This window comes from Staurois parvus, unplaced genomic scaffold (genome assembly GCF_062004578.1).
Source record: "Staurois parvus isolate SC_StPar_1 unplaced genomic scaffold, SC_StPar_1.0 ptg000013l, whole genome shotgun sequence".
NCBI lineage: Eukaryota > Metazoa > Chordata > Amphibia > Anura > Ranidae > Staurois > Staurois parvus.
Window position 1 is genome coordinate 13787411 of NW_028317809.1, and position 72089 is coordinate 13859499.

Here is a 72089-nt window from a genome sequence, read left to right on the forward strand (position 1 = left end):
ACTAAACTTTAAAATGTGATCAGTCCCAAATAAAATTGATACCTGCCACCATTAAAAGCTCCTGCCATCTGTTATGGCTTTTTCCAGGGTTCTGGTACTGTAAAGGTTTCTGTAGCTGGACTTCAGCTGCCAAATTTTGAATGTTTTCTACTGAGCAAACCCGGTTTTGTGTCGTTTGTGGCCTATTCCAGTGCCCAGGCACCGTAAAAGTGCCACACAATGTTTGCACAGCTGGACCTCAGGTGCCGAATTTCTAATGTTTGCTGCAGGGTAAATCCTGCTTTGTGTCTTAAAGTTTGTAACATAATCCAGTGACCAGGCACTGTAAGGCTCGGTTCACACTGCTGCGACTTGGGATTCGACTTGTAAGACCCCAAGTCGGATGACATGTGAAATCCCATGTTAGTCAAACAGAGCTGTCTTAATTAGCACTGCTGAAGTCACTTCAACTTTAGAAAACATTCCTGTACTACTTCAAGGTGACTTCTATCCGACTTGTGCCCATAGACTTTCATAGAAGTTGCCTCCAAGTTGGATCTTCACCTATATTGATGTGATCTGGATCCGACATTACAGGAAGATTACCCAGGCATTCCCTGAAAGTTTCTTCAGAGTTTCTTCAAAGTAGTACTCAATTCGCCTGGCAAAGTCGCACTGTAATTCACACGACTTTCAGGTTGCAGTAGTGTGAACCAAGACTAAAGGTGCCACATAATGTTTCTCCAGTAGAGAATTAGCTGCCAATTTTCTAATATTTGCTGTGTTTTGCATCAAAGTTTGTGGCCTATTCTGGTGCTTTTGCACTCAAAAATATTTATAACTATTGTCTCTAATGTAATCTTTAAGATAAAACCTGCCTTGATCCTCCTGTGATGGCAACACCGTCAGATCCCACTGCTGCCAACTATATATTACAATGGCATTACAATGGCATTTTCAGCCTTACCCTGCACAAAGATTTTCCAGTTTGCGGTACGACAATCTAAGTGCTAGCAGACTGAAAGTGATTGTCACTGGGGTCAGTTAACTCCCAAGTTAATTAGTTATACACACAGGATATGAGTTTCAAGCTCACTGCTCAGTTGGGTTCATGGCAACTTTTTGTTGTTCACAGTTCACACTAATAGGGAATGTACAGTGGGGCAAAAAAGTATTTAGTCAGCCACCAATTGTGCAAGTTCTCCCACTTAAAAAGATGGGAGAGGCCTGTAATTGGCATCATAGGTAGACCTCAACTATGAGAGACAAAATGAGAAAAAAAATCCAGACAATCACATTGGCTGATTTGGAAAGAATTTATTTGCAAATTGTGGTGGAAAATAAGTATTTGGTCACCTACAAACAAGCAAGATTTCTGGCTCTCACAGACCTGTACCTTCTTCTTTAAGAGGCTCCTCTGTCCTGCACTCATTATCTGTATCAATGGCACCTGTTTGAACTTGTTATCAGTATAAAAGACACCTGTCCACAACCTCAAACAGTCACACTCCAAACTCCACTATGGTGAAGACGAAAGAGCTGTCGAAGGACACCAGAAACAAAATTGTAGACCTGCACCAGGCTAGGAAGACTGAATCTGCAATAGGCAAGCAGCTTGGTGTGAACAAATCAGCTGTGGGAGCAATAATTAGAAAATGGAAGACATACAAGACCACTGATAATCTCCCTCCATCTGGGGCTCCACGCGAGATCTCACCCCATGGGGTCAAAATGATCACAAGAACGGTGAGCAAAAATCCCAGGACCACACGGGAGGGACCTAGTGAATGACCTGCAGAGAGCTGGGACCAACGTAACAAAGGCTACCATCAGTAACACACTACGCCACCAGGGACTCAGATCCTGCAGTGCCAGACGTGTCCCCCTGCTTAAGCCAGTACATGTACGGGCCCATCAGAAGTTTGCTAGAGAGCATTTGGATGATCCAGAAGAGGATTGAGAGAATGTCATATGGTCAGATGAAACCAAAATAGAACTGTTTGGTAGAAACACAACTCGTCGTGTTTGGAGGAGAGAGAATGCTGAGTTGCATCCAAAGAACACCATACCTACTGTGAAACATGGGGGTGGCAACATCATGCTTTGGGGCTGTTTCCCCGCAAAGGGACCAGGACGACTGATCCATGTACAGGACAGAATGAATGGGGCCATGTATCGTGAGATTTTGAGTGCAAACCTCTTTCCATCAGCAAGGGCATTGAAGATGAAACGTGGCTGGGTCTTCCAACATGACAATGATCCCAAACATACTACCCGGGCAACGAAGGAGTGGCTTCGTAAGAAGCATTTCAAGGTCCTGGAGTGGCCTAGCCAGTCTCCAGATCTCAACCCCATAGAAAACCTTTGGAGGAGTTGAAAGTCTGTGTTGCCCAGCGACAGCCCCAAAACATCACTGCTCTAGAGGAGATCTGCATGGCGGAATGGGCCAACATACCAGCAACAGTGTGTGCCAACCTTGTGAAGACTTACAGGAAACGTTTGACCTCTGTCATTGCCAACAAAGGATATGTAACAAAGTATTGAGATGAACTTTTGATATTGACCAAATACTTATTTTCCACCATAATTTGCAAATAAATTCTTTCCAAATCAGCCAATGTGATTGTCTGGATTTTTTTTCTCATTTTGTCTCTCATAGTTGAGGTCTACCTATGATGCCAATTAAAGGCCTCTCTCATCTTTTTAAGTGGGAGAACTTGCACAATTGGTGGCTGACTAAATACTGTTTTGCCCCACTGTACGTGTTTGTTAGCCTGAGCACCAAAAGTGGACACCTCCAATAGTTGACTGCATGAACTGAGAACTATGGTTACATAGCAGTGTATGGGCAATAATGGGGCTTGGAAAATGTGCCCACCCCCTCACTATATATGTCAATTCTCACATGGGCTCTTTTTTATTATGTGGTGTAGAAGGAGTACTGAGGGACAGCTGTTAATGATTTTAGGGATGGGCAGTTGTATAAGTGCTACTGTTTCCTGCTAACTACCTACAGAACTATACAGTGTAATATACAGTGCTGTATATTGCCACTGCTACATTACATTGATTTGCTGTGTGGTGATGAGCCACAGAGAGTGGAGTGTACTCCCCTGTATTTACTGTGCTGTTCAGTGCTTCGTCACTGTGAATTGCATTGCTGTGTGTACCATACATTGTGTTAACAGTGAATAGACCCAACATGTTAGAATATGGAGCAAACCCTCTTTTTGGGACTTTAAAGGCACTTGTATACACAAATTTGTAGTGAGAATAGATTTTATTGTACAAAAATAGTTAAAACCACAAAACAAGACATAGGTGGTCAAATGTTTGTACATCAACCATAGATCACATTTATTAAAGTTTTGGAAACGGGGTTCAAACCAACAATGATAAGACACACTTGACACGTTTTGAGACAAAAATGAAATCTCTTCTTTAGAGGTACCTAGATAAAAGTGACTGATGAAAGAAATCCACCATAATTAATATCAAGAAGTATTTGCTGTTGCCATCTCCAAGAATCTCCCAGATGCACCAAAGCAGACAGGCTCTAATATCTTCCATTGGAATTCAACCACTTGTCTTGGAGGTTTTATATGTGCTTTCAGAATGTTTGGCTATGAATAAGTCATCTTAAGCCCAGTATACAGGGGGATCCCATACCCAGTTTGATTCCTGTCCACCTTCCTTTCTCGCATGCATTTTTGGATAAGAACTAGTATAATACAGTCATGGCCGAAATTGTTGGCACCCTTGATATTTTTCCTGAAAATCAAGTATTTCACACAAAAAAGGTATTGCATTAACACATGTTTTGCTATACACATGTTTATTCCCTTTGTATGTATTGGAACAAATATAAAACAGAGGCAGAAAAGCAAATATGACATAATGTCACACAAAACCCCAAAAATGGGCTGGACAAAAGTATTGGCACCCTTAACTTAATATTTGGTTGCACACCCTTTGGAAAACATAACTGAAATCAGTCGCTTCCTATAACCATCAATAAGCTTCTGACACCTCTCACCCGGAATTTTGGACCACTCTTCCTTTGCAAACAGCTCCAGGTCTCTCTTATTGGAAGGACACCTTTTCCCAACAGCAATTTTAAGATCTCTCCACAGGTGTTCAATGGGATTTAGATCTGGGCTCATTGCTGGCCACTTCAGAACTCTCCAGCGCTTCTTTGCCATCCATTTCTGAGTGCTTTTTGACGTATGTTTGGGGTCATTGTCCTGCTGGAAGACCCAGGATCTTGGACGCAAACCCAGCTTTCTGACACTGGGCCCTACAGTGCGACCCAAAATCCTTTGGTAATCCTCAGATTTCATGATGCCTTGCACACAGTCAAGGCACCCAGTGCCAGAGGCAGCAAAACAACCCCAAAACATCATTGAACCTCCACCATATTTTACCGTAGGTACTGTGTTTTGTTCTTTGTAGGCCTCATTCCGTTTTCGGTAAACAGTAGAATGATGTGCTTTACCGAAAAGCTCTATCTTGGTCTCATCTGTCCACAAGACGTTTTCCCAGAAGGCTTTTGGCTTACTCAAGTACATTTTGGCAAACTGTAGTCTTGCTTTTTTATGTCTCTGTGTCAGCAGTGGGGTCCTCCTGGGTCTCCTGCCATAGCGTTTCATTTCATTTAAATGTCGACGGATAGTTCGCGCTGACACTGATGCTCCCTGAGCCTGCAGGACAGCTTGAATGTCTTTGGAACATGTTTGGGGCTGCTTATCCACCATCCGGACTATTCTGCGTTGCAATCTTTCATCAATTTTCCTCATCCGTCCACGACCAGGGAGATTAGCTACAGTGCCATGGGTTGCAAACTTCTTGATAATGTTGCGCACTGTGGACAAAGGCAAATCTAGTTCTCTGGAGATGGACTTGTAACCTTGAGATTGTTGATATTTTGCCACAATTTTGGTTCTCAGGTCCTCAGACAGTTCTCGTCTCCTCTTTCTGTTGTCCATGCTTAGTGTGGCACAGACAGACACACAATGCAAAGGTTAAGTGAACGTCTCTCCTTTTTATCTGCTTTCAGGTGTGATTTCTATATTGCCCACACCTGTTACTTGCCCCAGGTGAGTTTACAGGAGCATCACATGCTTGTAACATTCTTATTTATCCGCAGTTGTGAAAGGGTGCCAATACTTTTGTCCAGCCCATTTTTGGAGGTTTGTGTGACATTATGTCGAATTTGCTTTCTTTCCTCCCTTTTTTTGTTTTGTCCCAATACACACAAAGGGAATAAACATGTGTATAGCAAAACATGTGTTAATGCAATACGTTTCGTGAGAAATACATGATTTCCTGGAGAAATATCAAGGGTGCCAACAATTTCGGCCATGACTGTATATAGAACTCATATCCATGAACCCTTTGTGGTGTCCCCTCTGGTCACCCTTGAGAGTGGTCCGAAGCAGTGTATCCCTTCTTTGGCCTCATCTGGGAGATTTTTGAAGATGGCGAAAGCAAATACCTTTCAGTTTTAATTATGGCGGTTTTATTTCATCACTCACTTTACACAGGGTATCTTGCTTTGTATCTAGGCACCTCTGAAGAAGAGATTTCATTTTTGTCTCGAAATGCATCAAGAGTGTCCTATCATTGTTGGTTTAAACCCTGTTTCCAAAACTGTACTAAATGACCAATGGACCAAAGACAGAATATAGTATGGAAGATGGAGGATCTTTAAGAATCAACTTAAAGAACTAGACTGCAAGTTGAAGGAACGGACCGCCAAGGTTATATTCTCTGGAATATTGCCTATGTGCAACACAGGCAGATGGAGCTTAGAGATCTGAATGCTTAGCTAAAGACCTGGTCTAAAAGGGAAAGAGTTGGGTTTCTAAAGCACTGATTTGGTGGTATTTAATCACCACAGAGGTTTTTATTTTTTGAAAAATAAATTAAAAAAAGATTGAACATTTAAAAAATAACCTAGTTTTCTTCGTTGCCGTTATAAATTTTTGCAAATAAATAATTGTTCACCATAAATTTAGGCCAAAAAGTATTCTGCTATATTTCCTTGGTGGAAATAACCCAAATCAGTGCATATTATTTAGTTTGTAGCAAAGTTATAGAATCCACAAATTATAGTATATATCTGAAAATCAATCAATCCTGATGTACTGACGGAGTACCTCATTTCTTGAGGCCCAAAAATGTCAGGACAGCACAGTTATCCCCCAAATAACCCCTTTTTGGAAAGTAGACAGTCTATGGTATTTAGTAAGAGGCATGGTGATAGTCATTTTTTTGTCATAATTTTTTAGAACATGAAGAAATGAAAAAAAAAATTCACTTTTTTTTTTTTTTTACATACTGTCACCAGTGCAATACAGCATCATCATATAAATTACATTTTTTCTATTTTTTACGATTTGTTTTATTATACTGTGACCAAAGCAATATGTTACTATAGTAACATTGTATTACTCTGGGAAGGTGATCATTATTTTTTTTACGCATTATAATTGCTTAAAGCAATGAATTTAACTACTCTTCTGCCTGCAGTTTATGCCTGATCTGACTGTCCGTAACTGACCAGGCTTGTCTGACCCTGCATCAGATTCACTCTGCCTGCTAAAGCTCTTCAGTCCAGTACTCTCTCATCTGGCTTCTGCTACCTGCCAAGCATCTGCAGCCTGTCATCCGCTAGCTCTTTACCTGCCAGCCTGCCATCAGCCTGCCTTGCCTGCTGCATCTGTCTGCTGCCAGCTGTTTCTGTCTTCTGGCTTCCTATCAGTAAAGTGTCAGGTACTATCTGCACAGGTTACTACTTAAAATAGAATGAGAAAAAATAAAAATATAAAATAATATGTAAAAAAGGAAATCAAGGCCAAAAAAATTCAAAACGAACAACAGGTTGCAAAAGGGAGTAGGAACCTCCCACCCCTCCCCAACCCAAAGAAATTCTTCTAATTTATTAATAGTAAAAAAGTCAGGTCTGAGCTTGTAGATAATTTATAATTGGTGACTGGGGACAAAGCAAAGACTAATTTATTAACCGCTTTTGTGCCACCCTTTAGCAGACATACTGCTACGGGGCGGCACGGGTGTGCAAAATCACACACATATATAAGTGATTTTGCAGTTCCAGGTAGGGGGCGTGCGAGCCCTACCCATGCTGCCATTCTCGGCTTTGGCTGTCAATCACCGAGTCCCGGCCAGTGATTTCCCACCGGCATCCAGCGAGTATTACCTACAGGAGAGAGACCTGTGTATAAACAACCATATCTCTCCCCTGTCAGCTCCTGCACACTACTTTGTATGGCTCTGCTATGCAGTGTAAAGCACACACACAGCACACAGTTAACCCTTTGATCGCACCACATGTTAACCCCTTCCTGCCCAGTGCCATTAGTACAGTGTCAGTGCTTTTTATTAGCACTGATCATTGTATTGGTGTCACTGCGGATGTCAGTGGTCAGTTTCCCCAGTGTCAGAATTCCCGCTGCAGTCCCACAGTCCCACTATAAGTTGCTGAGCACCACCATTACTAGTAAAATAAAAAAAAGAAAATCCAGTAAATATACCGCCATTTGTAAACATAACTTTCATGTAAACCAATTGATTTACACGTATTGGGATTTTTTTAACAAACACATGTCGTAGAGTACATTTTGGCCTAAATTTATAACGAAATTAGATTTTTTAACTTTATTTATTTTCAGAATTGTTGGTCTTTTTTTTATAGCGCAAAAAATAAAAACACAGAGGCGATCAAATACCACCAAAAGAAAGCTCTATTTGTGGGAAAAAAAGGATTTTACAATATTAAAGTAACGCAGTGTCGTAAAACAAAAAATGGCCTGGTCAGGAAGGGTGATAAATCCTCTGGAGGGCAAGTGGTTAAATACCAGCTCTGTTTATACAAAGGAAAATAAGGGAGCTCAAGTCCATAATGTGGATAGTATTGACAAAGCCCCAAATGAACACCAATGGCTTAAAATTAATATGGTCCAGAAACATATAGACAAATAAAGGTGAATAAAGCACCTAGATCAGATGGCTTACACCCATGTGTCAAAGAGTTGAGCTCTGTTATTTCAAAGTAATTGTTTCTAATTTTAGAAGCACTTTAATGACTGGCATGGTACTGTTGGATTGGAGTAAGGCCAATATGGTGCCTATACAGTATTTAAAAAGGGATCAAAGTGTTTGCCCAGTAACTGCAAACTGGTTAATTTCTATGGTGGAGAAGATACTTGCGATTTTGGTAAAAGACCACATAGAGCTTTTTGGTAGAAAACAATGTTATAAGCAATTGTCAGCATTGATTCATGACAGACCAAAGTTGTCAAACAAATCTAATCTCTTTTTATGAAGAAGTAAGCAAAACTTAGACAAAGGAGTGGCTGTGGATATAGTATACTTGGATTTTGCAGAAGTGTTTGTTACAGTTCCCCACACATGACTTATCTGTCAGTTAAAGCCTACAGGCTTAGAAAATGAAATTTGTAAATGGATAGAAGATTGGCTTAAAGACCGTATTCAATGAGTGATTAATGATTCATACTCTGAATGGTCTAAGGTTACACTGTTCAACAGGTAAAAAGTTTTGGGCATAAAATTAGCTAATCTTACATAATTTTGGGGTGCTGAAAATGAAAATGACCCTAAAAAATGTTGATTGGCTCTAGTTTCCATGATATATTCACCCATCTAATGACGTAAGCCATTCAAAATTATGATGCAACTTCAGCTGCATATTGCGCAATTGATACTGGTGACCAATAGAAAATTGCATGTATACTGAGATGATGCAATATTAGCCTTTAATTGCATCACTTCACTGCATAAAAGCTGCAGTATCTGTAGCTGATTGTAGTTCGACAGCGTCTTTACATTTCGTTTTATGCTTATATAGGCTACTCAGTAATGCCTCGAACTTGTGTGAATAAAGCAGATAATTTCTGCTATATCTGCGGTGAAATAACTTTTATCTCACAAAAAAGGAGGATAACAGGAATGATTAAGAAAGCCTACAACTTGTATTTTGGCTGCAAGATAGGAGACCAGGACAAGAGCTGGGCACCACATATATGCTGCAATTCTTGTGGGACGGCACTGGAGCAATGGTTGAATGGAAAAAAGGCATCTATGCCTTTCGCTGTGCCAATGATTTGGAGAGAGCCAACAGATCATGTTAGTAATTGTTACTTTTGTATGGTGCCTCCAACAAAAGGGCTAAATAAGAAGAAAAAGTTATCTGTGCACTATCCAAATATTCCATCGGCAATACATCCAGTTCCTCATGGAGAGGGGCTACCAATTCCTAAAGCACCAGAATCCTTCGTGGTTGAGTCAAGTGAGGAAGAACCTGAAGCGTGTAGTCATCAACCGTCAACCTCACATGACCCAGACTTTCTTCCATCCACACCCACTGAACCACACCTCATTACACAAGTGGAATTGAGCGATCTTATCAGAGACCTGGATCTTCCGAAGAACAAGGCAGAGCTTTTGGGGTCAAGACTACAACAGTGGAATCTCCTAGCAAGTGATGTTCGTACGTCTTTCTACCGTCATCGTCAGAAAGATCTGATCCCATTCTTCGTCCAGGAAGGTGATATTGCTGTATGTAACAATGTTCATGGTTTAATTTCAGCCATCGGCGTATGCTATGATCCCTATGAGTGGAGGCTGTTCATTGATGCTTCAAAGGCGAGTCTTAAAGCTGTTTTGCTCCATAATGGCAATCAGCTGCCGTCAGTTCCAGTTGCTTACGCAGTTTCAATGAAAGAAACGTATGAAAACTTGAAAGAGCTTTTAAGGTGCATCAACTATGATGAACATCAATGGTCGATTTGTGGTGACCTGAAGGTGATTGCTATCCTACTTGGACTTCAAGGTGGATATACTAAGTACTGCTGCTTCCTCTGTGAGTGGGACAGTCGTGCGAGAGAAATGCACTATGCCAAAAGAGACTGGCCATTACGCCAGTCATTGCAGCCTGAAGAAAAAAATGTTAACTATCCAGCACTTGTAGACAGCAATAAGATCTTATTACCTCCATTACACATCAAGTTGGGATTAATGAAAAACTTTAAGGCAATGGACAAGAATAAAGCAGATTTCAAGTACCTGATTAGCAAATTTCCAGCACTTAGTGCTGCAAAAATAAATGAAGGAGTCTTTGTTGGGCCACAGATTCGTAAACTTATTCATGATGATGAGTTTCTTTCTCTGTTGCGTGGAAAGGAAAAGGCTGCCTGGACAGCATTTGTATCAGTGACATCAAATTTTCTTGGAAACAATAAAACACCAGACTACAAGAAAGTGGTAGAAAAACTCATCCAGACTTACAGAAATCTGGGTTGCAACATGTCTCTAAAAATTCATTTTCTACATTCGCATCTGGATTTTTTCCCACCAAACTGTGGAGCAGTGAGTGATGAACACGGAGAGCGCTTCCATCAAGACATTGCAGCTATGGAAAGAAGATATCAAGGTAAATGGAGCCCATCAATGCTTGCTGACTATTGCTGGACAGTTGTAAGAGATAGCCCTTTCCTCGAATACAAGAGAAAAGCCAAGAGAAGCAAAACCGACACAAACTGAAGACAAAACTAGTGAGAATCCTAAGTATTAAAATGATTCAACTTAGCTTATGGCTATAATTTTTCTTGGTAATCCTATGCAATATATTATGCCATTTAGGCTTTGTTATGTAGTCAATATCACTTGCTTTATATTTGTGGAAAGACATCTATCTATATAATTATTGTGCATTATGTAGTCATTACGCCTATAGTAGAAAACTTTCCGTTTACAGAAAAACTAGAGCCAATTGACAAATTTCATTGTTATATTTGAACTCAGAATGTGAAATTCATTAAGAAATGGATCCTTTTGTTTCCAAAACTGGCAAAAAATAAAAATTTGTTGAACAGTGTGGTATACCCCAAGGTTCAGTGTTGGGACCTTTATATTTATAAATGATATAGAGTTTGCAGACGACACCAGGTTATGTAGCAGAATAATGTCCTTACAGAATGTCTCCAGCTACAAGTCAACCTCGATGAACTGTTTAATTAGGAAACTATGTGACACATGATTGTTAACCTTTTGGCGCCCACCATACGCATGTGGCTTTAAACACTTCCAGCAGATCAAAAGACTTTCACCCTTCTCTTCTTCAAATCTGGTCTCAACTGCTGAGGTATCCACTTTGCACACACTTTCTTAAGTCTTCTACCATGTTCCATATGGCACTGTCTACATTCCAATTGTGCAGCAAACTCATGACTTGTGGATCATCTTTCCTCACAAATCAATTTGTCCATTCACTGACAATTTGGGGTTTATTTACAAAAGCTGTAAATAGTTCAAAATCAGACTCCCTTCTGCATAGAAACCAATCAGCTTCTAACCTCAGCTTGTTCAATGAAGCTTTGGCAATGAAACCTGGAAGCTGATTGGTTTCTATGCAGAAGGGAGTCTGATTTTGGACTCTCCAGCTTTAGTAAATAAACCCCTTTGTGTCAGTGACCACAGTTGATGGTCAGCCACTGCATGGTTTGTCTTTAACGCAGGTTTTCCTTTCTGTAAACTTCTTCATTCATCTGTGCACATTGCTCTTGTCAATGGTGTCATCTCCATAAACATTTTGTAGCTTTCTGTGGTTGTTGGACAGCCTGCCCCCCTAAAGAACTCAATTGCAGCATGTTGCTTCTCCTTTGAACCCATGATTTACCTGCAATGAAAAAGAAGCAGAGCTACTATACAGGAATAGTTACTCTACCAAAATTTTAAGGATATATATAAAGCTGGCTATAGATGGTTTGAATCTCGGCTGGTTCAGCAAGAACCAGCTAAGATTCGAACCATGTATTGCAGGCTGAATGTACCCAGGTTGATTGATTGGTCAACTTGGCTACAACCAGCCAGCCGGATTGTACATGTGATTATTGCTAGTGGCTGTTATAGCTGAATGTGTTCTCATGGCTCCCCATCCTCATGGCTCCCCAATCCACAGGAGCGACTCCCCTTATTGATGGGGGGAATTGAGCAATTTTCTTGTGGTTGCAGGAAAGAAAAATCACTCTGTCTATGGCCAGCTTAAGTTGATAAAAATGCCCACTTTTGCATTACATTCCGTATAGCCCTTGTAGTAAGGCTGGGTGACAATTTAGAATGTTTACAACCGTAAGCAGATAAAACATAATTACATAATTGCATTAGGTAGGTTAGCTAATTGGCTGAGTTTGCCATGTTGACATTTTATCTATTCATCTTGGAGCTAGTTTAATTTGACTCCACAAAAAGGAAGTAGGTGCCATTGTTAACAGGTTGTCAGAGTTTAAAAACTGAGAAAATGCTATCTGGTGAGGTTCAAAAGCTGGCAAGCATAGCAATTACTGTCAGTGATTAAATTAAAGTATGTTGCTTGAAGTAATGTAATCTTTTGCAGTTTTGGCTTATTAAAGGAATATGATAAACAGTGTTAAAATATTTTACAGTATGTTGTGATTTACCTCTAATGCTGTAAAAGCAATGAGAGTAAAGTAAGAGATTAGTGAACATTGTAAAAATACACTTTTCCAGGAATTTACATGATTCACCCCCTCAGTGTATTTCACAATTTAAAAAAAAAAATCAGAAAATCATAAAAATGTTCCTAATGTGGATGTTCAAACTGCTAAATTACAATTCAAAGAAAACAATGTCTCTTGTTGAGTTCCCACGCATCCTGCACTTTTTGATCACAATGCAGTTAAGAATGTGTCCAGTTGAAAATGATTATAGGGAAAATTGTGTTTACTTAAGGACAATGGAGTAAATTACTTTTGGTAATGGTGTAATTAAATCTGAGGCATGTAAAGAACTAAAGGATTAACAAAAGTTTTTTGTTTTGGGTTTTTTTTTTTGGTTTTGGCTTGCCACCATCAAAATAAAAAATGTGGAGCATTAAAAAAACAAAAAACAAAGCAACAGTACAAGCCAGGGAGATGGAAAAAGTCATGACATAAATGGAAAAAATGCTTATAAATATATGCATATTCAAATGTGTAAGTGATAAATACAAAAGGAAAAATCTATTTTGTTATGGGCTTTGCAGTGAATAATATTTTATCATACAATGGTATTATAGCTCATCATTTAACAGCATCAGTCTTACCTAGAGAAGCAAAGAAGTTTATATCTTCTTCAATAGATTTTTAAGCCCAACTCCAGGCTGCTTTTAAATATTCCCATGAGGTGCTCTACCCACACCACTCTCTCACTGCAGGAGTTAAATGCTCATTTGGCTGGGGAGGGGGAATAAATAAAAATACTTACCTTATTTGTTTCTTCTGAAGGTTTCCTCCTCTCTATGTGACTGGTCCCCGAAAGACGCTTCACTTTGATGCTCAACCATTTGCAATTCTCTGATGTCATCATATACAATACAGGTCCAGAAGCCCTTAATTCTGTAGGAGTATGGCGAGGGCCCATCCACAAATTGGAAAGGGAAACAGGAAAAAAAAACAGTATTTTTGCTTGCACATGATTTCATCTCATTCACTCATGCATTCAATTTCCTTGCAAAGTGAGCAGCCTATTTGCCATTAGTAAATCAACTCCTATGTTCCCACCCCAGACAGGATACTGTGTCTGTTCTCCTTTACAAAGTGAAGATGATCCTGCAGTAATGTGCTCTCATTCCTTCCATGTAAGGATTGTTCTTTGACAGGCAATGAGGAGGTTTTGTATCACTTCCTTCTCACCATATTTAAACCCTTGAACCGCACACAAGCACCCCCATTCACTTGAATGGTTTGGAATTGATGGGCATATGAGGGTATCATTTGTGCCACAGCTGCAAAGCATCACAGCTGGGACATGTGTACACCGTGGCTGCTGTCTCTTCAGCTTAAAAGGGGTATTTAAAATCATGACTCCACTGCAATGTTTTACCACCCCCCAACTTCACATATGAATGAGCCCTAATAGTGCAGCCAGTCACAGTTCTCCGATCACCACCACACCAGTCACAGTGACAGACCAGTGTAACTAGAATCTGTGTTCCTGATTGCCACCACACCAGACCAGAAAAGCAACAGTTTTCTTGATGTGTACGCCAGCAATAGTGGTCCATTGCCTGTTTGCTGACCATGTCTCAGCCTGCGCCTTAACTGATCTGTCTACATATCCTACTGACTATGTTCCTGCGAGACACCATTCCCAACCATCCCCTGCAGACAACCGCACTTCTGGAACCAAAGGGACTCTTTTATTTTTCCTTTCTTCAGCCTCCTGTACTTCCTGGCCAGTGAGCATGGCATTTCTGGGGAAGAAAATAAAAGTATATGGTCTGGGAAGCCCACCCAAATATTAAAAAAAGGAGGTGCCACCAAGACTATCAGGTGGGCTGTTGCCAAAACACATGCAATGCAAACCAAAAGAAGAAAATAGGCGTACACACCAATATGGCTACTACTCATAGAAATATTTATTGAATATGACATAAATATGATAAAAGAATTAGTGACCAAACCTCTCACCCCCCTGAACCAAGCAGATCCTCCCCAGGACAAACACCACCCCCAACCTATACCAACTGCCCCCACCACCTATACCCCACCTCCTAGGACAGGCCCAACCAACCTCCCCCAAAAATTAGATTTCCCACCAAAACCCCTAAAATCCCAGGAGGAGCTGAGAAACTCACCCACACCTAACTAATCTCCCCTGATGATACTCTCCTCTAATACTGCATGAGCCCTGCCCAATATGTAGAGACCGATCCAAGTGGTCCCCAAACTGGCCAGTCTCAAGGGTAAAGGTCTCAGAGGAACCCTAGAGCACCGACACCACTAGTATGAGCTCACTGCAGACCATGAAGCATATAGCACGTCCTAAAATGTTGGAACAGTCCAAAAATGATAAACCATCCAAGTGTAGGATACATATGAAGTCACTGTATACCTGGATTGTGCTGTAACCCTAGGGTCTCAGATGGATGGATGGGCTGCGATAACCAACAAATATATACAGACTGTTATACGGGATGAGTAGTTAATGGATCACAAACACTGCTGATTATGTAGATTATTCACAGTTCCAGGCTGGTGGTATAACAGCAGAAATAGTGCAGTCTGCGGTATACAGGTGAAACTCAAAAAATTAGAATATTGTGCAAAAGTTCATTTATTTCAGTAATGCAACTTAAAAGGTGAAACTAATATAAGAGATGGACTCATTACATGCAAAGCAAGATAGTTCAAGCCGTGATTTGTCATAATTGTGATAATTTTGGCTTACAGCTCATGAAAACCCCAAATCCACAATCTCCGAAAATTAGAATATTGTGAAAAGGTGCAATATTCTTGGCTCAAAGTGTCCCACTCTAATCAGCTAATTAAGTCATAACACCTGCAAAGGGTTCCTGAGCCTTTAAATGGTCTCTCAGTCTGGTTCAGTAGGAATCACAATCATGGGAAAGACTGCTGACCTGACAATTGTGCAGAAAACCATCATTGACACCCTCCGTAAGGAGGGAAAGCCTCAAAAGGTAATTGCCAAAAAAGTTGGATGTTCCCAAAGTGCTGTATCAAAGCACATTAATAGAAAGTTATGTGGAAGGGAAAAGTGTGGAAGGAAAAGGTGCACAAGCAGCAGGGATGACCGCAGCCTGGAGAGGATTGTCAGGAAAAGGCCATTCAAAAGTGTTGGGGACTTTCACAAGGAGTGGACTGAGGCTGGAGTCAGTGCATCAAGAGCCACCACACACAGACGGATCCTGGACATGGGCATCAAATGTCGTATTCCTCTTGTCAAGCCACTCCCGAACAACAAACAACGTCAGAAGCGTCTTACCGGGGCTAAAGAAAAACAGACCTGGTCTGTTGCTCAGTGGTCCAAAGTCCTCTTTTCTGATGAGAGCAACTTTTGCATCTCAATTGGAAACCAAGGACCCAGAGTATGGAGGAAGAATGGAGAGGCACACACTGCAAGATGCTTGAAGTCCAGTGTGAAGTTTCCACAGTCTGTGTTGATTTGGGGAGCCATGTCATCTGCTGGTGTTTGTCCACTGTGCTTCATTAAGTCCAGGGTCAACGCAGTCGTCTACCAGGAGATTTTGGAGCACTTCATACTTCCTTCCGCAGACGAGCTTTATGGAGATGCTGACTTAATTTTCCAGCAGGACTTGGCACTTGCCCACACTGCCAAAAGCACTAAAACCTAGTTCAATGACCGTGGGATTACTGTGCTTGATTGGCCAGCAAACTTGCCTGACCTGAACCCCATAGAAAATCTATGGGGCATTGCCAAGAGAAAGATGAGAGACATGAGACCGAACAATGCAGAAGAGCTGAAGGCCGCTACTGAAGCATCCTGGTCTTCCATAACACCTCAGCAGTGCCACAGGCTGATAGCTTCCATGCCATGCCGCATTGAGGCAGTAATTGCTGCAAAAGGGACCCAAACCAAGTAGTGAGTACATATGCATTCTTATACTTTTCCGAGGTCCAATATTGTTCTGGATTTGGGGTTTTCATGAGCTGTAAGCCATAATCATCACAATTATGACAAATCATGGCTTGAACTATCTTACTTTGCATGTAATGAGTCTATCTCATATATTAGTTTCACCTTTTAAGTTGCATTACTGAAATAAATGAACTTTTGCATGATATTCTAATTTTTCGAGTTTCACCTGTATCTATGAAGAGAAAAATGGCCAGCAGTGTTATTCCTGATTGCCGCTAAGCTGAGTATGTATGGTATAGCAAGCGGAGCTATATTCAGCTACTAAACCGGTGTCGGTACCTAAAAAGCAACTTCAGAATGTATCTCCAGTCCAGCCTGTATGGATGATTGATGCAGCTGATATGACCTAGAGAGCTGCATAGGGTCACCTGTACTCACTGTCCACAGTCCATGATCAGGTATCCAGCCACTCAACCGCTGCTGTATCCCAGTAGCCAGCTATTAAGATGGAAAGAGAAACTCAAGCAATCCATAATACATTCCACTACACTAAGCTATATTCTCTGACCACTCATACAGAGATGACCATTACAGTACATTGTTTTTGTTACAATTGGTTCATTTGCGTGATACACAACCAGGGGCGGACTGACAACTCATGGGGCCCCCGGGCAATAGGGGATCATTGGGCCCCTGTGTCCTTGCCCAAACTCAAAAAAGCCTATGAAAAAGGTACCAGGGGCATCTCATGGGGCCCCCTACTGATCCCGGGCCCTCGGGCAGTGCCCGAGTTTCCAAATGGTCAGGCCGCCCCTGTACACAACACACAGTGTAGGGTACATATTTAGTCCAAACACTGAAAAAGTCTCATATATACGGAAGAGTAGCAGAATGTGTTTATATTGTAATTATAAGTCTGCCCATGCTGTGTTTGAAATATCTTATTAAATTGACAATTTTGCATTAAATAATAATTTTTTTATTTTTCGTTTCACATTTGCCAAAAACTTGTGACAAAAAAATTAAGTCTTAAAAAGACTCACCATGCCTTTTAAAAAATACATTGGTGTGTTTACTCTCCAAAATGTGTTCATTTTGTGGGTATTTCCACTGTCCTAGAGCTCCAGGGCCTCCAAAAATGTGATAGGAAGTCAGCAAATTAGATACATAATTTATGCCCCTAGAAAGCCTGAAGGTTCTCCATGGATTTTGGGCATCTCTATGTGGTTAGGCTGTGAAAAAGTCTCACACATGTGGTATCACTATACTTGGAAGGAGTAGCAGAATGTTTTGGGGTTTAACTCCTAGTATGCTAGTGTGTTAGAAATATCTTATTAATTGACAACTTTGAGTGAAAAAAATTATTTTCATTTTAATTTTACATTTACAAAAACCTCTGTCAAAAAATTTAAGTCTTCAAAAGACTCAACGACCCTCTTAGAAAATACCGTGGGGTGTTTGCTTTCCAAAATGTGGTAATTTTTTTGGTGTTTCAACTATCCTGGATCTCCAGGGCCTCTAAAAAAGTGATAGGTTGGCAGGAAATTAGATGCATAATTTATGCCCCTGAAATACTTGAAGGTGCTCCTTGGATTTTGGGCCCCCTTTTGTGGTTCGTCTGTGAAATAGTCTCATGCATGTGGTATTGCCATACTCAGGAGGAGTAGCAGAATGTGCTTCGGGGTGTAATTCTAAGTATGTCTATGATGTATGTTAGAATTATCTTAATTGACAACTTTAATACTTTTTCTTTTTTCTGCATTTTCCAAAAACTTTTGGCAAAAAATTACATTTTCAAAAGACTCACTATGGCTTTCAGAAGATACTCTTGAGTATTTGCCTTCCAAAATTGGGTAATTTTGTGGGTGTTTCCACTGTTCTGGTATTCCAGGGCCAAACCAAACGTGATAGGTAGTCAGGAAATTAAAACTAGTGTATTTTATGCCCTTGGAACACCTGAAGGTATTACATGGATTTAGGCCAGTCTATTCATCTAAGCTGTGAAAAGGTCTCACTCATGTGGTATCCCCGTACTTTGATGGTGGAACAGAATGTGTTCTAATTTCTTCATTTTGCAAAAAATTATGACAAAAAAATAACGTCAAAAAACTCACCATGCCTCATAGTAAATACTTTGAACTGTCTACTTTTCAATAAGCGGTCATTTTAGAGGGGATTTGTACTGACCTGGCATTTTAGGGCCTCAGGAAATAAGAGAGAGTCGGTATATCAGGACTGATCAATTTTCAAATATATATTTCAAATATATATACCGTAATTTGTAGGTTCTATAACATTCACACTACATAATTACAAAATAATATACACTGAATTTTAATTTTTACCAAATAAATGTAGCAGAATGAGTAGTGGGCAAAATATATGAAGAAAGATCACGTCTTTGCAAAATTTATTAATAGTAACTAACAAAACTTTTTTTTTAATTTTCAGTATTGTTTCATTTATATAGCAAAACATTAAACACTCAGTGGTAATTAAATAACACAAAATGAAAGCTCTATCTGTCTGAAAAAAAAAATGATAAAAATTTAATTTGGGTACAGTTTTGCATGACTGAGTAATTGTCATTCAAAATGTGCTGAAATCTGAAAAATAGCCTGGGCAGGAAGGGTGTGAAAGTGTCCAGCCTTGAGGTGGTTAAAGTGTTTTGTTTTTTTTTTCACTTATTTTGGATCACAAATGTTATAGCGATTTAATAGATGTAAATATTTTGAGCTGAGAATTTCCAAGGTTTTTTTTATGCATACAGTATATATTAACATTTTGATTTCATCACTATACTGTAAAGAGTGGAGCTCAACACTTTTTATTATATAAAGTGGTAGTAAAGCCTAACTCTGACTTTTCTTAAAAATGTTCCCTCCCACCTCCTACTTTCTACCCTGCATACCTTGTATACTTACCATTTTTTAAATCCGCTCCAGTCTGGTCACATTATTCAGTAACTCTGGCTCCTCTGTGTAATGGAGCACTTGACAACGCCTGTGAGATCCTGGTGCCTTGATGTCACCCATAGGCTCCCATGGCCCAGCTGTTGTCGACACTCCTTTGTCTCCCCTGCAGAAACTGCTCACTGATACAGGGGAGCTGCTGGATCATGTAACCAGACCAGAGCAAATGAAAAAAAGGTAAATACACAGAACTTATATTACACTGGGAAAGAAAATTTTTAAGTTAGAGTAAGGCTTTTCTTCCATTTTAAGTCAGAAAAATACATAAAATATTTTTAATTGGGACTTTTGCAACCCAGTCCTTGCCCTGCTGTTAATCATGTTAACATTTTTCCTGACAATATGAGAGAGACAACTATACCCATAGTGAAAGCTCCCTAGTGACAAACTTGGTCACAGAACACAACTTGTTAGGAGCTGCTGCGGCGTGGGGCGCGGCACAGGCACAGTGTGCTGACTCGCACTGGTGTGCGGGCACTAGAATTTGGCCGGCTGCGGCGGAGACGCAACTCGCGCATGCGCGCTCGGGACCGCGGGTGCACGCCTGGCACCAATGACAGCACAGGGCGTGGTATTTAAATCCACTCTGCGCTGACACTGGCTGCCGTTTGGTCTATCCTGTGTTCCTGCTCCTGTATCCTTTGCTATTTGAGCGTTGCTGACCCGGATTGTTCCTGACCATGCTGTATTCTCCTGCTCTGACCCCTGGCTTGCCTGACCTCTCTCTTGGATGCCCCTCATTGGATCTGACCTTCTGTTACTGACTCGGCGTGTGACCCAACCATTCTCTGCCTGCTGCCTTGTACGGCGCTGCCCTCACAGTTACCGACTCGGCCTGTCTGACCACACTTCTGCTCAGCCATCCATCCACCCGTCCTGCTCGGGCCCATCCACCCCTTCACATCAGGCTCTCATCCTGCAGATACCTCTGGCGGATCCCTCTACCATGGGTGGGTGTACTCAGGGGCCGCGACCTGGTCTCTGTCTGCTCCAAGTCCATCCCCACCATCAGGGGCCCTGGTGAACAAGCAGACTGGGACTTAGACTCCCCCCTCTGGGGAATCCTATTCCGTGGATTGCTAGAGGTACCGCCAGGTGGTTCATTACACAACCATAAATGAGATCTCAGTTGTCTAGGCCTGAAAACGCACGCTTTCAGTGTTTTCTTGTTGTGATGGATGGTGAAATTGCTATGATTCACTAGTAGAGGTAATTGGGCATCTGCAGAGAGTATCACTAATGGGGCTGTTTGTTATTTTTACTTTTGATTTTAGGCCACAAGATCATTTCATTTGTCAGGTACAATCTCCTAGTTAACAATAATCCCACTATAATAATTTAAAAAACGGTCTAACATAATTATTCTGTTATGTAAAAGATGAAGAAAATAAGTTAAACTTTAGATTTCAGCACTTAATTTACCTTAAGAAAATACTTTTCTTTTTAGTGTTGCATGAAGTGGACAGTGATTAGAATATCTGTCAGGTTTTTTTTTGCTGTCTATGCCTCCGTTAGGAAGATTCATCCTCTCTACATGTCCTGTTTTCCATTATCACCAAAAGTAAAGGAAGTCACAAATATTGGGTTGTCACCAGAACAGGAATAGAGGGGAAATCTTCCAATGGGGACACTGGTTCTGGTGATTCTGGGGACAACCAGGCATTCCCTCAATTTGGAAAAAAAATCCTCTCTCTTCCTGTTTTGACTATGGAACAGGAAGAAGGATCTCCATAATAGACCACATATCGCAAAAACAAAATTGTTACGGCCTTTGAAAGCCTGAAGGTGGTCATTGTTTTTCTGCCCCGGTATGTGGATAGGCTCCCAAAACGTCTCACACTTGTGGTATCCCCATACTCAGGAGAAGTAGCAAAATGTGTTTTGAGGAGTAATTCTACATATACCCATTGCATGTGTGAGAAATATCTCATTAAATGACAGCTAAAATAAAAAATAGGTTTTTTTTACTTTCCAAAAAATTAAATGCCTCTCAGCAAATACCCTGTGAGTGTCTACTTTCCAAAAAGGGGTTATTTGGGAGGGAGGTACTTGTACTATCCTGGCATTTCAGGGCCTCCAAAACTGGAATTGAAGTGAGGGAATTACTCCCTTTAAAAGCCTGAAGGTGGTCATTGGTTTTCGAACCTTTGGTTTTTGGTAATTAGAAATGTCTCATTAACGTGACTACTGTGTAAAAAAAAAAAAATTTCATTTTAAAAAAACTTGTGGCAAAAAATAAAATCTTCCATGAATGCAATGTGCTCACAGTAAATACCTTAAGGGGTCTGAATTTGAAAAAGGGGTCACTGGGGGGTTACTTGTACTACCCTTCACCCTATACTTTAGGGCCACCAAAACTGGGATAGGTAGTGAGGAAGAAACATAAGAAAAATTACGGCCTTTGAAAGCCTGAAGGTTATCATTGGTTTTTGACCCCCTTACGCAGCTAGGCCACCAAAAAGTCTCACACATGTGGTATCCCCATGCTCAGTAGAAGTAGAAAAATGTGTTTTGTGGTGTAATTCCACATATACCCATGGCATTTGTGAGAAATATCTCATTAAGGTGACAACTTGTGTAAAAGGAAATGTAATTTTCCAAAAACTTGTGACAAAAAATAAAAACTTCCAGGCACTCAACGTGCCTCTCAGAAAATACCTTGGGGTGCAAAAAAAGGGTTATTTGGGGTGTATTTGTACTGCCCTAGCATTTTAACACCTCAAGAAATGTGATAGCCAGTTAGAAAGTGTAAATTCCAGTATACTGTATACACCATAGTTTGTAGACACTACAACTTTCACATAAATTAATATACACTTATTGGGATTTTCTTTACCAAAGACATGTATCAGAATACTTTTTTGGCCTAAACTGATGAAGAAAATAGATTTTATTGGATATTTTGTAAACCAGAAAGTAAAAAACCTTGTTTTTTTTTCAAATTTTTTGGTGTTTTTTTATTTTATATTATAAAAAATAAAAAATTCTGTGGTGATTAAATACCATTGAAAGAAAGCTCTATTTGTGAAAAAAATGCTAAAAATCCATTTTGGGTACAGTGTTGCATAACTGAGCAATTGGTAATTAAAGTAGCACAGCACTAAATAGCAAAAAATGGTCTGGTAATGATGGAGTAAAACCTTCTGGAGTGGTTAAAGTGTGTCTACTGTCCAAATGTAAAATCATATATTTTTTGTAATATTGTATTTCAATTATTTATAGCCTATTACTATTAACCTGAACTATCTTGAGGTTTGTAAACGTACTTTGTGGCGTTCCCCATAAATGTATTTCTTTGAATTCTGTGACACATATTCACTATGACCTGTGAGTAGACAATGCTGTGTCACACAATTCACAGAGCTTGCTCTCAGTGGTGCTGAGAGGAGGAGTTTAATGAGGTGGTGTCAGTGCAGTAATTATTGCTTGGAGGCAGCAAAGTACCATGGGATTTGTAGTCCATAGAAATTGAAAGCAAACAGCAGAAGAGAAGCTGCAAAGCATGCAGGGAACCTAGGAAGTTGTTGACCAACAGACGGAGAGGGCCAGCAGACAGGTAACACTCACAGCATGAAAGGAAATTTTTCAAGTGAGCTTATAATGGATTGCCAAATATAACTCTTGCTTGTATTGCTATTGCAATGCTGATGTTATAAAATGAAAGTGTGTTCTGTGACCATAGATTTCCTTTAGGATCATACACTTCATGTCGTAAAAACATATGGACAGCTGTTCTCTACAGGTATTAAAGAATACATTTTTACACAATAAATATGTACAACCACTAACCACATCAGCTAACATGCCTCAAAATGCATTTAAACAATTTCAAGTTATGCCCAGACCACTGTAGCTATAATTTGCAGACAGTGCCTGCTTCTTTCGGGATTTAGGAGTTAGGTAATTCCATATAGTCGTCACGTTCATGGGAAACCACAATTAGTAAATTGAGCATAAAATCCATGCTTAGAGATTTCAACCAGTCAGCCAAAGTCTGAGACATGAATGTGAAAGCAAGCATGGGTTTAATAGCAAGACCCAGTGTAAAGAGACCAAAATACGTACGGTCAACTATGGGAGATGCAGACAATTTTTTTACCTCTGTAAAAGAAACCTCTTAATGCAAGGAATTGTTTGTCTACATTTTTCTTTGTTGATGAGGAAACACTTTGGTGGAACAAGAGTTTAGGTCTATGAAAACCAAGTCCAAATATCCTGTTAGGGGGAGGAAAATTCCAAATTTAGGGTGAAACAAAAGTACCTCAATTAGAAAAGACACAGTTCCCTACAGTTTGGGTGAGATAACTGCTGACTTAAATTTGGCTGGTGGAATCTCTTCTTTATTATTATTATACAGGATTTATATAGTGGCAACAGTTTGCTCAGTACTTTACAATATAACGGGAGACAATACAGCAACAATACAGTTCAATACAAGAGGGATAGGAGGGCCCTGCTCCTTGGAGCTTACAATTTAGGAGGGAGAGGCTAGTGGTACAAAAGGTAATAACTGTGAGGGATGGACTGGTAGAAGGAGTAGAAGATTCCATTATTAGCTGAGGGCAGGATAGGCTTTCCTGAAGAGATAGGTTTTCAGAGATCGCCTAAAAGTGGGCAGAGTAGGCAATAGTCTGATAAATTGGGGTAGAGAGTTCCAGAGGATGGGGGAAGCTCTTGAGAAGTCCTGGAGATGAGCATGGGAGGAGGAAACAAGGCAGCTAGAGAGCAGGAGGTCGTGTGGGGAGCAGAGAGGACCGTTTGGGTGATATTTGGAGATAAGATTGGTGATGAAATTTGGGGCAGAGTTATAAATGGCCTTATATGTTATTGTTAATGTTTTGAATTTTATCCATTGGGCAATGGGAAGCTAGTGGAGGGATTGGCAGAGAGGGGTGGCAGATACAGAACAGTTAGTAAGGTGGATGAGTCTGGCAGCAGCATTCATGATAGACTGAAGAGGGGATAGCCTGCAATGAGGTAGGCCAATGAGGAGGGAGTTACAATAGTCAAGGCGAGAGATAACCAGGGAGTGAATAAGTTGCTTAGTAGTTTCCGAGGTTAAGAACGGGCGTATCTTGGAGATGTTGCGGAGGTGAAGTCTACAAGATTTGGACAGTTATTGGATTTGGGGCTGAGAGGACAAATGGGAGTCTAGGATTATACCTAGCACCCTGGAATGAGGGGAGGAACTGATAGTGTTATTGATCTTGATGGAGAAGTCAGGGGAGAGGGCACGGGCTGGAGGGAATACTAAGAGCTCAGTTTTGGAAAGATTGAGTTTGAGGAAGTGGAGTGACATCCATGCCGATATGTCACTAGGTTAGTAATGCGAGCAGAGACTGAAGGGGTGAGGTGAGGAGTAGAAAGATAGATTTGTGTGTCATCAGCATAGAGATGGTACTTATAGCCATGGGAGTTTATCAAGTGACCAAGGGAGGAGGTGTAGATGGAGAAGAGTAGGGGTCCAAGGACAGAACCTTGAGGGACCCCAACAGAAAGAGGGAGTGGAGAGGAGGAGCCAGAGTTATAGGTAGGGCTGAAGGAGCGCTGCAATAGGTAGGAGGAGAACCAGGAGAGAGCAAAGTCTCGGAGGCCAAGGGAGTGGAGTTTTTTGAGGAGGGGATGGTCAACAGTATCAAAAGCCGCAGAGAGGTCAAGTAGTAAGAGTATGGAGTAGTGGCCATTGGTTTTAGCAGTTAGTAGATCATTAGTGAGTTTTAGTAGGGCAGTTTCAGTGGAGTGGAGTGAGCGAAAGCCAGACTGTAAAGGGTCAAGAAGGTTGTTGTCAGTGAGGTAGGAGCTCAGGCAAATGTAGACTAAGCGTTCTAAGAGTTTAGAGGTAAACAGGAGCAGGGAGATGGGTCTTAAGTTGTTCAGGTTGGGGGGTCCAGGGATGGCTTTTTAAGTATGGGAGTGATGTGTGCATGCTTTAGAGGGGAGGGGAAGGCACTGTTAGAGAGAGAGAGGAAGGCACTGTTAGAGAGGGAGAGATTGAAAATGTGACTGAGGGAGCATAGGATGAAAGAAGAGGGTGACCGTAGTAGTTGTGAAGGGACAGGTTCCAGGGGCCAGGTAATGAGACGGGCTTCTGAGAAAACCTTAGTGACCTCTTCGGTAGTAGTAAGGTCAAAATAGGAAAGTGTTGACGGAGGTTTAATATAAGGTATGCTAAGTGGGATGGATGTCTGTGTAGCTGAGATGCCCCCTACGAATTGCATCAATCTTGTTTTTGAAATGATTTGCAATCTCGTAAGCAGTGAGTGAGGTGTTGGGTGGAGGTGGAGAAAGTAGAGAGTTAAAAGTCGAGAAGAGACGACGAGGAGAGGATGATAAGCTATTGATGACAGTGACAAAGTAGGCTTGTTTGGCAGCATGAAGGGAGGAATTGTATGTTAAGAAAGCAGATTTACATAGGGTGAAAGCTTGGTGAGATTTGGTTTTATGCCACAATCGCTCCAGTGCACGACTATGTCGTTTAAGATTTCTGGTGTTGTCAGTCTGCCAAGGTTGTAATGGTCAGGGCCTGATACTTTGTGCTGTTAGAGGAGCAAGTGAGTCTAGTGTGGATGAAAACAAACTGTTGTAGACAGCAGTGGCCAGGTCAGGGCAGGACAGGGGAGAGATTCTGTCATAGAGGCGGTCAGTTGCAGAGTGGAAAGGAGCAGGGTTCAAGTTGTGAAGGTTTCTGCAGGTAATTGTTTGCTGCTTGGAGGGATAGGTGTTTGAAGATAAGGACACTGTGAAGGTGATGAGATTATTATCAGAGAGAGGAAAGGGGGTGTTTGTGAGGTTGTAGGGAGTGCGACAATGGAAGAAAACAAGGTCTAATGTATTCCCATCAGAGTGAGTGGAGGACTGTGTCCATTGCGCTAAGGCAAAAGATGAGGTTAAGTTGAAGAGTTGGGATATAGCTGGGTTGTTGACATTAATGGGGATGTTAAAATCTCCAAGAATGATAGTGGGTAGTTCAGAGGAGAGAAAGTAGGGTAGCCAGGCGGAGAAATCATCAAGAAAGCGGGACACGGGTCCAGGAGGCCAATAGATCACTGCAATCCTCAGAAAAATGGGAGAAAACAGGCAAATGCAGTGAGTCTCGAAAGATAGGATAGAAGGATAGAGAGGTAGGGTCATGGAGGACTTGAAAGGTGCTCAGTGGGGATAGCAGCAAACCAACCCCACCTCCTTTCTGACCACTGGGTCTGGATGAGTGGGTCCAGAGAAGGCCTCCATAGGAAAGTGCTGCAGGAGAAGAATCTGTTGCTTGAAGCCAGGTTTCTGTAATTGCTAGTAGGTTAAGGGAGCGGGAGACAAAAAGGTCATGGACAGAGGTGAGCTTATTACAGACAGAGTGGGCATTCCAGAGTGCACATGAATAAGGGAGGGTGATATTAAATTGAGCGGATTGCGGCTATTCCCAGAGGAAAGAGGGTGCTTGGTGTGGGGGTGAAATAGTGGAGGACCAGGGTTTGGGGAGATATCCCCAGAGGTTAGGAGAAGAAGGAGGGTGAGGAAAGTAAGATGGGAGCGGGATGTATAAGAGTGTACATGCCTTCCAGTCCTGGTGTTTGGGTCAGCAGGTGAATAAAGTATCAGCAGGAGGTGATGAGAGCAGTAGTAGGGAGATGGTAGCAGTGAGGGTGAGATGTATAAGCTTTGAGGTGGAGCAGAGGGGTAAAGAGATGAGATTTTGGGAACACAGGATAGTAATATGAAAAGGAGGAGTAGAGATGGCATATTAAAAGGTACATGGAGTGGGATTCAGACTTGTAGGAAATGTTTCCCAGGGTATTTGCTTGCAGTCCATCCAGCGTGCAGTAGAGTTCTTTGTTGTTGTTGTATCTTTCTGCTGCTTGAGTTATCCTGTTTCAGTTAAACTGCTGTGTTCAACTGCATCTTCACACTCCAGCATAAACCACACTCACACTGAGAACTGCACTCCACCTGTGACTGTGCGTAGCTGAAGTTACAGTTTAGAGTGGAGATGGGAGCAGCAATTTACCCAAAGAGAGCAGAAATCTATGCATTGCTGAAGTTACAGTTTAGAGTGGAGATGAGAGCAGATGAGAGCATCAATTTACCTGTGAAAAAGCAGAGAAGCCATGATTAGGGTGCTGTGTTCAACTGCATCTTCACACTCCAGCATAAACCACCAAATAACACAAGGACTCACCATCTCACAAAGAGTTCTGCTAAAGAATCAGAGGTATTAGGCATCTTTGCATCAGATTTTGCTAAACAAGGTGGTGGTGGGGATTTGAAACCCCTGCAATCAGGAAAGGGGAGTATCAGAAATGGTCTAACATCTCAGGTGAACCCAACTGGGATCTGTGACAGTTGCAGAGGGTGAAAACCTGCTCTGCTCTAAACTCGACCTTGCACTTGCAAATTAGGTCTATATTAGATGAGTCGCTTGCAGCTACAGTACATGTGACTGGTGCAAAACGTGTTGCTACCAAGAAGTTAGTGATTCTAAAAGCTTATTTTTTTTAAGAAAAAATTACAAACATGTCTATACTTACTTGCTGTGTGCAGTGGTTTTGCACAGAGCAACCTGGATCCTACTCTTCTCGGGTCCTCTGCAGGCTCTCCTAGTCTCTCCCTCCTGTCGGGTGCCCCCACAGCAAACAGCTTGCTATGGGGCACCCGTTGCTCCGTGTGTCCATTCACACATGGAGCCGTGGCTCGGCCCTGCCCCCTCTCTCTTCTCATTGGCTCACTGGCTATGAATGACAGCAGTGGGATCTAATGGCTCCTGCTTCTGTCTCAGCCAATGAGAAGAGTAAGTCCTGAGATAGCTGAGTCTCCAGTGCACATTGCTGGCTTGAGAGGGGGCTTAGGTGAGTATTAGGGGGGGCTGGGGGTGATGCTGCACACAGAAGGTTTTTTAGCTTCATGCATTGAATGCATGAAGGTAAAAAACCTTGAGCTTTTAAAACCACTTTAACCTCTTGCCGACCGCGCATAGCCGAATGACGGCTTCACCGCGGCCGGCCAGTTCTGAGTGGACGTCATATGATGTCCTCCCAGAACACGCTCTCCTGCGCGCCCCAGGGGGCGCGCACCCGGCGATCTCCGTGATCGCTGTGTCCTACGGACACAGCTGATCACGTGATGTGGTGAAAGGCCGATCCCACCGGCCTTTTACCACGTGATCAGCGGTGTCCAATGACACGCTGATCACAGGGAAATGCAAGTGCCGGTTCTCGGCTGCACTTTCCTCACGCTGTCAGATCGTGAGGAAAGTACTGCCGAGAACCGGCAGTTGTCAGAGCGGGGATCGGCACCGATCATCAGGGCACTGATGATCAGTGCCCTGATGATCGGTGCCCAGCAGTGACACCCGCAAGTTCCGCCCAGCAGTGCGCCCACTAGCCCCGCCCACCTGTTCCCAGCAGTGCCCCCACCTGTGCCCAGCAGTGCCCCCACCTGTGCCCAGCAGTGCACCCACCTGTACCACTCTGCAGTGCCACCTACCTGTGCCCAGAAGTGCCACCTACATGTGCCCAGCAGTGCCACCCACCTGTGCCCACCCACCTGTGCCCACCAGTGCCACCCACCTGTGCCCACCAGTGCCACCCACCTGTGCCCACCCACCAGTGCTGCCCACCAGTGCCACCCACCAGTGCAGCCCAGCAGTGCTGCCAGTCAGTGCCACCAGTCAGTGCCCAGGGGTTGTGCCAGTCAGTGCCGCCAGTCAGTGCCCAGAAGTGATGCCAGTCAGTGTCGTCTATCAGTACCCATCATCAGTGTCGTCTATCAGTGCCGCCTATCAGTGCTGCATATCAGTGCCGCCTATCCGTGACCCCTAATTAGTGCTGTCTATCAGTGCCGCCTATCCGTGCCACCTCATTAGTACTGCCTATCAGTGCCCTTTAGTGCTGCCTATCAGTGCCCATCAGTGCCGCCTATCAGTGCCCATCAGTGCCGCCTCATCAACGCAAATCAGTGAAGGAGAAAAAATACCTGTTTGAAAAATTTTATAAAAGAAACAAATAAACTTTTTTTTTTTTTTCAAATTTTTTGCACTTTTTTTAATTTATAGCGCAAAAAGTAAAGCGCCCAGTGGCAATTAAATACCACCAAAAGAAATCTCTATTTGTGAGAAAAAAATGATCAAAATTTCATATGGGTACAATGTTGCATGACCGCGCAATTGTCAATCAAAGTGCGGCAGCGCTGAAAGCTGAAAATTGGCCTGGTAAGGAAGGGGGTATAAGTGCCTGGTAGGCAAGTGGTTAAAAAAGGCTACCCAACCGTGCCCTATGAATACTCCATATAAGTCAATTGTTTGACACAGAATGTCAGTTCTTTGATGATTATTTAAGATTCCTCATTGAGGCTCTCTTCTTGTCTGAAAGGTACAATGCATATGTTAGGTATATTAGATGATATTCAAGTCTTGCCAGATACCATACTGGCATCTATAGACTTTGAGGCTTTATACTCTAACATTCCATATATAGATGGTCTCAGGGTTGTAGAAAGTTTTCTTAATGAGAGAGGGATTGAAAAATGTGGTTATAATCTATTCATCTTGGATGCTGTGCGATTCATTCTAACTCATAATATGTTTGTTTTTGACGATTCCCACTACCTCAAGGTGCAGGCGGTTGCGAAGGGGACCAAGTGTGCCCCATCGTATGCCAACCTGTACCTGCGGGGGTGGGAGCATCCTCTTTTTTCTTCTGACGCTATGTTGTCACACCTCCACCACGTGAATATGTGGCAGAGGTATATTGATGACATATTAATTTTATGGTCTGGCCCATGTGTGCTTTTGAAGGAATTCATAGAGGAGTTGAACAAGAATACATTCAATTTGCAATTCACTTTTTCTTTTGACATACATCAGACCTCTTTTTTGAACTTAACATTTTACAAGGGCCCTAATAATGTTCTAGCTACTACCTTATATCCTAAACCTACAGCAACAAATGCAATTCTGCACGCACATAGCAGTCATCCATGACATGTTAGCCAGGGAATTCCCATGGGCCAATACTGTAGGATTCGTAGAAACAGAACATGAGGTATTTGAACAAGAAGCAATGGATTTATGCCACCACTTCCTTAGAAGGGGATTCAGATGGAAAACTTTAAAATGTGCATATCATAAAGCTAAAAATTGTCCACAGGATCTGTTACTATTTCATGGAGAAAAAGTGGTTGTCCTGAACAAAGCTAGATTCATCACCAGATTTAGTGTATAATCTGAACAAATACTCAAAGTATTTAAAAAAACATTGGCATGCTGAGGGAATTTATTGACCCACGTCCCAGTTTAACATACAGATGCAATCAATCTTTCAAATATATGGTGACATCTAGTCACTATACAGCTGGCAGCAAGACAGACCCTTGTAGCAGACTCTCTTTGGGTACATTTCCATATGGGGACTGTGTATGTTGCAAACATATAGATAAATCTTCCGAGACTTTGCCAAACGGAAAGAAAATGTATTCCTCTGCATTTTGTATCTTGCCAAATGGTGGGTATTGTTTATATTATGAAATGCTCATGCCAAGCCTTTTACACAGGCAAAACAAAATGGAGGTTCTGGGAATGCATATGAGATCATGTAAGTTGTACTAAAGGGGGCAACCTAGAGAGTCCAATGGCCTGTCATTTTGCTCTATGCCATGATTATACATTTGAAGGCCTAAATTCCTTTGCATTGGAACAGATCCACTCTCACCCAACTGGTGTAAGAAACCAGGTTTGAATGACAAACTTAGCTTTGCCCCTTTTTTAGGTGACTAATTTTATACACATGATCTGCTAGCCTGCAAATATATGGTATTCAATACAAACCTCCCTGTTGGCCATATTCTTGTGAAACTCTGCTATTTGGTTACTATTTGGATATTCTTTAACATCTGTTTATTTTTCTGTAGTGGTATTTACCATATTTCCATTTGGGTTGAGGTTTGTATCCATAGGTAGGGGTGAGTTATATAACTTTGAATATATATATATATATACAGTTGCAAGAAAAAGTATGTGAACCCCTTGGGGTTACGTGGAGTTTTGCATGAATTTGGCATAAAATGTGCTCTGAACGTCAGCTAAGTCACAACAATAGAAGAACACAGTCTGCTGAACATAATACTACACAAACATTAGATGTTGCCATGATTTAATTGCACATAACATGTAAACATTCACAGTGCAGGGAGGAAAAAGTATGTGAACCTTTGGACTTAAGAACTGGTTGACCCTCCTTTGGCAGCAATAATCTCAACCAAACGTTTCCTGTAGTTGCAGATCAGACCTGCACAACGATCTGGAGTAATTCTGGACCACTCCTCTTCACAAAACTGTTTCAGTGTAGCAATATTCTTGGGATGTCTGGTGTGAATCGCTCTCTTAAGGTCATGCCACAGCATTTCAATCAGGTTGAGGTCAGGACTCTGACTGGGCCACTCCAGAAGGCGTATTCTGTGCTGTTGCAGCCATTGTTTTGTTGAATTACTTGTATGCTTTGGGTCATTGTCCTGTTGCATCACCCATCCTCTGCGGAGCTTCAGTTGGCGGACAGACGGTCGTACGTTTTCCTGCAAAATGTCTTGATAAACTCTGGAATTCATTTTCCCATCAATGACAACAATCCATCCAGGCCCTGAGGCAGCAAAGCAGCCCCAAACCATGATGCTCCCTCCACCATGTTTTACAGTGGGGATGAGGTTTTGATGTTGGTGTGCTGTGCCTTTTTTTCTCCACACATTGTGTTGTGTGTTCTTCCCAAACAACTCAATCTTGGTTTCATCTGTCCACAGTATATTTTGCCAGTAGTGCTGTGGAACATCCAGGTGCTCTTTTGCAAACTTCAAACGTGCTGCAATATTCTTTTTGTACAGCAATGGCTTCCTCCGTGGTGTCCTCCCATGTACTTCATTCCTGTTTAATGTTTTCCTTATTGTAGATGTGTCAACAAAAATGTTAGCATGTGCCAGAGATTTCTGTAGGTCTTTAGCTGACATTCTGGGATTCTTCTTTACCTCATGCAGCATTCTGCGCTGTGCTCTTGCAGTCATTTTTACAGGACAACGACGCCTAGGGAGAGTAGCAACAGTGCTAAACTTTCTCCATTTGTAGACAGTCTGTCTTACCGTGGAAACATGAACATCAAGGCTTTTGGAGATACTTTTGTAACCCTTTCCAGCTTTATGCAAGTCAACAATTCTTGATCGTAGGTCTTCTGAGAGCTCTTTTCTGCGAGGCATGGTTCACATCAGACAGTGCTTCTTGAAACCAGTAAACAAAAAACAGGTGTGTGTTTTTTAAGGGCAGGACAGCTGTCAGCAACACATCCAATATCATCACACTGATTGGAGTCAAGGTTGGCTCACTCCTGGCTCCAATTAGCTCTGGGAGAAGTCATTAAGCTAGGGCCTCACATACTTTTTCCTCCCTGCACTGTGAATGTTTACATATTATGTGCAATTAAACCATGGCAACATCTAATGTTTGTGTAGTATTATGTTCAGCAGACTGTGTTCTTCTATTGTTGTGACTTAGATGACGTTCAGAGCACATTTTATGCCCAATTCATGCAAAACTCCACGTAATCCCAAGGGGTTCACATACTTTTTCTTGCAACTGTATGTATATATAATTTTTTTTTAAATCCTTTTTTGCGCTTCTGTCTCCAGCCTGTCCCCCACAACATGGGGGACGTGGGGGACAGCAAACATAAGGACTCCAAGGACTGTAAGTGCACTCATGTCTTCGGCATGCAGCGCTGTCAATTTGGTTCTCCGTACTAGACATGTAGATGGACCATTTGGGGAGTTTTCTCCCCTTTGTGGAGGTAACATGCTATCAGGGGCAGACTGACAACTCATGGGGCCCCAGGGCAATAGGGGATCATGGGGCCCATGTGTCCTTGCCCAAACTCAAAAAAGCCTATGAAAAAGTTACCAGGGGCAACTCATGGGGCCCCCTACTGACCCCGGGCCCTCGGGCAGTGCCGAGTTTCCAAATGGTCAGTCCGCTCCTGCATGCTATACAATTTGTCTTTTTCTGATCGGTGCTTAATCGCCATCTTGTTTCTTCTCTTTAGTCATTTGTTTAGTTTCTGTAAGAGCATTTCTTGATTATATTTTTGTTTGTTTTACTGGTTTACAGTTGAAATGTCCTTTTCTACCTGACATCATATTGTGCATACTGAGGAGAGGTTCTTTTCTGTCAGCTCTATTCACATATACTTCCTTTATTTTGTTGTATACGCTGGGTGACTTTCTGGTTTTCTTCCATATATATATATATAAATATATCCATTTTGAAGATTTAGGTCATATATGTGAAGTTTGTGTGCTTTCTTTCCTAAGTCTTTGTCCTTATAGGTCATCTAGGCATTGACCTCTCCAATCTCATTCTTCTGACCCTGATATCTCTGAGGTTATCTGCATTGTGGGAACAACTTTTGTTGGCTGGCTGCATATTTCTGTTATTAAGTGTTCTTGCATAGCAAGAGCACTTATTGTTATCTCACAAGTATGTTCTTATTCTTATTATAGCCAAATTTGCCACGCTAACTCCTCCCACAGTTTTTACACTACAAAGACAAGTAATATATCAAAACGTGCGGATTGTTGCCGATCGGATTGCTATTACTTTGTGGAACGTTTTGCCAAATCATTCACGAAATATCGCGGTTTTTGTGGCAAAATTTTCCCATAGGAATGCATTGAGCAGCAGAGCACAGCAAGAGTGTGAAAAGGAAAAATCAGAACTTGATTTGTAAACTGCCATCACTCTGTCATTTTCAAGCCCACCTACACATATCTTATATCAAAACGTTCAGCTAACCCTGCTGTCACTAAAAATGTTCACAGCTAGGACATACTCCTGATAGTTTTCAGAATATGACCATTTGTTTGCAACTCACCCCTCCCATTGACTTTCATTGAAACTCCACTCTAGATACCTGAAATTTTAAGGGACGTTTTTAAACTGCGACTGTGCCTTCATTTTTTATCTTTCAGAGACATACTATACATAAAAATTTAGCCCTGCTTCTTGTGATTATCACAATATAAGGCTCTTTGCTGTAGCATTTATACTTTTAAAACTACAAGTGTTTGAAGATGGCAATCGCCAGTGAAGTTGGCAAGTTTAAAAAAACTGTTTAGAACAGCATGCTGACATTCCTGACTGAGTGAGTTGCTACAGCAACCAAACATGACTCACACGCAGCTGAGTCATTGAGGCTAACTGTGAACTCCAAAATACAAGCTGAAATGCATTTCTACCTCTGTCAGGCTTGCTATGTACACTGCTTACATTTCATGAATCATTTGGTAAGGGTTACTTGCAAGAACACTTTACACAATTTCCCCAGAAATTGTAGATTTTCTAGTTTTTTTATATTCTCTCATTCTGGGTAAGCATATAATGGGCTACCGGTTATATTTTTTGTAAATTTTTTTGTACATGCCCTTATTTTGCATAAGCATATTATTAGAACCTACACCCCTTTTGTGTCTCGCAGTCCCCCCAGACTGGTGACAATAGCTTTCCCTTTGGGTTTTATTCATGTTATAATCCCCCCCCCCAATCTTAATCTCATGGTGACCGGATACATGGAAAACACTGTTATGATATAAATTGTTTGTAATTTTTTGTATTTTGTGTATGTACTAATTTACTGATTGTATTGTTTATCAGCTACAATATTATAAAGTGTGCAAAATGAAGTGGATCCTGAGAAAGCTCTCTCTGGGTGAAACGCGTTTATTTATCTGCTCTTCTTTTTTCTCGATTTGAAGCACATGCATCAGTGCTGCCTCCCTGAAAAATAGCACCCAAGGCAAATGCCTTGTTTGCCTTACAATAGATATGCCCCTGCACATGACCCCCTGCACTCTGTCCATTACTTTTTCATGCCCTCTGCACTATGTGCATTATTTACTCCTGACCTCTGTACTCTCTGCATCACTTGCTCATGACCTTTGTGTTCTGTTCAGTATACAAGTAAAGCTTTGAATCACCACTCCTTATTAAACTTTTTAAATAATGATTCTGTTATTCTGTATGACTATCACATTTGTATTTTGATGCCAACTGGGTGACATCACTGTGTACACAGCATGATTTTCTGCTCAGATGGATACATCCTGCACCTTCAAACTGACAGCCACATGCTAAATTACACTCCCTGGATTGTGGACAACAGTTACACAAGCCACACAGCATCCACAAAGGAATATACTTTTCGCATTTTTATATTTATTTAACACATTGTATTATTCATCTTGTTTGACAAAAATGTAGTAACTAAAAAGGGGGTCTGTGTTATATATATTTCTTATAACACAAGTTTTTATTTATATTTCAAACAATGCACTTTTGTGCATTATTATTATTATATTATTAAAAATAATAATACACTTATATTATTAAGTGTATTATTATTTTTAGCTGTTATTTTACTTGATAGCCTGCACTGGAGTGTCTGATGAGACTCTTTCTAAACATGTTGAAGCAAGTCTAAAAGTTACCAAATAAATATTCCTTTCAGTTTGTTCTGAATGTTAAATATATACATATGGAACAGAATGCTTTAGGTTTGTGTTAAATAAATCAAAATTATACTAGACATCAATGTATGACCTACCCAGGCACTGCAATTATAATAGTTTTTTTTTATTGCAGCCTAAAATAGCATAGAATACCTGAAACCATTGGGCAAAAATCAGGTTGTATCAACCTTCTCTAAGCTGTGGCATTGAGTGAATCTGACTGCTGAAAGTTCTCATTAACACATAGACATTTTCAGATTTTTTTTTTAGAAAATCTCGTGCAATGTGCACCATCCATCTCTTTCATAAGGAGAAAACAGAAGAGAGTTCATGTACATGTTCCACAACAGCACTGACAAATTACACAGATGACTATGGCAAACCACCAGTTGTTTGGAAACTATATGTATAACTTAATTGCAGGACAATGGGGGAGATTTACACTGTATTGAGACACCCATCCAAATCATTGGATTCAGGTGTTCCAATCACCTCCATGGTCAGAGATGTATAAAGTCAAGCACCTGGGCATGCAGACTGATCTACAAACATTTGTGAAAGAATGTGTCCCTCAGGAGCTCAGTGAATTCAAGCGTGGTAACATGATAGGTTGCCATCTGTGCAATAAGTCCATCCGTAAAATTTCCTTGCTAATAAATATTCCACGGTCAACTGTTATAACAAAGTGGAAGCAACTGGGAACAACAGAAACTCAGCCACGAAGTGGTAGGCCACGTGCAGAAGTTGCCAACTGTCTGCAGAGTCAATAGCTAAAGACCTCCAAACTTCGTGTGGCCTTCAGATTAGCACAACAACAGTGCGTAGAGAGCTTCACGGAATGGGTTTCCATGGCCGAGCAGCTGCATCCAAGCCTTACATCACCAACTGCAATGCAAAGTATCAGATTCAGTGGAGTAGTGGAGACGTGTTCTCTGGAGTGACAAATCCTGCTTCTTTGCCTGGCAATCCGATGGACATGTCTGGGTTTGGCGGTTGCCAGGAGAGCGGTACTTGACTGATTGCATTCTGCCAAGTGTAAAGTTTGGTGGAAGGGGGATTAGGGTGTGGGATTGTTTTTCAGGGGTTGGGCTTGGCCCCTTAGTTCCAGTGAAGGGAACTCTTAAGGCGTCAGCATATCAAGACATTTTGGACAATTTCATGCTTCCAACTTTGTGGGAACAGTTTGGGGATGGCCCCTTCCTGTTCCAAAATGACTGCGCACCAGAGCACAAAGCAAGGTCCATAAAGACGTGGATGAGCGAGTTTGGGGTGGAGGAACTTGACTGTCCAGACCTCAACCCGACGGAACACCTTGGGGATGAATTAGAGTGGAAACTGCAAGCCAGGCCTTCTCGTCTGACATCGGTGCCTGACCTCACAAATGCACTTCTGGAAGAATGGTCAAACATTCCCATGGACACACTCCTAAACCTTGTGGACTGTCTTCCCAGAAGAGTTGAAACTGTTATAGCTGCAAAGGGTGGGCCAACTCAATATTGAACCCTATGGACTAAGACTGGGATGCCATTAAAGTGTGTGCTTGTAAAGGCAGATGTCCAAATACTTTTGGCAATATACTGTACTAAAATTGCAAATTCTGGTGCAGCTTTGTATAGAAACCAATCAACTTCCAGGTTTTTTTTTGTCAAAGCTTAATTGAAAAGGCTGAAGTTAGAAGCTGATTGGCTACCATGCACAGCTGCCCCAGATTTTGCACACTCCAGTTTTAGTATATCTCCCCAATGTTTCTAACAAAAGATCTTTTTGCAAACAGGCAAGTTAGCATGTGGAACTTGCATATTCTGCCTTTAAAGCAGTGTTTCTCAACTCCAGTCCTCATGGACCCCCAACAGGTCATATTTTCAGGATTTCCATTATTTTGCACAGGTGATTTTATCAGTTTCACTGCCTTAGTAATTACCACAGCTGTTTCATCTGAGGGAAATCCTGAAAACATGACCTGTTGGGGGTCCATGAGGACTGGAGTTGAGAAACACTGCTTTAAAAGATAGAGGAGGGAGCACTGTGGGCACTCAGCTGGCTTTGGTGAAAACAAAAATAAGCTGAAAAATACATTTAAGCTTTCCTCCAAGCAGATTCAGTCAGAGAGCATCACCCAAGGTTGGGCAAGTGTCCACAAACACAAAAATTTCCCTCCTCCAACTGTCAATGACCGGAACAGGAATATATTTCTTAAAATAAAAGTATGGGAAATATAAAAAAAACATACTCACCTAGGTGGATGCAGCATTGGATCAGTCCCCACTAGCTCTATACTGAGAAATGAGCAAGTGGCTGAGCCAGGTGTCGGTCCAGGCTTCTGGGTTGTCTGGATCTTTTCAAAGCCTGGACCGGCTCGGTGACATCAACCGACAGCAGGCTTTAGCCCACTCTTTGATGAAAATGGGTCACAGGAGTGCAGAATTACCACTCTCCTGTGATCCATAGGATAAGTATAACAAAAAAAGCTTTGGCTATACTTCTCCTTTATATGGCTGCAGGCCCCTTAACACCTGCTGATTCAGTGTGTGGCAACTCAAGTACCTAAATTTGAGTCACTAGAGATGAAAAGAAGTAATAACAATTGATGACAGCTAGGGCTGTTAATGTTAATGCAAATACACTATAGGGTGCAGCTGTGCATGGTAGCCAATCAGCCTCTCACTTCAGCTTGTTCAATTAAGCTTTGGAAAAAAAGCAACTGAAAGCTGATTGGTTTCTTTATGGAGATGCTTCAGATTTTGCACTCTCCAGTTTTAGAAAATCAACCCCTGTGAGTCTGTGACTGTACCATGACTTTACCATAATGAAAAATGTGAAAACCCAAATGCTGACAGCAGCTAACATAAACATTGCATTGTTGTGTTAACCACTTGCCCTCCTGAGGATTTACCCCCCTTCCTGACCAGGCCATTTTTTGTGTTACGGCGCTGCGTTTCTTTAATTGACAATTGTGCAGTCATGCAACACTGCACCCAATTTAAATGTACGTCCTTTTTTCCCTTGAATTGAGATTTCTTTTGGTGATATTTGATCGCCTGCGCATTTTTTATGCTATAAAAAAAATCAAGTTTCATCATAAATTTAGGCCAAAATGTATTCTGCTGTATGTCTTTGCTAACAAAATCCCAATACGAGTAAAATAATCGGTTTATGTGAAAGTTATAGTGTTTAGAAATGGTGATATATATGCTGGGATTTTTTTTTTCTAGAAATGGCAGCAATCAGTGCACAGCCATTCAAAGCAGTGTGCCCGAGCTAACTGTCAAGGTCCTACCTTTCCTCAGGGCTTGTGCTGCTCCATGTGCTGGCATCCATCTTAGGTGTCTGTAAAGAATTGTGGGATCCTTTATGCTTTCAGCCCTCTGCGGCTCCTCCCCCAGGAGGTGGCGGCTTATCACATATAAGTCTGCTTTTTGTAGCTGTCCATTGCATTCGTGTCCTGTCTGTTGCACAGCAGCAAGCTCCTGATTAGTTTCTCATTGCTCTCCTGGATACTGAATCGGCTTTGGCAAGACTCCTTCCTGGCTTCTGACCCCGGCTCTGGCGATCATCCTTCCTGGCTTCTGACCCCGGCTCTGGCGATCATCCTTCCTGGCTTCTGACCCCGGCTCTGGCGATCATCCTTCCTGGCTTCTGACCCCGGCTCTGGTGACCATCCTTCCTGGCTACTGTCCTACCAAGTCATCCGCTGTTGCTGTTGGACTTGCATAGACTCTGTCTTGTTTTTGTATAATAAACCTACCTTTAATTGCACCTCCTGGTGTGTCTGGCTCCTCGCTCCCTGACATTAACAGGGAGGAGGACTGTTAGTAAACAAAATCCCCAGAAATCACTGGGTGCCAACGAGTAATCACCGGCCAGGACCTGGTGCTTGACAACCGCAGCCACAATTGTTGGCGCGGGTAGGGCGCACGCACCCCCTACCCATAGATGCAAAATCACATATATATATAAGTGATTTTGCGCACCCGTGCTGCCCTGTAGCAGTAGTTCTGCTATAGGGCGTAAGGGAAACGGTTAATGTACTGAGGATGATCATAAGTGAGATCATGAGTGTGCACTGTGAGAAGTTCTATTGATGGAGGCTCTAAGGCAGTATAGCAGAAGAAAGATATGTGTCCATTTTCAAGCATCACCAGTTAATGGTGAAAATGTGCTTCCACTGCACATTTAAATTAGAGTGCTGTAGTGTAGGTGGATTTTCTAGTTGTTGAAAAGGGTAGGAAGGCACCAAGAAGGATGGGAGGATGTGTATGGTGGCATCGATTAAAGGCATAATTACCACTAAATAAGCAGTTTGTAACTGGCCTAGCTATATGGGCATGTGTTGTTTTTTTTTTTGCCTAAATAGTTATGCAATATTGGCTGGTTTAAACTAAAGCCAACAGTATACCCTTAGTAACAACACATGATAAACTATAATGATTTACATACTAGTTGGTTTTGCTTATGTTAGGCTTAGTTGAACTATATATCTTAGAAGTTCATCAATAGCAGTATTTTGTTAGTGCATTATTCTTCTGGGTTAGTGCCCTTTCTCAGGTTGACTCTTGCCCCACATATGACAGGTCTTGATGAAGACCAAAATGCTTTGCTCAGATCTGTTTTCACTCTAGCAGTGACCTTGAAGGTTGCCTTGAGTTGAAGGCCACTCTGTCTACAATAAATTGTGCTCTGTGGATAAAAGGCTACTGTAAAACTTTCTCCCTGTGCTGACATGAGACTTATAGGGATTTTCTCATTGCTACTTCCCAGAGATGTTCATAACATTTCAACAAAATCTATAAAGCCAAATCTTGTTCTTTTCCCATAAAATAAGGATATAAAATGTTATTTGGAAATTTTCAACTTTAGTTTCAATTTTGAGAAATAAATATAGAAATTTCCAAAAATTTGCAAGCAAACAGTAAAAACAAATTGCAAATTTATGATAGTCCTGTAATCAATATGCTGTTAAATTTCTTAACTGATCTGTACCGATTTATGGAAGTGGGATGCTGCTTAAAGGAGAATCCAAGTTATGCACAAAATGTATTCATACCAGGGGCGGACTGACCATTTGGAAACTCGGGCACTGCCCGAGGGCCCGGGGTCAGTAGGGGGCCCCATGAGATGCCCCTGGTACCTTTTTCATAAGCTTTTTTGAGTTTGGGCAAGGACACAGGGGCCCCATGATCCCCTATTGCCCGGGGGCCCCATGAGTTGTCAGTCCGCCCCTGATTCATACTGTACATATTTCAACATGAATACATACTTACCTTTGTCTGCGTTTGTTCATGGATACAATTGAGAGGCAGAAATACCTATTAGCACTTGAGCATGCAGCAGGAAATAAAGCTTGTTTCATGTGATATCATTTGTTTTGGACTTGTGAACAACAACATTACTATTACACACAATATTTTATTTATTATAGGTACCTATATAGCGCCATCAATTTACACAGCACTTTACATATATATTGTACATTCACATCAGTCCCTAACCCTCAAGGGGTGTACAATCTAAGGTTCTTAACTTACATTCATACATACACATACTAGGGACAATTTAGACAGGAGCCAATTAACCTACCAGTATGTCTTTGGAGTGTGGGAGGAAACTGGAGTACCCGGAGAAAACCCATGCAGGCACAGGGAGAACATGCAAACTCCAGGCAGGAGTTGGTTGGGATTTGAACCAATGACCCTAGTACTGTGAGGTGGAAGTGCTAACTATTTAGCCACTGTGCTGCCCAATACTGTTTTATCCAGCAGTGCGTCCTCCTTTAGCAATTAGTTACCCATTAAAGTTGTAGTAAACAACGCTTGGACACTTGTACCTACAGGTAAGCTTATCTGTAGGTACAAGGAATATGTCGTAAACATGCACCGTTTAAGAGATATTCACAGTTTCTGTAGATGGTGACGTCACTGGTGCATGCACTTTGAAGGGACGGAAGTCAAAGAAGTCACTTTATTCCGTTTGATTTGATCACATAACTAATTTCTGGGACTGTTATCATTTTTTTTCTGTTTAGTGGACTTATCAATTATCACTTGCAATATTATTCAAATATTTTTTTCCTAATTCGAGAATTTAGTATTTTAAACTTGTTTACTACCTGCACTTGGTTATTTCATATATATGGTATTTTTTGCTGTGTGGTAACACAGGCTATTTATTTTAAATTTTTTATTTAAATTATACAATTTCATTAGCGCTGCATGTTGATATTACTTTGTTTGTTGGGTGGATATGGAGGGTTTGCCACGTTGTGCTAGCTGCTTTATATTTTCTGTGTCTTGAGCTCACTGTTTATTCCTTTACTATACTTTGAAGGGATGGCATACTCATGCTGTCCCTTCAGAGCTCCATGCTGCAACCATGACTCCCACACACATGCAATTCAAATGGCTGGAGCCCACGAACCCAGAAGGAAGAACAGGTAAAAATGGAAGCCCTGTCAGCGGTGACAGCGAGCCACTGGAGGGATTCATTTTAAGGTAAGTATTTCATTATATACTAGTATGCAAAGCATATTAGCACATTATGACATTACCTTTGCAGGAGGAATTTTTTTTGTTGTTGTTGAAAGTTTACTACCGCTTTAATGTTGGGAGTTGGTCCATTAATTGGAGACTTAGAGATTTTCACTGAAGTAGATGGGGAGTAAACTGCTGCACGTACAGTATGAGATGCACATACCAGCAGCACCCCCTCAAAACTTTGCTGTTTATCCCTACTCTCAGGCCTAATGATGGTAAAGCTTCCTTCCACACATTCCTGTTGGATATTGAGGCTGCCAAAGATAGTGATGGTATGAAAATAGAAATGTAGTCCAAGACTTTGACACTACCCAGAAGTGTTGGAGCTTTGCCTTTCAGAACAGCCTGACAGAAAGTTGTTGGACATTCAGTCATGACACTGATCCTAGCCAAATGCAAAACTAGTGTAAAACAGTCAGAGAAGATGAGTAGGGAAAAAAATGTCAGTGGCCTCCACCTGTAAAACCATTCCTGTTTTGGGGGTCGTCTCATTGTTGCCCATCTACTGCACCTGTTGTTAACTTCATTAACACCAAAGCAGCTGAAACCGATGAACAACCCCCTCTGCCACTTAACTGACCAGTTCAATATCCCAGGAGTTTAATTGACTTGATGCTATACTGTGATTGAAAAGTGTTCCTTTAATTTTTTTGAGCAGTGTATTCATGTTTATCACTTGGTCACAATGTTTCATAATATTATTATTGGCATGTGATTTTTCAATTTTCTGGGTGGGACTCCGCTCCCCTACAATTTCCACACAAAATACTATCATAGGAAGCATGGATGTTGGCCGCCAATCTCCCATTCATGAAATGCATAGGGGCGAAGACATCATTGTGCATGCATGTTCGATCAAGCGGCGTGCTGAACGGTTTATTTATGCTGTATACCTATGATCCCTTGTGAGTACAATTAAGCCTAATAACATTTATTGGAAAAAAGGAATTGCACTATAGTTCCTCCATTCCTTTTTATATGGTGAACCAGAAACTGAGCTGGGGCTGTTACTGGTGTGAGCCTGGACATGTAACATCTGAAGCCATTGTTGTAATACTTTAAGTTGGGGAGCTGAGAAGCTGGCAGTACTTGCTATATTGTGACTGGGCTGCTGTTGGGTTTTCCCCACATCCAGGCACTGTTGACCTCTTAATTTTGGGAGTCTATCTCTTCAGTAACCATATAAAAATGTATCTGTGGTGAAGAAGCACTGAGATTGCGTCAAGGACTGCTGGCACTTGTAGTTCACCTGTTATAAGACTGTGTTTATAATACCATTCATCAACGTGGACTGTTCACTGCACCATTTGTGTTTTGGACTCTTGTATCACTGTATGGTGTTATCACATTTGTTATGTGCTGTGTGAAACAATTTAAAGGAATAGTACAAATTTTTCATACACTGAGAGACATAATTTAAAGGGACAGCACATCTATGTTTTCATTGTAATTTTGTTGGTGTTTGGTATCCTGACACCATATAGTGTCCAGCATCACTTATTTCACCTCATTTTTCTTTTTTTCACTTTTTCATTTTGTTTCTCTTTGATTCAATTCATCATATTTCATTATTATAATTAATACCTTATTGTTTTTCTTCATGAATTTTCACTGAATTCGTACACTGAGCACAAGGAGTGATTTTTGTATATATTGCAGTTTTTGTTGCCATACGTTGGTATTGAAAACACCAAAACTCAGATTTGACGATTTAAACCATAACGGACAATGTGATATATCTGACCTTTAAAAAGAGTGTTGCAAAAAAAGAATAGAAAACAGCCTGTAAAAACACATTAATAATACTTATCACCACTGCAGTCTTCAAAATTTGACACTTACAGGTTTGTTGGATGCCTGCATTTCCCAATTGTGCACTGTGGTTTAACCAGTTGGCTGCTCCATCAATACTGTGTCCCTCCAGAGCTCCAGGGACATTTTTATGATACAGTGGCTTGTGTAACCACAGTACACAGTGGGCACAGGCAGGCACAACACAACTAAAAGTGTAAGAAGTTGAAGATTACAGCAGAGTAGCTGGAAGAGAACAAAGATTTAAGATGATCTGTAAGTATATGTTTTTCTGGTTCAATAATATTATTTTTCACAATGCAAGGGTATAAATGTATACCAAAATGAAAAAATAAACTGAAAACACTTCATAACATAGTTTGAATGGCTACGATATAAAAAGAGGACTGAATGTGTCAAAGGCCCAACAGTAGGATCTAACAGAGATGCTAAGTAGTGCAAAATGAGAGACCTCACACTTGGGAAATAGAGGTATAACCAATTGAGTACATAAATATCCATTATGATAGACCAAACAGAAAAGTGGTCAAAAAGTGGAGTGGAGGCTCATACAAGCAAACTAGTATATACAATGGACATGTTTACTTAGTCATCTGAAAAGGAAGGGAATGGGGCATACACAAAAACAGCAGCCTCAAACCTTAGTGAAGGTCATGCAAGAAAAAAAAAGGGGGCGGTAGGGAGAGGGAGGGATGACCGTATGGTACGTAGAGGTGGATAAGAATAGAGAGGTAAAGGAGAAAAGGGAGGGAAAACCTCAAACCTGGGATGCTGTGCCACAGTGACAGTTAGTAAACCCCCTCGTTATCCAATGCCTGGACCATAGGAGTAAAAATCAGAGATGCAACGCCCTACATTAAGTATATGAATTTATAGGCTATTTTTTATCTTAAAGCAGCAAAACAGCTTGAATATGTTATGTAGATTTTGCATAAATTTCCCTATATTAGATTATATAGACTCTTACAAGCGAAGGATAAATTTGTTAACTAGACTAGGAAGAACAGCTTAAAGTCTTACACAAACCAAAACGTTTTTAGTCTGGAATATAGAGGGGGAAGGGATTTCTGTCTGTGCTTGCCGTCTTGACAACAGAACAGAAAGTGAGGGGAAATCTCCATGGTGGAAAAAAAAGCAACTAATAAAAACAGGACTAAGTTTCTAACACTTTCCCCCTCTACTAAAAAAATGTTGTCATTACTGCCTATTTCCCCTCACTTTCTGTTTCGTTTGATACCTGCCAGATATACAAGAAGTATGCGGAAGTCTTCCAAAGCGGAGTTGTCAACTATGTATTTTTTATGGGCAGTTTCAAAAGACAAGCCATGTGTGGGTCTGTTCTAGTTGGATGAAAAATTCACTTTCTGGTCTGTTCAGTGTCAAAGGGTGCTAAGGCTGTAAACTCACCTATAGCACACGTCTGCCCCACTGGAAGTTTTGACCATCAATTTTCTTACACTCGGTATGTCAGAAGACGGATACCATCTTCTAGTCATAACAGATTGTTTTATCAAGTATGCGGTGGCAGTATCGACCTGAAACCAGAAGACTGTCAAGACTGCCACCCAGATGGTAGGGAAGCACTTCTGACTTTCTTATGGATGTCCACAGAAGATCCATTCAGACCAGGGGCCCTGTTTCAATGCATGTTCTTCCAAGAATTGTGCACATTACCTTGTACCACACACAGCGTAATTAAATATGTGAGAGGCTCAATATCTAAACAACCTGTAGCCTTGTAATTACCACACTAAGTATAAATCCCTAGACGCAAAGATATCACTTTCCCCCCAGAAATTCCAAAACAAAACAAAAGTCTCTATCAGCATCCATACAGTGAAACGTCCCTATCATATATTCTCTTTCTTCTTCGTTTTCAACCACACATGAATCTTAATCCATCTTCTACATGGTATCTGTCAGGAATGGACTGGCCCGCAATGGTGGGACTCACCTGCCTTTTGATCTGCAGTACCAGGGCTGGCCAGCGGATGCTCCCAGCAATCAGAGACTCAACTTTGCAGCCAGCTAACACCTGGAACTGATTATGCTGGGGTATTTAAGGGATGGCCAGACCCACAGACTCTGCCTTGGTGTTGTGTTTGTCCTGGGCCCTGTATCCTGTTTCTGTCCTGCATCCTGTTTCTGAACTGCTGCTGACTTCTCCTGCTCTGATCCCGGCTCGCTCCTGACCATCCCTCTGCCTGACCCTCTGTACCATGCTGCTTGCTACCTGTTCTGATCCCTGGCTTGTGACCCTGACCATCCCTCTGCCTGACCCTCTGTACTACGCTGCTTGCTACCTGCTGAACCTGGCCTGTGACCCCGACCAATCTCCGCTTGCTCCCCCTGTACCTACCTGCCCTATTGATATTGACCCGGCCTGCCTGACGACGCTTGCTTGTATGTACTGTTATCTGTGGGTGGTTGGTTTGGTTTGGTTTGGTTGCACTGTATTATGTTTTAGTATTGCACTGCGTTTATGTTTGTATTGTTAGTGTTAATAAATTATATTGTTTATAACATATCTGAGGTCTGCGTTTCCCTGCGTCAGCCACACACCTCTGGTCATACCTGGGAGCCCTGACAGTATCCTCAAAAAATAAACACACATAGTGCATTATCCTCAGTATGAACACAGCTATACTAAGAGAAATGCACTCACAAAATGTGTAGCAAATCTATGCTTGGTCACTCCGCCATGTGATCACTTCTAAATGCCTGTAATTCCTACCCTTACCCTCTGTGTGTATATATAAATGCGTTATCGCAGATCCCAACAGTAGAGCTCTTCCAATCACACCTTCTTCTTTTCTGTTCTCCCTTCCATGGAAGATATGACCTCTGAAAAATATATTTTATATATCGTGTGATACCATCAATAACTGAAGGTGTTCTTGCGTGCTCCACTCAAAATCAATGGTTGGTGACCACCAGTAACACGTGATAAATCACTCCACACCTTACCAGACTATGTCAGCCAAAAAGCATATAGAAGAAACCGCACATACCAATCCACAATATTCCCAGTCTTGCAATAGACTTGTATGGATCAAAATGAATAGGCATACATAGTGTATTACTTTTTTAAAAACAGCAATTTATTCCATTAAAAGCGCTTACAAACAATGCAGCGTAAAATAGCATGCATTCATTATCATTTGGAGCTTTTGGCTTCAAAACCTTATCCAAGAAGGTCCTTATGCAACTTCCAGTGTACGTCTGACGTCACCTGCCGACGCGTTTCATCATTTACGACTTTGCCAAAGTTGCTCACTGTACTATGTTATGTTTGGCTGTACTCTCGGGGGGTCCACAGACCTATGGGCCACAAAGTCCACAGAAGAACATGTACACACTTTATTTACCTGGCTTTATGAATGGAAATTATGTCTGTCTTAAGCCCAACAATTTGTCAAAGACTGGTCATGAGTTAAGCAAGTAGAGTTGAAAGCATCACACGTTGACCTTCAACCCTTGGACAGAGTGCTATTCTGACATAAGCGTGCACACCAACAAGGAAAATTACAAACATTGCAGGAAGAAGTCCATCCCAGGTGTGCCAAGCTGCAATATCAAGAAAGAAGAAACCCAACAAAAACTGTGATACCTACACAGTAAACTCAACAACAGTGAGACTCACAGAAAAGGCCATAAGGAGGTTTTTGAAGAACCTGTCCAAGTTTGTGAGTCACAAACATCTTTGCTACCAGATGTTCAGTCGTGGCTGCTTCCTGCTCTTCCAACATTGTCTCCCAGAAACCCAGGAGAATCCATGGATTCATGAAGCCCAATGGTCACCTAGCTTAAGTCCATGCTCCCACTGTTAATTCCTTTGAACCACCATCCACTAGTGCACCCTAAGACAGAAACGTGTCACTTCTCGTCCTGGAGGGTGGAACCTGGATGCCACCCCTGAGGCTCTCCCAGAGACCTAACTTTGGCAGACCCACTGTATACTTTGCACAGAATTAATTTGAATGGAATATAACAAAGTACCCATTTACCCACCATAATCAGATGCAAGTGCAGGCCCCTTTAATTCCTTTTCAGAGTACTCCACTTACATTCCCAATGGGATGATGCTTTCAATTTGGAATACCTCCCACAGGTTGCCTGCTTATGAAGATAATCACAAGTAGCTGTTTGTGTTCTGAACTGTTTTAATGAAGTAGTCACAGAGACATTGCTGTCAAGAGTCCATGTTTGTGCAGCTTTCATAATCTGTTTTGTATTATTCTGCAGTGTATACATTCTCTTTGCCAATCTGGTCCTGTTTTGCATTATTGATTCTACTTTTCCCCTGTTTAATAAACTGCAAGATACAGTTACTTCTTGTCTGATCATCCATTTTATTACCCATCCTGTTGAATCCCTACTTCTGGCCTGTTCATCAGTGATGTCATTGATACCTTCTGTTAAAGCGGAGTTCCACTCACTCTGTAAAAAAATAAAAGTCAGCAGCTACAAAAACTGTAGCTGCTGACTTTTAAAAAACAGCTACTCACCTGTCCCACGATTCCCCACCGCAGCTCGTTTCACCTGCTGTCCTGTATTCCAGGCGCCGGCATCTTCAGTGTGGGCACCCAGCTGTGACAGCTTGCGGCTTCACAGCCGGGTGCCGACTGCGCATGCACGAGTAGCGCTGCTCTTCCTGAATGGCCCCGTCATCTTCTGGGACCTGGCATGTGCCCCACAAGACTACAGGGAGGGAGGGTAGGAGGACAACTTCCGCTTCTGATCGCCTAGGTGATCGCAGCAGAAGTGGGAGCGGGTACCTGTCAATTTCGGGTACCCGCTCCCCAAAGGTGCCAATCCTTAATGGGGAGCGGGGACCAATCTTTAAAGCGGAACTTCCCCTTTTGGGTGGAACTCCGCTTTATCCTTAGGATTTCAAATTTCATGTGAATGTTCTCCGGGGAACCTAAGATTTGAAAGTGAGAAATCAGCAACTGAAAGTATGTTATATAGGTATCACAGTGAATACAGAACATTAGAAAAGTGTTCATACTGCTGCTAATGTAGCAAAATAGTTCAATTCTTTATTATAGACTAATATAAATCTGATAATGTGTTCATTTAAAAATTGCATGTTTGTAATTTTTTTCTGGAACAAAATCAGCAATACAAACTCAACAGTTTTTGTGGAATATTTCAGTGTTAGTAGGTGTTGGAAAGTCATTCTTTTAATGGCCATGTATGTGCCCTGTATGTCATGGCAGTGAAAGAATTAAAGACACTGTCATTTTGCCCATATAGAACAAAATGACAATGTCTCTGCAAAGAGCAATACCCTACCCCTTATACTCAGACCCTGCAGTTCCTTCCTACTAAGCAACCGTCCAGAATGCCAAGCACTTCTTAGCATGGAAGGGCATGCAACCTCCTCCCTTGTGACAATGCTCCGGTCTAACAGCCAACCACTAGGCCCTAATGTTGTCACATGTCCAGGGGAATGATGTCACCACTCCCCAGGCTGTTGACACTAGTCATTTCAGTTCCGGCTTCAGAGTAGTAAGAAAAAGCTCTAAATTCACTCCCTGGTTATCTCTCACCTCGACTACTGCAACTCTCTTCTCATTGGCTTACCTTTACATAGGCTATCCCCCCTCCAGTCCATCATGAATACTACTGCCAGGCTCCTCCACCTTACCAACCATTCAGTGTCTGCTAATCTTCTCTGCCAATCCCTTCACTGGCTTCCACTCACCCAATGAATAAAATGCAAAATACTAACAACTTACAAAGCCATTAGAGATGAGCGAAGTATTCAAAAATTCGATTCGACTGATTCGGCGAATTCGTGGAAAAATTTCGATTCGAGTCGAATATATTCGCTGTGAATTTAACTTAAAAAAGGGTGTTTCTAGGCTTCAGAGAGACTTAATATTAGTGCAGAACACTGTACCTTTAATTTAAATGCCCTTGGAGTCTGCTGGGGAAGAGAAATAATACTGTCAGTCAGTATGACATGCAGATGAGTGCCGTCGATCTTAGAATCACCGCACACTTCACTCATTTGGGCAGTCACGGGGCCAAAACCAGAGTGTGGAGCCACAGTGTGGCGGTGGAGGCAGCAGCAATGGGAGGCCATACAGCACCCTATGACAAAAATGGAAACCACCAGCAGTGTGAGGAGACCTGAAAGTGGCACATGGCAGAGTGTGGCGATAGAGACAGCAGCAATGGGAGGCCGTACAGGGACCCATGACACACTCTGGACCTGGCAGCAGCATGAGGAGGCGGTACAGGGGCCCATGACAGATTACGGGCCTGGCAGCAGCATGAGGAGTCGGTACGGGGGCCCATGACACACTCTGGACCTGGCAGCAGCATGAGGAGGCGGTACAGGGGAGCATGACAGATTACGAGCCTGGCAGCAGCAACTTGGACAGGAGGACGTTCAGCTTCTGCACCGTCGGGTGCGTGCTCGCAAACTGTTGTCCCTTGGAAACGGATTCCAAGAAAGACTGCTGACGGAATCCGTGAAGAGGAGTAGCAGGAGAAGGAGCATCTGAACGAGCGGAATATGCCAACAAGCGACAACAGGGGCCCATGACAGATTACGGGCCTGGCAGCAGCATGAGGAGTCGGTACGGGGGCCCATGGCAGATTAGGGGCCTGGCAGCAGCTATGGGAGGCCCGTAATCTGCCAGCACCCTATGACAAAAAATGGAACCCACCAGCAGTGTGAGGAGACCTGAAAGTGGCACATGGCAGAGTGTGGCGATGGAGACAGCAGCAATGGGAGGCTGTACAGGGACCCATGAGAGACTCTGGACCTGGCAGCAGCATGAGGAGGCGGTATAGGGGCCCATGGCAGATTAGGGGCCTGGCAGCAGCTATGGGAGGCCCGTAATCTGCCAGCACCCTATGACAAAAAATGGAACACACCAGCAGTGTGAGGAGACCTGAAAGTGGCACATGGCAGAGTGTGGCGATGGAGACAGCAGCAATGGGAGGCCGTACAGGGACCCATGAGAGACTCTGGACTTGGCAGCAGCATGAGGAGGCGGTATAGGGGCCCATGGCAGATTAGGGGCCTGGCAGCAGCTATGGGAGGCCCGTAATCTGCCAGCACCCTATGACAAAAAATGGAACACACCAGCAGTGTGAGGAGACCTGAAAGTGGCACATGTTTGGGGCATGATTCATGGCGGATTTAGTCAGTTGTGTCAGGAACTGGTGGTTTGAAATCCAGACTAATCCACGCCTGATTCATTTTCACAAACGTGAGTCTCTCCACACTTTGGGTGGACAGTCGTGTCCTCCGCGGAGTTGCAATACCTCCTGCCGCACTAAACACGCGCTCCGATGCCACGCTACTGGCCGGGCATGACAGCCTTTCAAGGGCAAATTCAGCTAGTTGGGGCCAAAGGTCAAGTTTCGTTGCCCAGTAGTCAAGGGGATTGTCTACCTCGGTTGGCAGGGTGCTGTCCAAGTAGGCCTAAGCCTGTTGTTTGAGGTCCTGCTCCAGGTCCACCTGATGCTGCTGCTGCTGCTGCGGCTGGTTAGTAGTTTCCTCACTGCGCTGGTGAAGAAAGCTACTCATCATCGACTGCAGACTGAGGCAGCTGCTGCTGGTGGAGCTGCCACTGCTCCTACCACCCCACCCCTCCCCTGCTGCCATGGCAGCGGAACGCGAGCGCACAGGGCCCACAGTGTCTGAGGATGGACGTTGGCGCAGACAGGCAGAGACCAGCTGACTACATAGGTGGTTTTTATAGTACGTTATTTTGGCCTCCCTCTCAGCAGGTGTGAAAAAGGCCACCATTTTTGAACGGTAGCGAGGGTCCAACAAGGTGGACAGCCAAAAGTCATCCCTCTGTCTGATGGTTATTATTCAGCTGTCGCTACGCAAGCAAGCGAGCATGCTATGGGCCATTTGTGCCAAGGAATGCGAGGGACTCCCTGCCTCCATCTCCACAGCATACTGCCACGGTGCGTCTGGGTCCTCTGTCTCCTCTTCCTCCTCCTCTACCAGATGCTCCTGCTCCTCCACTCCTGTCCGCTGAGTGGAAAAACCACCCATTTCACTCAATAATTCCTGAGCACCAATGTCCTCCTCTACCTCCTCCTCTTCTTCCTGTCCTGCCCCCACAGGGGTCATGTGGCGTTGAGATCTGTGCGCCACGTCTACCGCACCCTGACCAGCCATTGTTAACAGCATTTGTTCCAGGACGTGCAACAGAGGAATGACGTCGTTCATCCCATAGTCCTGCCGACTCACGAATAGCATGGCCTCCTCAAAGGGCCTGAGCAAGCGCAGGTGTCACGCATGAGCTGTCAATGGCTGACATCTAAGTTACACAGGGAGTACCTTTATCCGCTTTTAACATCAGGAAATCTGTGATGGCCTTTTGCTGTTCGTAAAGGCGGTCTAACATATGTAGGGTTGAATTCCACCTTGTTGCAACGTCACAGCATGAGGAGTCGGTACGGGGGCCCATGGCAGATTACGGGCCTGGCAGCAGCAATGGGAGGCACGTAATCTGCCAGCACCCTATGTCAAAAAATTCAACACACCAGCAGTGTGTGAGGAGACCTGAAAGTGGCACATGGCAGAGTGTGGCGATGGAGACAGCAGCAATGGGAGGCCGTACAGGGACCCATGAGAGACTCTGGACCTGGCAGCAGCATGAGGAGGCGGTATATAGGGGCCTATGGCAGATTAGGGGCCTGGCAGCAGCTATAGGAGGCCCGTAATCTGCCAGCACCCTATGTCAAAAAATTCAACACACCAGCAGTGTGAGGAGACCTGAAAGTGGCACATGGCAGAGTGTGGCGATGGAGACAGCAGCAATGGGAGGCCGTACAGGGACCCATGACAGACTCTGGACTTGGCAGCAGCATGAGGAGGCGGTATATAGGGGCCTATGGCAGATTAGGGGCCTGGCAGCAGCTATAGGAGGCCCGTAATCTGCCAGCACCCTATGTCAAAAAATTCAACACACCAGCAGTGTGAGGAGACCTGAAAGTGGCACATGGCATGAGACACTGTGGACCTGGCAGCAGCATGAGGAGGCGGTACAGGGGCCCATGGCAGATTAGGGGCCTGGCAGCAGCTATAGGAGGCCCGTAATCTGCCAGCACCCTATGTCAAAAAATTGAACACACCAGCAGTGTGTGAGGAGACCTGAAAGTGGCACATGGCAGAGTGTGGCGATGGAGACAGCAGCAATGGGAGGCCGTACAGGGACCCATGACAGACTCTGGACTTGGCAGCAGCATGAGGAGGCGGTATATAGGGGCCTATGGCAGATTAGGGGCCTGGCAGCAGCTATGGGAGGCCCGTAATCTGCCAGCACCCTATGACAAAAAATGGAACACACCAGCAGTGTGTGAGGAGACCTGAAAGTGGCACATGTTTGAGGCATGATTCATGGCGGATTTAGTCAGTTGTGTCAGGAACTGGTGGTTTGAAATCCAGACTAATCCACGCCTGATTCATTTTCACAAACGTGAGTCTCTCCACACTTTGGGTGGACAGTCGTGTCCTCCGCGGAGTTACAATACCTCCTGCCGCACTAAACACGCGCTCCGATGCCACGCTACTGGCCGGGCATGACAGCCTTTCAAGGGCAAATTCAGCTAGTTGGGGCCAAAGGTCAAGTTTCGTTGCCCAGTAGTCAAGGGGATTGTCTACCTCGGTTGGCAGGGTGCTGTCCAAGTAGGCCCAAGCCTGTTGTTTGAGGTCCTGCTCCAGGTCCACCTGATGCTGCTGCTGCTGCTGCTGCGGCTGGTTAGTAGTTTCCTCACTGCGCTGGTGAAGAAAGCTACTCATCATCGACTGCAGACTGAGGCAGCCGCTGCTGGTGGAGCTGCCACTGCTCCTACCACCCGACCCCTCCCCTGCTGCCATGGCAGCAGAACGCGAGCGCACAGGGCCCACAGTGTCTGAGGATGGACGTTGGCGCACAAAGGCAGAGACCAAATGACTACATAGGTGGTTTTTATAGTACGTTATTTTGGCCTCCCTCTCAGCAGGTGTGAAAAAGGCCACCATTTTTGAACGGTAGCGAGGGTCCAACAAGGTGGACAGCCAAAAGTCATCCCTCTGTCTGATGGTTATTATTCGGCTGTCGCTACGCAAGCAACCGAGCATGCTATGGGCCATTTGTGCCAAGGAATGCGAGGGACTCCCTGCCTCCATCTCCACAGCATACTGCCACGGTGCGTCTGGGTCCTCTGTCTCCTCCTCCTCCTCCTCTACCAGATGCTCCTGCTCCTCCACTCCTGTCCGCTGAGTGGAAAAACCACCCATTTCACTCAATAATTCCTGAGCACCAATGTCCTCCTCTACCTCCTCCTCTTCTTCCTGTCCTGCCCCCACAGGGGTCATGTGGCGTTGAGATCTGTGCGCCACGTCTACCGCACCCTGACCAGCCATTGTTAACAGCATTTGTTCCAGGACGTGCAACAGAGGAATGACGTCGTTCATCCCATAGTCCTGCCGACTCACGAATAGCATGGCCTCCTCAAAGGGCCTGAGCAAGCGCAGGTGTCACGCATGAGCTGTCAATGGCTGACATCTAAGTTACACAGGGAGTACCTTTATCCGCTTTTAACATCAGGAAATCGGTGATGGCCTTTTGCTGTTCGTAAAGGCGGTCTAACATATGTAGGGTTGAATTCCACCTTGTTGCAACGTCACAGCATGAGGAGTCGGTACGGGGGCCCATGGCAGATTACGGGCCTGGCAGCAGCAATGGGAGGCACGTAATCTGCCAGCACCCTATGTCAAAAAATTCAACACACCAGCAGTGTGTGAGGAGACCTGAAAGTGGCACATGGCAGAGTGTGGCGATGGAGACAGCAGCAATGGGAGGCCGTACAGGGACCCATGAGAGACTCTGGACCTGGCAGCAGCATGAGGAGGCGGTATATAGGGGCCTATGGCAGATTAGGGGCCTGGCAGCAGCTATAGGAGGCCCGTAATCTGCCAGCACCCTATGTCAAAAAATTCAACACACCAGCAGTGTGAGGAGACCTGAAAGTGGCACATGGCAGAGTGTGGCGATGGAGACAGCAGCAATGGGAGGCCGTACAGGGACCCATGACAGACTCTGGACTTGGCAGCAGCATGAGGAGGCAGTATATAGGGGCCTATGGCAGATTAGGGGCCTGGCAGCAGCTATAGGAGGCCCGTAATCTGCCAGCACCCTATGTCAAAAAATTCAACACACCAGCAGTGTGAGGAGACCTGAAAGTGGCACATGGCATGAGACACTGTGGACCTGGCAGCAGCATGAGGAGGCGGTACAGGGGCCCATGGCAGATTAGGGGCCTGGCAGCAGCTATAGGAGGCCCGTAATCTGCCAGCACCCTATGTCAAAAAATTGAACACACCAGCAGTGTGTGAGGAGACCTGAAAGTGGCACATGGCAGAGTGTGGCGATGGAGACAGCAGCAATGGGAGGCCGTACAGGGACCCATGACAGACTCTGGACTTGGCAGCAGCATGAGGAGGCGGTATATAGGGGCCTATGGCAGATTAGGGGCCTGGCAGCAGCTATGGGAGGCCCGTAATCTGCCAGCACCCTATGACAAAAAATGGAACACACCAGCAGTGTGTGAGGAGACCTGAAAGTGGCACATGTTTGAGGCATGATTCATGGCGGATTTAGTCAGTTGTGTCAGGAACTGGTGGTTTGAAATCCAGACTAATCCACGCCTGATTCATTTTCACAAACGTGAGTCTCTCCACACTTTGGGTGGACAGTCGTGTCCTCCGCGGAGTTACAATACCTCCTGCCGCACTAAACACGCGCTCCGATGCCACGCTACTGGCCGGGCATGACAGCCTTTCAAGGGCAAATTCAGCTAGTTGGGGCCAAAGGTCAAGTTTCGTTGCCCAGTAGTCAAGGGGATTGTCTACCTCGGTTGGCAGGGTGCTGTCCAAGTAGGCCCAAGCCTGTTGTTTGAGGTCCTGCTCCAGGTCCACCTGATGCTGCTGCTGCTGCTGCTGCGGCTGGTTAGTAGTTTCCTCACTGCGCTGGTGAAGAAAGCTACTCATCATCGACTGCAGACTGAGGCAGCCGCTGCTGGTGGAGCTGCCACTGCTCCTACCACCCGACCCCAACCCTGCTGCCATGGCAGCGGAACGCGAGCGCACAGGGCCCACAGTGTCTGAGGATGGACGTTGGCGCACAAAGGCAGAGACCAACTGACTACATAGGTGGTTTTTATAGTACGTTATTTTGGCCTCCCTCTCAGCAGGTGTGAAAAAGGCCACCATTTTTGAACGGTAGCGAGGGTCCAACAAGGTGGACAGCCAAAAGTCATCCCTCTGTCTGATGGTTATTATTCGGCTGTCGCTACGCAAGCAACCGAGCATGCTATGGGCCATTTGTGCCAAGGAATGCGAGGGACTCCCTGCCTCCATCTCCACAGCATACTGCCACGGTGCGTCTTGGTCCTCTGTCTCCTCCTCCTCCTCCTCTACCAGATGCTCCTGCTCCTCCACTCCTGTCCGCTGAGTGGAAAAACCACCCATTTCACTCAATAATTCCTGAGCACAAATGTCCTCCTCTACCTCCTCCTCTTCTTCCTGTCCTGCCCCCACAGGGGTCATGTGGCGTTGAGATCTGTGCGCCACGTCTACCGCCCCCTGACCAGCCATTGTTAACAGCATTTGTTCAAGGACGTGCAACAGAGGAATGACGTCGTTCATCCCATAGTCCTGCCGACTCACGAATAGCGTGGCCTCCTCAAAGGGCCTGAGCAAGCGGCAGGTGTCACGCATGAGCTGCCAATGGCTGACATCGAAGTTACACAGGGGAGTACCTTTATCCGCTTGTAACATCAGGAAATCGGTGATGGCCTTTTGCTGCTCGTAAAGGCGGTCTAACATGTGTAGGGTTGAATTCCACCTTGTTGCAACGTCGCAGATCAGGCGATGATGTGGAATTCCGTTCTGCCGCTGCAGCTCAATGAGGGTGTGCTTTGCGGTGTAGGAATGGCTGAAATGCATGCAAAGTTTACGTGACATTTTAAGGATGTCTTGCAGTGGGATGGTGGATTTTAGGAACCGCTTGACAACCAGATTGAACACGTGAGCCATGCATGGCGCATGGCACAACCTTCCTTGACGCAGAGCAGACACCATGTTCTTTCCGTTGTCGGTCAACATGGTTCCGATTTTCAGTTTGCGCGGAGACAGCCATCTGTCGATTTCTCTGTTCATTACACTCAGAAGTTCCTCCCCTGTGTGACTACGTTCGCCAAGGCATACCAGGTGCAGAACAGCGTGACACCGTTGCGCCCTGCACATGTGATATGCCGGTCGGGTAATGGGACTTGGCACGGGGGTGGCGGCTGAGGACACGGCGGAAGAAGAGGTGGTAGAGGCGGACATCTTTTGTGGACCAAGGACGTGCAAACGTGGAGGCAAAAGCGGCGTGACCTGTCCAAGTTGCTGGTGCGGCTGTGACGGCACCACGTTCACCCAGTGGGCCGTAAATGACATGTACTGTCCCTGACCGTAGTTACAGCTCCACACGTCGGCGCTGCCGTGCACTTTGGCAGAGACCGACATGCTCAAAGACTGGCCCACCATCTCTTCTACATGTGAATGCAGGGCTGGCACTGCCTTTTTGGCGAAGAAATGACGGCTTGGCACTCTCCACCGTGGCGCGGCACAAGCCATCATTTCTCGGAAAGGTGCTGAGTCCACCACTTGGAAAGGAAGGGACTGCAGCACCAGCAACTTGGACAGGAGGACGTTCAGCTTTTGCACCGTCGGGTGCGTGCTCGCAAACTGTTGTCTCTTGGAAATGGATTCCAAGAAAGACTGCTGACGGAATCCGTGAAGAGGAGTAGCAGGAGAAGGAGCATCTGAACGAGCGGAAGATGCCAACGAGCGACAACTCCCCTCAGCAGAGGTGTTGGAGCCTTGACTGGCTGATGGAGGGCGATTGACGTCGGGTGACGGAGCAAGTAACGGAGCGGGTGATGGAGCGGGGGCTGGGGCGGGCAGAACCGCCGTATCTTTATCACGGTTTTCCCAGGCCACCAAATGGCGACGCTGCATATGCTGCCGCAACGCTGTAGTCCCAACATGGGCCCCCTGGCCACGCTTGACTTTCTGGCCACATAGTCGACATACGGCTACGTTTACTTCCTCGGGCGGCTTGACGAAAAATTGCCACACCGCCGAGTAGGAAACTTTGCCCCCGATACTCCTCACTGGCTGACTGCTGCTTCCTCCGTGCACACCGGCACCACTACTGGCCGTGGTGGTAGGCTGCAGTGGAGCTGGTGCTCTACTCCGTGGCCGTTTGGCTCCACTGACACTGCTGCGACCCTGCTGCTGTCTCCTGGGCAACCCGACTGTTTCGCTCGCTGCCAAGCTGCCACCCTCTTCTCCTGATGATGCGGAAGAAATTGCCTGATGACGACGAGGCTGCCAAGTGCGATCAACCTCCTCATCATCAAGTAGGGTCTCCGCCTCACTACTAGCCCCCTCGGCTGCGTCTGGGTCAGGAGACAGACCTGTCTCTAGACCGGCTACCGAGCCACTCTCCTCGCCACTACTTCTTCGCCTGGCTGCTGAAAAGGCGGATGTCTCCCCCCGTTCCTGACCGCCCTCTGTTAGCTCTTCCTCACTGTACAGTGGGGCTGAGCCCACAGCATGCGATACTTCGCTTGGTGAGGGAACACCAAAGGACAGGGGCAGGTAGAGGACACGTGATTTCAGTGGGCTTGGTCCCGGACCATGCCAACTAACGGTTGTGTCTGGCGTACCCACCGACCGTTGGCTGTAGGTGTCAGAGGTGACCTGGGAAGAGGAAGACGACCGAGCCAACCAATCGACGACGGCAGGGTTGTCGGTGGAGACACGACCGCTGGATGACGCCGGGAGCACTGGCCTCTGGCTGCGAATAGTGCTGCCTCGACCCCTTCCTCTGCTGCCACGTCTGCTCGCTCCTAAAACATTGCCTCCTCTGCCACTCCTCTGCATGTTGTCTGACATACTCTTTAATTCAACGATTCTGTGTCCCTGAGTAACAATTCTGTGTCCCTGAGTAACAATTCTGTGTCTGTCCCTGAGTAACAATTCTGTGGCCCTAAGTAACGGTTCTGTGGCCCTCAGTAACAATTCTGTGTCCCTCAGTAACAATTCTGTGTCTGTCCCTGAGTAACAATTATGTGGCCCTAAGTAACGGTTCTGTGGCCCTCAGTAACAATTCTGTGTCCCTGATTAACGTTTATGTGGCCCTAAGTAACGGTTTTGTGGCCCTCAGTAACAATTCTGTGTCCCTGAGTAACAATTCTGTGTCTGTCCGAGTAACAATTCTGTGGCCCTAAGTAACAGTTCTGTGGCCCTCAGTAACAATTCTGTGTCCCTGAGTAACAATTCTGTGGCCCTAAGTAACAGTTCTGTGGCCCTCAGTAACAATTCTGTGTCCCTGAGTAACAATTCTGTGGCCCTAAGTATCGGTTCTGTGGCCCTCAGTAACAATTCTGTGTCCCTGAGTAACAATTCTGTGTCTGTCCGAGTAACAATTCTGTGGCCCTAAGTAACAGTTCTGTGGCCCTCAGTAACAATTCAGTGTCCCTGAGTAACAATTCTGTGGCCCTAAGTAACAGTTCTGTGGCCCTCAGTAACAATTCTGTGTCCCTGAGTAACAATTCTGTGGCCCTAAGTAACGGTTCTGTGGCCCTCAGTAACAATTCTGTGTCCCTGAGTAACAATTCTGTGTCTGTCCGAGTAACAATTCTGTGGCCCTAAGTAACAGTTCTGTGGCCCTCAGTAACAATTCTGTGTCCCTAAGTAACAATTCTGTGGCCCTAAGTAACGGTTCTGTGGCCCTCAGTAACAATTCTGTGTCCCTAAGTAACAATTCTGTGGCCCTAAGTAACGGTTCTGTGGCCCTCAGTAACAATTCTGTGTCCCTAAGTAACAATTCTGTGGCCCTAAGTAACGGTTCTGTGGCCCTCAGTAACAATTCTGTGTCCCTCAGTAACAATTCTGTGTCCCTCAGTAACAATTCTGTGTCTGTCCCTGATTAACGTTTACGTGGCCCTAAGTAACGGTTCTGTGGCCCTCAGTAACAATTCTGTGTCCCTGATTAACGTTTCTGTGGCCCTAAGTAACGGTTCTGTGGCCCTCAGTAACAATTCTGTGTCCCTCAAGAAACAATTCTGTGTCTGTCCGTGAGTAACAATTCTGTGGCCCTAAGTAACGGTTCTGCGGCCCTCAGTAACAATTCTGTGTCCCTGATTAACGTTTATGTGGCCCTAAGTAACGGTTCTGTGGCCCTCAGTAACAATTCTGTGTCCCTGATTAACGTTTCTGTGGCCCTAAGTAACGGTTCTGTGGCCCTCAGTAACAATTCTGTGTCCCTCAGTAACAATTCTGTGTCTGTCCCTGAGTAACAATTCTGTGGCCCTAAGTAACGGTTCTGTGGCCCTCAGTAACAATTCTGTGTCCCTGATTAACTTTTATGTGGCCCTAAGTAACGGTTCTGTGGCCCTCAGTAACAATTCTGTGTCCCTGATTAACGTTTCTGTGGCCCTCAGTAACAATTCTGTGTCCCTCAGTAACAATTCTGTGTCTGTCCCTGAGTAACAATTCTGTGGCCCTAAGTAACGGTTCTGTGGCCCTCAGTAACAATTCTGTGTCCCTGAGTAACAATTCTGTGGCCCTAAGTAACGGTTCTGTGGCCCTCAGTAACAATTCTGTGTCCCTGAGTAACAATTCTGTGGCCCTAAGTAACGGTTGTGGCCCTCAGTAACAATTCTGTGTCCCTCAGTAACAATTCTGTGTCTGTCCCTGAGTAACAATTATGTGGCCCTAAGTAACGGTTATGTGGCCCTCAGTAACAATTCTGTGTCCCTGAGTAACGTTTCTGTGGCCCTAAGTAACGGTTCTGTGGCCCTCAGTAACAATTCTGTGTCCCTGAGTAACAATTCTGTGTCTGTCCCTGAGTAACAATTCTGTGGCCCTAAGTAACGGTTCTGTGGCCCTCAGTAACAATTCTGTGTCCCTGAGTAACGTTTCTGTGGCCCTAAGTAACAATTCTGTGGCCCTCAGTAACAATTCTGTGTCTGTCCCTGAGTAACAATTCTGTGGCCCTAACTAACGTTTCTGTGGCCCTAAGTAACAATTCTCTGGCACTCAGTAACAATTCTGTCTGTCCCTGAGTAACAATTCTGTGGCCCTAATAACGTTTCTGTGGCCCTAAGTAACAGTTCTGTGGCCCTCAGTAACAATTCTGTGTCCCTGAGTAACGTTTCTGTGGCCCTAAGTAACAGTTCTGTGGCCCTCAGTAACAATTCTGTGTCTGTCCCTGAGTAACAATTCTGTGGCCCTAACTAACGTTTCTGTGGCCCTAAGTAACAATTCTCTGGCACTCAGTAACAATTCTGTCTGTCCCTGAGTAACAATTCTGTGGCCCTAACTAACGTTTCTGTGGCCCTAAGTAACAATTCTCTGGCACTCAGTAACAATCCTGTCTGTCCCTGAGTAACAATTCTGTGGCCCTAAGTAACAATTCTGTGGCCCTCAGTAACAATTCTGTGTCTGTCCCTGAGTAACAATTCTGTGGCCCTAACTAACATTTCTGTGGCCCTAAGTAACAGTTCTGTGGCCCTCAGTAACAATTCTGTGTCTGTCCCTGAGTAACAATTCTGTGGCCCTAACTAACGTTTCTGTGGCCCTAAGTAACAGTTCTGTGGCCCTCAGTAACAATTCTGTGTCTGTCCCTGAGTAACAATTCTGTGGCCCTAACTAACGTTTCTGTGGCCCTAAGTAACAATTCTCTGGCCCTCAGTAACAATTCTGTCTGTCCCTGAGTAACAATTCTGTGGCCCTAATAACGTTTCTGTGGCCCTAAGTAACAGTTCTGTGGCCCTCAGTAACAATTCTGTGTCTGTCCCTGAGTAACAATTCTGTGGCCCTAACTAACGTTTCTGTGGCCCTAAGTAACAATTCTCTGGCACTCAGTAACAATTCTGTCTGTCCCTGAGTAACAATTCTGTGGCCCTAACTAGCGTTTCTTTGGCCCTAAGTAACGATTCTGTGGCCCTCATTAACAATTCTGTGTCCCTGAGTAATGCTTCTCTGTCCCTAAGTAACGTTTCTCTGTCCCCAAGTAACGTTTCTGTGGCCCTAACTCTGTCCCTAATACAGCCAGGTCTGCCTCCGTTGAATGACTGGAGGCAAATGAAGAATTCTAAAATGGCCGCTATTTATAGCTCGACCATTACACAGTGCTGGCTGCCTGGCTGCTGATTGGCTAATGCGATCACATGTCATTAAGGAATGCATTATGGGTCAGCGCGCCTTGTCTGCGCGCCTTCCCAGACATCCCCGCTCCGTCGCCGCACATGTCCGCCGCCATTTTAGGAAAAATTTCGATTCGCGCGTCCGAAGTAGGCTATTTTCCAATATTCGACTCGAATTCCACTTCGCCTACTTCGATTCGCTCATCTCTAAAAGCCATCCACAACTCTGCCCCCAGCTACATCACCAACCTGGTGTCAAAATATCAACCAAACCATTCTCTTCGATCCTCCCAAGACCTTCTGCTCTCTAGTTCCTGTGTCACCTCCTCCCATGCTCACCTCCAGGACTTCTCACGAGCTTCTCCCATCCTATGGAACTCCCTACCCCATTCTGTCCATCTGTCTCCTATTTTATTCACCTTTAGACGATCCCTGAAAACCTTTCTGCTTCTACCTAGTAAACTGCCATTTATTTCCTTCATCAGCTCATTCCCCCACAGCTATTACCTTTTGTATCACTCAACCCTTCCTCCTAGATTGTAAGCTCTAACGAGCAGGGCCCTCTGGTTCCTCTTGTACCAAATTGTATTGTAACTGTAATGTCTACCTTCATTTTCTGCACAAACTGTTGGTGCTATATAAATCCTGTATAATAATAATAATATGGTGAGTATATGGGGTGTATTTGCATATGAATAAGTGGTGGTTTCTTTAAAATATTTGCAGCCATAAATGGCTTCTAAACTCACCTGCCTTTTCTGATAACCTAGAACCACTTAAATTCATTCAGAATGGAGCACACAGGGCGTTCAAATAACTCATCTTTCCCCAATCTCTCTGCAAACAATGAACCAAAAAGACCTCAATTCTGAGTTCAGGGCTGTCAAATTCCAGCCAGTAGTGTGGCTGAATAACAATAAATAAAATAAGGAATAAAAAGGGAAAGGTTTGATACTTATTTTACAACAGCAAAAAATAATTAGAACTTATATTGTATATGCAGCCACAATCTGCAGCTCACACAAAGATAAATTATGGCTTACAGTATGTGCTGTTTGCTAAGTAGTACTGTATATTAGTTTTTGTGCTAACAACATTTACCCAGGGACTATAAAGATACATATGTCAAGGAAAACAAGGTGTAGGGAGAATTTACATTGATTCGTTATTGATTTGTGTCGGCAGCTTGCATGTTACTTACAAACTGGAGCATGGAAATTCACTCTAGAACTGCTTTATAGCTTCAAGGTTTTTAGTTTATAGATTGGAAAAAATACCAAAATATCATTTAAACCGAAGCAAGATAACTGCTTCTGAAACAACAATGCAATTTATTTTTTCTAGCTAAAATTACTTGTAGAAAATTTTCCACGTAATTTCACACCTCTTAACCTATGAAAGGTTCCAGTAACATTCCGGAGTAAAACTATTATTGTAGCAACATATAATGATTCTGTTGTTCAGGATACAGACACCTTCCCAGTGTGTTCAGTTTTGTTATATGACAGCAGAAAAGTTTAACAGAATAGGTAATCAGCTGAATGATTAGACAGGGAGTAACTTGCAGTGCACTAAATGGGTCCATTAGGGTTAGAAGCATAATATACACAATACAGTGAAGGAAATAAGTATTTGGTCCCCTGCTGATTTTAAATGTTTGCCCACTCACAAAGAAATGATCAGTCAAAAAATTGAATGGTAGGTGTACAAGGGAGCTGAAAGTTCGAGCTGCCAAACGTCAGCCACCAAACCTTAAAATAAATAGATAAAGTGCAGCACTAAAAGATATGGGTAATAAAAATGAAATTAATAATTCATAAAAAGTTTGTTCAATTAATAATCCTCCACTTGACTAAGTGTGGTAAATGGCACCAATAATAACTTACACAACAGCAGATAACTCCAAAGCCAGTGACAGGGAATAAATGGCAAAAATGCGCACTCACCGACCGCACATAGAATATGCACAGATATGTATATATCTCCACCGGATGGGGTGTGAACAGTCTGCAGATGGTGGACTTCCTTCAGGAAAGAGAAGTCATCAGGTTTGGATGTAGTACTAATCTGCTGGATCCAGAGGTCTCCTTTAGGTAGTCTGAGTATACAGCCTGGGTACAGGACTCCCTCCTCTGGATGTTGGATGGTATAAAAGATTGCTCTGTGGATTTAACAGCTCCTCCAATCAGGAGCAAAGAAGAGGGGTGCCAATAGTGTAGTACTTCAGTGTATTTATTGAATAAACTTAAAATCATAAGCAAACATATAGGTGGAGGTACAGTACACAATCATGTGAAGGAATGCAGAGTACTGCAGCACTGACCTCAAGCAAGATGGCCGCCGGACCTCCTCGTGGTTTCGGCGGCGATGACGTCACACACTGTCAGCTCCTCCTGGAGTACATGCTGTATACCCAGACTACCTAAAGGAGACCTCTGGATCCAGCAGATTAGTACTACATCCAAACCTGATGACTTCTCTTTCCTGAAGGAAGCCCACCATCTGCAGGCTGTTCACACCCCATCTGGTGGAGATATATACATATCTGCGCATATTCTATGTGCAGTCGGTGAGTGCGCATTTTTGCCATTTATTCCCTGTCACTGGCTTTGGAGTTATCTGCTGTTGTGGAAGTTATTATTGGTGCCATTTACCACACTTAGTTAAGTGGACGATTATTAATTGAACAAACTTTTTATGAATTATTAATTTCATTTTTATTACCCATATCTTTTAGCGCTGCACTTTATCTATTTATTTGCAATTTGAGGTTTATGTGATTTCCTATAGTGTACTAGCTGCTATCTTTTATAGAGCGCTCGCTTAATTACTTTACCAAACCTTAATGACTTGGAGAGGATCTGCCAAGAGGAGTGGGCCAAAATCCCTCCTGAGATGTGTGCAAACCTGGTGACCAACTACAGGAAATGTCTGACCTCTGTAATTGCCAACAAGGGATTTGCCACCAAGTACTAAGTCATGTTTTGTGAAGGGGATCAAATACTTATTTCCCTCATGAACATGCAAATCAGTGCATAATTTGTTAGAATTGCATTTCTTTTAAATTTTTTGTTGCTGTTCTGTCTCTCAGTGTTACAATTCACCTACCATTCGATTTTTAGACTGATCATTTCTTTGTGAGTGGGCTAACATTCAAAATCAGCAGGGGATCAAAAACTTGTTTCCTTCACTGTATTTCTAAGCCCTAAATGGGTTAGAAGCAATAAAACAAAACATGTTCAGAATGGCAAAGAGCATGCATACACTGCAAAAAGGTACACAAACATAGACTTGTCACAGCAATGTCTCTGTCGATCAGGGCAATGTGGTTGCATAGCATTGTCTCTATAAGTCTCTATAATAACAGAGAGTCAAGCTGAGAACCCATTGAGTAAAGCAGTTCATAACACAGCTACTTTTACTTATCCTCATAGAATGTTCTCTTGGTGAAGTCTAGGGTAGCACTGGTAACACAGGCGAACAGCTGGAGGGATCCGGGCCAAAGTACAAAGGCCTACTCCACTGGAATTATGGTACCTAGCAATTGTGGAGGGGCTCCCCACAGTAGCTGGGCCTTCAAGGGAAGCCATGCGCTGTTCTGGGGAGTGGCTTTTCTTTGTGGAGTCTGGTGATGCAGCCAATTTGGGGGGAGGATTAAGATGTGTGCCTGTGTGGGGTTAATGATGACATCTGTGATTTGGGAACACAGCCTACCTTTATAACATATGCAATTTGTATCAAGTGCATGATTAGTTGCACCATAAAATCTGAGTTCCTTTATTCAATTTTAAATAAAATATTGATGGTTTTATGGATAGCACCATTAGTTATGTGTATGCTTTCTTTGCCTGAACTAAGTGCCGTTATGAATTCTGGGAGGCTTGGCGCATCTAAAACGTGCCTATGCATGTGTGCAATGCATAGCTGTTACCACTTATGTAAGCAGCTTTTTATCTTGCCAGGCCCAAAGGTTTGCTTTTTTTTTTACACATAACTTTGTAACTGCACTTGGACAGCCCAAGATCACATAAGTAAGTACCATACTGAAGGAGTTCAGGCTGGTTTGTCTGCCATCAAAGGTGTTTAATGATAAATCTAAAAGGCTGGCTGTGAATCACACAGCACAAAGTATCATGTCTGTGTTGTCTTGGAGTCGTTAATTATTAGTTTAATTATCTACTATCATGACCTAGGATGGCCACATACAGGTAGATATCTCAGTCAAGTCCTCATGTACACTTGACGTTTTTACAGCTGCTGTTTTTGGCTTTTGACGTTTTTTTTCTACAGCCAGTAAACCCCCCAACATGTTATCCTATGTGACCCTGCACACACAGACTGTAATCAATGTTTTTTGGCTGGGATGTTTTTTGGGTGGAAAAAAAACCCAGGACTAGTGGGTTTCTAGAGGAGTTTTTTTAGCTGTAAAAATGCTCTAACGCTGAAAAACATGGTAAAAAGCTGAAAAGCTGCGTTTTTTGACTTTTTGTAAAAAAAAATGCTAAAGAATGCAAACGCGGAAAGACACGTGAAAACGCCGCTAATTGCGGCAGAAGAACGCTAAAAAAGCTGAAAAACTCCCATTTTTAACGTGACTTTACACATCTAACGTTGCCATGCATGACCTGCTGCACAGTAATGCAGGCCATAGATGGGGAGAAAACCGGCCGATTTTTCTTTAAAAAAACGAAAAATCGGTCGTTCAAGCGGCCGACGTTACCAGGAACGGTAAAAAAAAAAAAAAAAAAGACGATTTTCATCACGTCTACAGCCGGCAAAAAGTGTCCCTGCAGAGAGCTCCGCTATTTCTTTGACAGTTCTTTGACATTTATAGTGGTTGCAACAATGTATCTATTTGTATCCATTTAGGATACAGATGTTTTTATTCGGAAACAAATAGATACATTGTTGCAACTGCTATAAATGTCAAGGAACTGTCAAAGAAATAGCGCAGCTCTCTGCAGGGACACTTTTTGCCGGACTGGAATTCCTCTTCTTCTTCATCCTCTTCTTCTTCATCCTCTTCTTCTTCTTCCTCTTCTTCTTCATCCTCTTCTTCTTCTTCCTCTTCTTCTTCTTCCTCTTCTTCATCCTCTTCTTCCTCTTCCTCTTCTTCCTCTTCTTCTTCATCCTCTTCTTCATCTTCTTCCTCTTCTTCATCCTCTTCTTCATCCTCTTCTTCCTCTTCCTCTTCTTCATCTTCCTCTTCTTCATCCTCCTCTTCTTCATCCTCCTCTTCTTCATCCTCCTCTTCTTCTTCATCCTCTTCTTCTTCATCCTCTTCTTCCTCTTCTTCTTCATCCTCTTCTTCTTTTTGTCTTCCTCTTCTTCATCCTTTTCTTCTTTTTGTCTTCCTCTTGCAGGTCACTGCTCATGCGCAGATTTTTTTATCGGTAAAAAGATTGGCCGATTTTCCAATAATTGCCGCGAAAATCGGCCGATTGGCAAAATCGGGCAATTTTTTTCCAACTTTACCGATAAAAAAAATCTGCCAAAATACCGAAAAACGGCCGAACAATTAGCCCACTAACGATTCGAAAATCGGCCGATTTTATTTTCGGCTGAAAAATCGGCCGATTTTCGACCCATCTATGGCCTGCATAACATACAAAACAGCCAAATGATAAAAGTGTTGCACGAGTGGTTAAAAAATTTGTTCTCTTATAACAGAAAAAGAAGAGAAGGTTCTGTACTGTCACAAAAAAGGTTCTTAAATAATCTGGAAATTATCTGTGCGATAACTGTTGGAAGCTTTCTTTATTTCACCCTAAGGAATCCTATATGGTCTAATCACCCCCAGATGGTTGCATTGGTCTGTGAAATTGGTGAACTGAGTCACGTATGGCCTCCCTGTGAGTTACATAAGTAGCCGTGATGTGGATAAATACTTTGTGCAATAATATACAGCAAATAAAAGGAATTAAATTGTTTCTATACTGTAGATTTTTGCACATTCATGACTGTTCAGGTCTCATGTATATTTCAACAATTTATACCAACTTTTGTGTCCAAAGAATGAAGGTAATTGGTTATTATTTGATTCATACAAGTTCTTCCCCTTTTTCATCCAGCAGAGTTCACCTGTGCTGGACTACAGAACATCTCCCCCTTATATTGTAGAAATGAGGAGAGATGGATGACTTGTACAGTCCAGCAACAGAGAACCCAGGCAAGAGTGACAGCAATGTTTGGGATTTTGGTACAGCAGAGGCAATCTTGTCTCTACAGGAAGGTTAGGAAGCTATTGGGAGCAACGGGTAATTTTTTTGTGCTTGCAGCATTTTTAAAGAGACAAATTGGGGAAATGCACATGCATTGCACAGATGTACTGCATATGTATTTTTTATTTTATTTTACCAAGAAATACATTTTAAAACTGCAGTCTAGGTATGCATTTTATTGCATGGTTACACTGTTTCTCAATTGGCATTGCCACCATTAGCAGAAGACTTTCTTTTTTTTTCAGTGAATGCAAGAAACTCTCTGATTGGACATGGTGAAAATTGTGATGTCACCTCTCCACCTCGAGAAAACCTTGCATTCAGTGAAAAAAATACAAGATGTTCTAGGTATGCATTTTATTGCATAGTTGCACTGGTCCAGTTTGGACAAATGAAAGTATGCATATCTTATACTTGAGTGATCCCTGTGGAAGCTGCAAATCACTGTAGTAGTCACCACTACTACAGTGATAGCAGCACTCTTCCAAATCCAGTGCTGAGCAGTGTCTCTTCTGCATAGTACCCACAGGGATTTCACAATTGGCATTGCTCCCATTAGCAGAAGACTTTGTTTTTTTTCAGTGAATACAAGAAACTCTCTGATTGGACATGGTGGAAATTGTGATGTCACCTCTCCACCTCGAGAAAACCTTGCATTCAGTGAAAAAAATACAAGATGTTCTAGGTATTCATTTTATTGCATAGTTACACTGGTCCAGTTTGGACAAATGAAAGTATGCTAATCTCATACTTGAGTGATCTCTGTGGAAGCTGCAAATCACTGTAGTAGTCACCGCTACTATAGTGATAGCAGCACTCTTCCATATCCAGTGCTGAGCAGTGTCCCTTTTGCATAGTACCCACAGGGATTTCTCACTTGTTATTGCCACCATTAGCAGAACACCTTTTTTTTCTTCAGTGAATACAAGAAATTCTCTGATTGGACATGGTGGAAATTGTGAAGTCACCTCCCCACCTTTCCACATCGAGAAAACCTTGCATTCAGTGAAAAAAATCCAAGGTGTTCTGAAAAAGGCACCAGTGCCAAGCAAGCCACCCCAACAGTTACTATGCAGAAGGGTGGCCACTCAGCTGGGTCGAGAAGACTGCTGCTATCACAGTAGTAGCTGTAACTACAACAGTCAGGTTTGAGATATGTATACTTACAGTGCCTTGAAAAAGTATTCATACCACTTGAAATTTTCCGCATTTTGTCATTGTACAACCAAGAATGGAAATGTATTTTATTGGGATTTTATGTGATAAACCAACACAAAGTGGCACATAATTGTGAAACTGAAGGAAAATGATAAATGGTTTTCAAAATTTTTTACAAATAAATATCTGGCATGCATTTTTATTCAGCCCCCTTTACTTTGATACCCCTAACTAAAATCTAGTGGAGCCAATTGCCTTCAGAAGTCACCTAATAAGTAAATAGAGTCCACCTGTGTGTAACTTAATCTCAGTATAAATACAGCTGTTCTGTGAAGCCCTCGGAGGTTTGTTAGAAAACATTAGTGAACAAACAGCATCATGAAGGCCAAGGAACACACCAGACAGGTCAGGGATAAAGTTGTGGAGAAGGGTTAGGTTACAAAAAAATAACTCTAGCTTTGAACATCTCATGGAACACTGTTCAATCCATCATCCAAAAATGGAAGGAGTATGGTCCAACTGCAAACCTACCAAGACATGGCTGTCCACCTAAACTGACAGGCCTGGCAAGGAGAGAATTAATCAGAGAAGCAGCCAACATGCCCATAGTAACTTTGCAGAAGCTGCAGAGATCCACAGGTCAGGTGGGAGAATCTGTCTACAAAGCAACTATTAGTCATGCACTCCACAAATCTGTCCTTTATGGAAAAGTAGCAAGAAGAAATCCACTGTTGAAAAAGCCATAAGAAGTCCTGTTTGCAGCTTGCAAGAAGCCATTTAGGGGACACAGCAAACATGTGGAAGATGGTGCTCTGGTCATATGAGACTGAAATTAAACTTTTTGGCCTAAAAGCAAAACTCTATGTGTGGTGGAAAACTAACACTGCACATTACCCTGAACACACCATCCCCACCGTGAAACACGGTGGTGGTGGCAGCATCATGTTGTGGGGATGCTTTTCTTCAGCATGAACAGGGAAGCTGGACAGAGTTGATGGGAAGATGGAGGAGCCAAATACAGGGTAATCTTAGAAGAAAACCTGTTAGAGTCTGAAAAAGACTTGAGACTGGGGCGGAGGTTCACCTTCCAGCAGGACAACAACCCTAAACATACAGAGCTACAATGTAATGGTTCAGATCAAAGCATATTCATGTGTTAGAATGACCCAGTCAAAGTCCAGACCTAAATCCAATTGGGAATATGTGGCAAGACTTGAAAATTGATGCTCACAAATGCTCTCCGTCCAATCTGATGGAGCTTGAGCTATTTTCCAAAGAAGAATGGGCAAAAATTTTACTCTCTAGTTGGTAGAGACATCCCCAAAAAGACTTGCAGCTGTAATTGCAGTGAAAGGTGGTTCTACAAAGTATTGACTCAAGGGGGCTGAATACAAATACATGCCACACTTTTCAGATATTTATTTGTAAAAAAAATTTGAAAACTATTTATCATTTTCCTTCCACTTCACAATTATGTGCCACTTTGTGTTGGTCTATCACATAAAATCCCAATAAAATACATTTATGTTTTTGGCTGTAACATGACAAAATGTGGAAAATGTCAAGGGCTATGAATACTTTTTCAAGGCACTGTACATTCATCCAAGCTGGACCCATGGAACTATGGATTAAATTCATACTTAAACTTAATTTCAAATAAGCACAACTGCTGAATTTCTGTTGTTGGTTATAAACAAGGCATAAACATTATGAATTAAAAAAATACAAGCAATTTAAATCTGTATTGAAACCCTATGATCTTGCTTGACGTGCAGCATTGTTTTTTTAAGGATGAGCTAGGATTTTTTGACAATATTGCTTGGCAAACATGATTATATTTTCTATGCAATCTGCATGCAAAAACATAAAAAAAAATATGCATTTTTTTCTATTTTGTCCAGTATTAGTTTAAAAAAACAAGTTTTATTGTAATTAAAAAGTAATTATTGATTCTATAATGTGTCCTTTTGTAAAATACATTAAAAGGATGTTGCTGGTGTAGAGCATGGTAAAGTCATCTGCAAATTAAAAAAAAGCTTGTACTTCAACATTGGCAAATTTCTTTTTACAAGACACTGAAAAAATAACATAAAAAATATATGAAAATGGAAAATAAAAAATAAGTTAAAAAAAATAGAAATCAATCAATGGAAAAATAATAGCTAAGGAAAAAATGGGAGAAAGGGGTTAACAGGGTCTCATGAGGGTTCACTAATGGTTAATAA